The sequence below is a fragment of the Pristiophorus japonicus genome, chromosome 5 (genome assembly GCF_044704955.1).
Source record: "Pristiophorus japonicus isolate sPriJap1 chromosome 5, sPriJap1.hap1, whole genome shotgun sequence".
In the NCBI taxonomy this organism is placed as follows: Eukaryota; Metazoa; Chordata; class Chondrichthyes; family Pristiophoridae; genus Pristiophorus; species Pristiophorus japonicus.
Window position 1 is genome coordinate 97,557,917 of NC_091981.1, and position 72,089 is coordinate 97,630,005.

At 43.3% G+C, this 72,089-nt stretch overlaps 1 protein-coding gene across 2 annotated transcripts; it reads left to right on the top strand.

Moving 5' to 3' along the window:
* Nucleotides 1–14,312: 14,312 nt before the first annotated feature.
* Nucleotides 14,313–56,681, top strand: LOC139264399 (vacuolar protein sorting-associated protein 4B). 2 transcript variants are annotated; one of them, XM_070880792.1, is made up of 11 exons: nucleotides 14,313–14,480; nucleotides 23,329–23,440; nucleotides 32,442–32,589; nucleotides 37,205–37,266; nucleotides 40,003–40,122; nucleotides 42,686–42,842; nucleotides 43,725–43,873; nucleotides 49,140–49,221; nucleotides 50,437–50,656; nucleotides 52,966–53,106; nucleotides 55,830–56,681. In XM_070880792.1, exons 1-11 carry the CDS (start codon nucleotides 14,454–14,456, stop codon nucleotides 55,929–55,931), a joined length of 1,320 nt encoding a protein of 439 aa, XP_070736893.1. In that variant the 5' UTR covers nucleotides 14,313–14,453; the 3' UTR covers nucleotides 55,932–56,681. The 2 variants fall into 2 exon arrangements, with proteins under 2 accessions (XP_070736893.1, XP_070736894.1); XM_070880793.1 differs by lacking the exon at nucleotides 14,313–14,480 and adding an exon at nucleotides 14,995–15,051.
* The last annotated feature ends 15,408 nt before the right edge of the window (nucleotides 56,682–72,089 follow it).

Consider the following 72,089-nt stretch of genomic DNA (forward strand, 5'->3'; position numbering starts at 1 on the left):
CTGCATAAGGGTTGTGATTGGTTTTGGGGGGACTGTCAGGAACGGGCTTTCAATCGGGCATGGAACCTACTTTGTTCAAATAAGTTGCTGACCCTGTACGACCCCTGTAAGAAATTGGTTCTGACATGTGATGCATCATCCTATGGGGTTGGGTGTGTGTTGCAGCAGGGTAACGCTGAGGGCCAACTACAACCTGTGGCTTATGCCTCCAGGTCGCTCTATCAAGCTGAACGGGGATATGGGATGGTTGAGAAGAAAGCACTCGCATGTGTCTATGGGGTGAAAAAGATGCATCAGTACCTTTTTGGCAGGAGGTTCGAATTAGAAACGGACCATAAGCCATTAATATCCCTGCTGTCAGACAGCAAAGCTGTCAATGCCAATGCGTCAGCTCGCATACAGCGATGGGCTCTCACGCTCACTGCATATGACTACACCATCCCGCACCTGCCCGGCACCGAAAACTGCGCTGACGCGCTCAGCAGGCTTCCACTGACCACCACTGAGGGGGCAGCAGAGCAAAGCGCTGAGATGGTCATGGCTGTCGATGCCTTTGACAGCGCAGGCCCCCCATCACAGCCCGCCAGATCAAAATCTGTACCAACAGAGATCCTCTCCTATCCTTGATTAAGAAATGCATCCTGACTGGGGATTGGGCGCCCACACACGGAGTATGTCTTGAGGAGGTCAGACCATTTCACAGAGGGATGGATGAGCTCTCCATCCAAGCCGGCTGCCTACTATGGGGCAGCCGGGTAGTCATGCCCCAGAGGGGCAGGGAAGCATTCATCAGTGAACTCCACAGCGAGCACCCAGGCATCGTGCTGATGAAGGCCACGAATGGCCAGGATGGCCAGGAATTGATTCAGACCTGGAACACGGTGTTCGCAGGTGCACGACGTGTGCCCAGCTAGGTAATGCCCCCAAGGAGGCCCCGCTTAGCCCGTGGCCCTAGCCCACCAAGCTATGGTCACGTATTCACGTAGACTACACAGGCCCGTTCATGGGAAAAATGTTTCTCATTGTGGTTGATGCGTACTCGAAATGGATCGAGTGCATCATTTTGAATTCGTGCACAACATCCACCACCGTAGAGAGTCTGTGCGCGGTCTTCGTGACCCACGGCTTGCCGGACATCCTTGTTAGCGATAATGGCCCATGCTTCACAAGCTACGAATTCCGGGAGTTCATGTCGGGTAATGGCATTAACCATGTCAGGACAGCACCGTTCAAGCCAGCCTCCAATGGCCAGGCGGAACGTGCGGTCCAAATCATAAAACAAGGCATGCTCCGGATTCAAGGACCCTCCCTTCAATGCCGCCTATCGTGCCTCCTGCTGGCCTGGAGGTCCGGACCGCACTTGCTCACGGGGGTCCCGCCCATGGAGCTACTCATGAAACGAACACTCAAAACTCGGCTGTTCCTCATTCATCCAGTCCTGTCCGACATTGTTGAGGGCAAGCGCCAGTCCCAAAACGAGTACCATGACCGAAATTCAAGGGGGAGATGTATAGAAATTGATGACCCCGTATTTGTTCTCAATCACGCTTTGAGGCCCAAATGGCTTGAGGGTACTGTAATAGACAAAGAGGGGAATAGGGTCATAGTGGTTAAACTTAAACAATGGGCAGATATGCCGCAAGCATCTGGACTAAGTAAAAAAAAAAAGGTTCAGCATGGACACTGAGGAACCTGAGGAAGATCATGAGATGGTATTCACACCACCGCCAGTGAACGAGCAACAAGAACATTCAGCAGCATGCACAGTCCCTGCGGTCAGCCCGGAAAGGCCGGAATCACCACAGGTGACAGACACGCATGCCAAGGCTCAACAACCAGAGCCCCAACTGCAGCGCTCCACGAGAGAGCGCAGACCACTCAAGAGACTTAACCTATGATCCCAATAAGATGTTGAGGGGGAGGTGATGTCATGTATATAACCTTTATGTAACAACACTGTAATACTGTATATACGTAAGAAATGCACACCTTGACCACAGGGGGTGAACTTATAGGAGACACTCCTCACCTGGTCATCCAGGTATATAAAGGGAGGTCCCACGCAGGGTCATCACTTCTTGGTCCTGTGAATAAAGGTTCAGGTCATGGAGTGACCTTGTCCATAGAATGTGCCTCGTGTGGATTTGTGGTATTGTGTAAGGACTTTACACCTCTGAGAGAAGAAATTTCTCCTCATCTCTGTTTTAAATGGGTGGCCCCTTATTCTAAGATCGTGCCCTCTAGTTCGAGTCTCCCCCATTAGTGGAAACATCCTCTCTGCATCCACCCTGTTAAGCCCCCTCTTAATCTTATACGTCTCGATAAGATCACCTCTCATTCTTAATTCCAATGAGTAGAGGCCTAACCTACTCAACCTTTCCTCATAAGTCAACCCCCTAATGCCCGGAATCAATCTAGTGAACCTTCTCTGAACTGCCTCCAAAGCAAGTATATCCTTTTGTAAATATGGAAACCAAAACTGCACGCAGTATTCCAGGTGTGACCTCACCAATACCTAATATAGCTGTAGTAAGACTTCCCTGCTTTTACACTTCATCCCCTTTGCAATAAAGGCCAAGATACCATTGGCCTTCCTGATCACTTGCTGTACCTGTACCTAACCTTTTGTGTTTCATGCACAAGTACCCCCACGTCCCACTGTACTGCTGCACTTTGCAATCTTTCTTCATTTAAATAATAACTTGCTCTTTGATTTTTTTCTGCCAAGTGCATGGCCTCACACTTTCCAAAATTATACTCCATCTGCCAAATTTTTACCCACTCATTTAGCCTGTCTATGTCCTTTTGCAGATTTTTTGTGTCCTCCTCACACATTGCTTTTCCTCCCATCTTTGTATCGTCAGCAAACTTGGCTACATTACACTCGGTCCCTTCTTCCAAGTTGTTAATATAGATTGTAAATAGTTGTGTCCCAGCACTGATCCCTGTGGCACCCCACTAGTTACTGATTGCCAACCAGAGAATGAACCATTTATCCTGACTCTCTGTTCTCTGTTAGTTAGCCAATCCTCTATCCATGTTAATATATTACCTCCAACCCCATGAACTTTTATCTTGTGCAGCAACCTTATATGTGGCACTGTGTCAAATCCAAATACACCACATCCACTGGTTCCCCTTTATCCACCCTGTTTATTACATCCTCAAAGAACTCCAGCAAATTTGTCAAACATGACTTCCCTTTCATAAATCCATGTTGACTCTGCATGACCGAAATACATTACACTTAGCTTGACCAAGCAGATCAGTCAGAAAACAGACAGTAATCATACTGTCTTGTAAGGGAAGATGAAACTGGGAAGGTGCTAAGCACACCAGTTTGATGGTTCAGAGATTGTGTGACTGAAAGAAGTATAAGAACACAGATGAAGCAGCTTCTAGTTATAGAGATCGAGCTACTGCACTGGATGGGGCTGTTGGACTAAATGCTCTACCCAGAGGAGGAATAGGGTAATATTGTTTTACTTCTCTGTAAATTACTGGTTAAAGACTAAAATGTATTAATACTTGCTTGTGCTTGAAATAAAGGACTGTTGTACCCAATTTGGTGTCACCTCGGAATCTATTACAAAGGTTTGGTAAATAGTGCAGACTGTAAAGGAATTCAGGAAGACTTAGATAGATTAACGGAATGGGTAGATGGTTGGTAGATCCAATGTAATGTTAATAAATGTGAGGCATTACATTTTGAAAGAAATAAACGAAGAATAGGAATATACAAGCAATGAAAATAACGTGGATGAACAGAGGGACCAGGGGGTGCAAATACATAATTTCCTGAACGTTCAACTGTAGATCTATAAAGCCATTAAAAAGGGCCAAATAGTGTTATGTATGTAAACTTTATAATAGTGTAAGACTTGCCACCAGGGGGCGCACCTGTTGGAGACCCAAGGGTCACCTGCACACCTCGTGCAAGCAAGTATAAAAGGTTGTCTGCCATGCTGCTTCTTCACTCTGGAGTTTGATAAAGAGACTAAGGTCACATCAGTTTGAGCTTACAGCTTGCAGTCATGTGGAGTTATTCTGAACATAACAATTGGTAACGAGTAACACATCGTGAACTTTCACGCGGTTATGGCTGCCTTTGGTATTCTTGAGAGATTTGTTGTGGGTGATGATTGGGAAGTCTTCATTGAGCGTCTTGACCAGTACTTCGTGGCCAACGAGCTGGATACGGACAGTAGCGTGGTCAAGCGCAGGGCGATTCTCCTCATAGTTTGTGGGTCCACGATATATGGCCTCATCAAAAATCTGCCAGCACCAACAAAATCAATGGACAAGACATATGCAGAGTTGTGCATGCTGCTTCAGGAACACCTCAAGCTGAAGGAGAGCATCTTAATGGCCAGGTATCGCTTTTATGCGCACTATCGCTCCAAGGGCCAGGATGTGGCGAGCTATGTCGCCGACCTAAGACACCTTGCGGGACCTTGCGAATTTGCTGGATTTTTGGGGGAACTGTTGCAGGACATTTTCGTGCTTGGAATCGGCCACAAGGTCATTCTTCGCAAACTGCTGTCTGCCGAATCCCTAGATCTGAGCAAGGCCATCACGATAGCCCAGGCTTTCATGTCCACGAACGATAACACTAAGCAGATATGTTCTCAGCATCGAAGCTCACTGGCAAGTACTGTGCATAAAATAATGCCTTCAGCAAGCAGAACTGTACATGGCAGGGCCTGCAGAGGCCATACCTAGGATGACTCAGAGTCCGCCATGGGGCGTGAATGCGAATCTATTAACACCATGTTGGCGCTGCGGTGGTAATCATAGAGCCCATCAATGTCGATTCAAGCACTATGTGTGCAAAGGCTGCGGAACAATGGGGCACCTCCAGCGAATGTGCAGACGTGCTGTGACTCACCTCGTGGCAGAGTCGGCAGAAGATGTCCGATCCAGCGCGGATCACGGTGAACAAGTAAGAGAGGCAACTCAACCCGAGGCTGAAGAGGAAGTGTATGAGGTACACACCTTCACCACCAAAAGCCCTCCGATAATGTTGAAAGTCAAATTAAATGGCATTCCGGTTTTCATGGAATTGGACATGGGGGGGAGTCAGTCAATTATGAGCCAGAAGGCTTTTGAAAAACTGTGGGGTAACAAGGTTCAAAGGCCAAAACGAAGCCCGGTTCATACAAAGCTGCGCACTTACATCAAAGAACTCATACCAGTCATTGGCAGTACGGCAGTGAAGTTATTGTACGATGGAACTGTGCATGATTTATCACTCTGGATTGTACTAGGCGATGGTCCTACACTGTTCGGCAGAAGCTGGCTAGGAAAGATCCGATGGAACTGGGACGACATCAAAGCACTGTCTTCGGTGGATGGCACCTCGTGCGCTCAACTGCTCAACAAATTTCCGTCGCTATTTGAGCCAGGCATCGGCAACCTCACAGGCGCCAAAGTGCAGATCCATCTAGTCCCTGATTCACGGCCCATTCATCACAAGGCCCGAGCGGTTCCATATATGATGCGGGAGAGAGTCGAGATTAAACTGGACAGACTTCAACGAGAGGGAATTATATCGCCAGTCGAGTTCAACGAGTGGGCCAGTCCAATTGTTCCAGTGTTGAAAAGCGATGTCATGGTCAGAATCTGCGGAGACTACAAAGTTAACGATCAACCGAGTCTCGTTACAGGACTAGTACCCACTACCCAAAGCGGAGGACCTGTTCGCAATGTTAGCAGGGAGGATGTCATTCACCAAACTCAATCTAACCTCTGCTTACATGACAGAGGAGCTGGCTGAATCTTCGAAAAGATTGACGTGCATCAACACGCACAAAGGACTGTTCATATACCACAGATGCCCTTCTGGGATTCGCTCGGCTGCTGCCACCTTCCAGAGGAACATGGAGAATCTGCTGACATCTGTTCCGCGCACCGTTGAGTTTTAAGAGGACATCCTGATCACTGGTCGTGACACCACCGAACACTTGCACAACCTGGAAAAGATTCTAAAGGGACTGGACAGAGTGGGACTTGGGCTGAAACGCTCCAAGTGTGTTTTCCTGGCGCCAGAGGTCGAACTTTTGGGTAGAAAGATTGCGGCAGACGGCATCAGACCCACGGACTCAAAGACGGAGGCCATCAAGAATGCACCCAGACCACAGAATGTGATGGAGCTGCATTCATTCCTGGGACTCCTCAACTATTTTGTTAACTTTATTCCCTGGTTGAGCATTTTGCTGGAACCTTTGCATTTATTGCTATGTAAGGGTGACGACTGGGTTTGGGGTAAATCTCAAGAGACAGCCTTCGATAAGGCCAGAAACCTGCTATGTTCTAACAAGTTACTTGTATTGTATGACCCGTGTAAATGTTTAGTACTAGCTTGTGATTCATCCTTGTACGGGGTCGGTTGTGTGTTACAGCAAGCCAATGTGTCAGGCAAACTGCAACCGGTTGAATATGCATCCAGAAGTTTATTTAAGGCTGAAAGAGCCTACAGTACGATTGAGAAAGAAGCATTAACATGCATATACGGGGTTAAGAAAATTCACCAATACCTATTTGGACTCCGGTTCGAGCTCGAAACCGACCACAAACCGTTCATTTTGCTGTTTTCAGAAAGCAAAGGTATTAACACCAATGCTTCGTCCTGTATCCAAAGATGGGCACTAACATTATCTGCGTATGACTATGTAATCTGCCACAGACCAGGCACGGAGAACTGTGCTGATGCCCTCAGTCGGGTACCATTGCCCACTACCGGGGTGGAAATGGCGCAAACCGCAGACTTGCTTCTTGTAATGGATGTTTTTGAGAGTGAGGAATCACCCGACATGGCTCGCCAGATCAGGACCTGGACTAGCCAGGATCCTGTGCTATCACTAGGAAAAAATTGCATCCTTAATGGGAGCTGGTCGGCTATTCCTGGAGAAATGCAAGACGAAATGAAGCCGTTTTACCGACTCGAGGATGAAATGTCCATCCAATCAGATTGTCTCCTATGGGGGAATTGTGTGGTTTTGCCAAAAAAAGGCAGGGAAACGTTTATACGCGACTTACATAGTACCCACCCAGGTATAGTCCTGATGAATGCTATCTCCAGGTCGCACATTTGACTCAGAATTGGAGTCATGCGTACACCAATGTAACATTTGCTCATAGTTGAGCAATGCACCAAGGGAGGCCCCACTGAGCCTGTGGTCATGGCCCTCCAAATCGTGGTCCAGAGTCCACGTAGATTTTGCTGGCCCCTTTCTAGGGAAGATGTTCCTAGCAGCAGTGGACGCTTACTTTAAATGGATTGAATGTGTAATAATGTCATCATGTACGTCCATTGCCACCATTGAAAGCCTCTGGGCCATGTTCGCCACCCATGGTTTGCCTGACACCCTTGTTAATGACAATGGACAATGGACAGCTCGGAATTCAATGAGTTCATGACCCGCAATGGCATCAAACATGTCAGGTCTGCCCCGTTTAAGCCCGCATCCAATGGTCAAGTGGAACGGGCAGTCCAAACTATCAAGCAGAGCTTGAAACGTGTGACGGACGGTTCCCTGCAGACCCGGTTATCTCGAATTCTGCTCAGCTACTGGACTTGCTTATCGGGGTTCCCCCGGCAGAATTGTTAATGAAGAGAGCATTCAAAACCAGGCTCTCCTTAGTCCACCCAGATCTCAATGATCATGTAGAAACCCGGCTTCACCGGCGTAACATGTACGACGATCGCGTGGCTATATCGTGTGACATTGAGGTTAATGACCCTGTATTTGTTCTTAACTATGGGTTGCTGGCACTGTTTTAGACAAGGAGGGGAATAGAGTGTTTGTCCATTCAGAAGTTTGACAACAAACGTTTGGATCAGGACAAACGTTTGGATCAGACCAAACTGCGATTCACTGACAACCAAAAGCAATTTGAAGAGGATATTACCATCATTGATCCACCAACACACACCCAACCAGCAATCGACCTCACTGTCAATCGCGAGGATCAACCCACCATACACCAGACCAGCCGCGCTGCAGTGCAGCAATGATACCAACCAACTCACCCATGCCAGGACTTCAACTCAGGTGATCAACCTGGGAACAAAGATCTTGTAAATAACTTGTATCTAAGACTTTGGGGGGTGGGGGGGGGAAGTGATGTTATGTATGTAAACTTTATAATAATGTAAGACTTGCCACCAGGGGGGCGCACCTATTGGAGACCCAAGGGTCACCTGCACACCTCGTGCAAGCAAGTATAAAAGGTTGTCTACCATGCTGCTTCTTCACTCTGGAGTTTGATTAAAGAGACTAAGGTCACATCAGTTTGAGCTGACAGCATACAGTCTTGTGGAGTTATTCTGAACATAACAAATAGGATTATAAATAGATGGTTTGAATACCAAGGGTTAAAAAGCAATTATGCATTTTGTTAGGCCAGTTACACACTGCGCAGTTTTTGGCTCCCTACTATAGAAAGGGTATTAAAACAAATGAGAATATATAGCATAGATTCACCATAGATGCAACACTTGCCCTTCCAGGTAAAATAATGTTTTACTTATACTTCTTCAAACTTGGTATATTGCATTCGCTGCTCATGATGCGGTCTCAACACTGGGGAGACCAAATGCAGATTGGGTGAACACCTCTGTTCAGTTCACAAGCGCGGCCCTGAGCTTCCGGTCGCCTGTCACTTTAATTCTCCGCTCCGCTCCCACTCTGACCTCTCTGTCTTCGGTCTCCTGCACTGTTCCAACGAAGCACAACAGAAGCTCAAGAAACAGCACCTCATCTTTCAATTAGGAACTTTACAGCCTTTTGGAATTCCGGATTCAACATCCAGTTCAACAACTTCAGATCATAACCACCAGTAAATCTTTTTCAGATGATAAGTGTTGGTAATGGTTCTGCTGATATCATTGGGATTAGGCTTGTGTGGAACATAAACAAGCACAGACAAGTTGAGCCAAATGGCACGTTTCTGTACTGTGAATTCTATGTAATTTACACCTCTGGACCCATCTTTTGTTTCTATACTTGCCCTATTATAATTTCCTTTTGCCTCACACCATCAACCCTTTTGTCATTTAATCTTTCCTGCCTTTGATCCTATCACTGACCTTTCCTTTTGTTCTTTCCTCCCCTCCCCCTTTCCCTGCCTTTGTACTTATTTACAGTGCGGATTTCAGCCCCTACGGAGCACAACGGACAAGATTTTTACAGCGTGACAGCGGCAGGAAAAATGAGGGAACAGCACCAGCCCTTATACATGGCCTTCTTCAACCTTACAAAGGCCTTTCACACTGTCAACCGCGAGGGTCTATGGTGCGTCCTCCTCTGTTTCGGATGCCCCCAAAAGTTCGACACCATCCTCCACCTGCTCCACGACGACATGCAGGCCGTGATCCTTACCAATGGATCCATCACAGACCCAATCCACGTCCGGACCAGGGTCAAACAGGTCTGCGTCATCGTCACAACCCTCTTCTTAATCTTCCTCGCCGCCATGCTCCACCTCACAGTCAACAAGCTCCCCGCTGGAGTGGAACTAAACTCATCATCATCATCATCATAGGCAGTCCCTCGGAATCGAAGACTTGCTTCCACTCTTAAAATGAGTCCTTAGGTGGCTGAACAGTCCAATACGAGAACCACAGTCCCTGTCACAGGTGGGGCAGATAGTCGTTGAGGGACAGGGTGGGTGGGACTGGTTTGCCGCATGCTCTTTCCGCTGCCTGCGCTTGATTTCTGCATGCTCTTGGCGATGAGACTCGAGGTGCTCAGCACCCTCCCGGATGCACTTCCTCCACTTAGGGCGGTCTTTGGCCAGGGTCTTCCAGGTGTCAGTGGGGATGTTGCATTTTATCAGGAAGGCTTTGAGGGCATCTTTGTTAAGTTTCCTCTGCCCACCTTTGGTTCATTTGCCGTGAAGGAGTTCTGAGTAGAGCGCTTGCTTTGGGAGTCTTGTGTCTGACATGCAAACAGTGTGGCCTGCCCAGCAGAGTTGATCAAGTGTGGTCAGCGCTTCAATGCTGGGGATGTTGGCCTGGTCGAGAACGCTAACGTTGGTACGTCTGTCCTCCCAGGAGATTTGCGGGATCTTGCGGAGACATTGTTGGTGGTATTTCTCCAACGACTTGAGGTGTCTACTGTACATTGTCCATGTCTCTGAGCCATACAGGAGGGAGGGTATTACCACAACCCTGTAGACCGTGAGCTTGGTGGCAGATTTGAGAGCCTGGTCTTCGAAGACTCTTTTCCTCAGGCGGCCGAAGGTTGCACTGGTGCACTGGAGGCGGTGTTGAATCCATCATCAATGTCTGCTCTTGTTGATAAGAGGCTCCCAAGGTATGGGAAATGGTCCAAGTTGTCCAGGGCTGCGTCGTGGATCTTATGACTGGGGAACAGGCATGTTTAGCTTAAGGCCCATGCTTTCGTACGCCTCAGTAAATACGTTGACTATGACTTGGAGTTCAGCCTCTGTATGTGCGCAGATGCAGGCGTCGTCCGCGTACTGTAGCTCGACGACAGAGGTTGGGTTAGTCTTGGACCTGGCCTGGAGACGACGAAGGTTGAACAGGTTCCCATTGGTTCTGTAGTTTAGTTCCACTCCAACGGGGAGCTTGTTGACCGGACACTGGCCTCAGCCCAGTCTGTGGGTGCAGGGCAGCACTTGGACCCCTCAGTGGGCCGGGAAGCTTCATCATCACCTGTTGAAGGCCTCAAGCCCTGTGTCTATACCGCGGGGACAGGCCCAGGGGAGCGGCATCAGTGGCTGCCATCTTGCTGATGGCTTAGTTTGGAACTAAACTACAGAAGCAATGGGAACCTATTCAACCTTTGTCGTCTCCAGGCCAGGTCCAAGACTACCCCAACCTCTATCGTCGAGCTACAGTACGCGGATCACACCTGCGTCTGCGCACATACAGAGGCTGAACTCTAAGTTATAGTCAACGTATTTACTGAGGCATACGAAAGCATAGGCCTTAAGCTAAACATGCGGAAGACAAAGGTCCTCCACCAGCTTGACCCGGCCGCACAGCACTGCCCCCTCAGTCATCAAGATCCACGACGCGGCCCTGGACAACGTGGACCATTTCCCATACCTCGGGAGCCTCCTAGCAACAAGAGCAGACATTGACGGCGAGATTCAACACCGCCTCCAGTGCACCAGTGCAACCTTCGGCTGCTTGAGGAAAAGAGTGTTTGATGAGCAGGCCCTCAAATCTGCCACCAAGCTCATCCGCCCTCCTGTATGGCTCAGAGACCATGTACAGTAGACACCTCAAGTCGCTGGAGAAATACCACCAATGATGTCTCCGCAAGATCCTGCAAATCCCCTGGGAGAACAGATGCACCAACATTAGAGTCCTCGACCAGGCCAACATCCCCAGCATTGAAGCACTGACCACACTTGATCAGCTCCGCTGGGCAGGCCACATCGTTCGCATGCCAGGCACGAGACTCCCAAAGCAAACGCTCTACTCGGGACTCCTTCACGACAAACGAGTCAAAGATGGGCAAAGGAAACGTTACTAGGACACCCTCAAAGCCTCCCTGATAATGTGCAACATCCCCACTGACACCTGGGAGTCCCTGGCCAAAGAATGCCTTAATTGGAGGAGGTGCATCCGGGAGGGTGCCAAGCACCTCGAATCTCATCGCCGAGAGCATGCAGAAATCAAGCGTAGGCAGCAGAAAGAGTGTGCGGCAAACCAGTCCCACCCACCCTTTCCCTCAACGACTATCTGTCCCACCTGTGACAGGGACTGTGGTTCTCGTATTGGACTGTTCAGCCACCTAAGGACTCATTTTTAGAGTGGAAGCAAGTCTTCCTTGATTCCGAGGGACTGCCTATGATGATGATGACTTATTTAAAACCTATTACATCTCTAACAACTTTCAGTTCTGCTGAAAGGTCATCGATCTGTAACATTAACTGTGTTTCTCGCTCCACAGATGCTGCCTGACCTCAATATTTCCAGTATTTTCTCTTTCTGTGTCAGCCCTGCCATTATAGGCCTCCCTTTGTTTATTGGGGATTTGGCCTGGAGGGTGTTGCACGGGGCAGTCCCATGCAATCAGATTTTAAGTCGGTTCACGGACCCTCAGGCTGCCTGCGTTTATTGCGGCCTGGAGAAGTCCGTGTTCCATGTTTACATAGAGTGTGAGAGGTTGCAGCCCCTCTTCCACTATTTGAAGCGGTTGATCCTCGATTATTGGCTGCACTCCAGTCCCGTGCTCCTGATCTTTGGTCACCCGGTACGGGGGCGGGGGGAGGGGCGGGCTGTGCGGGCAGGTTAGAAGGCCTCCTCGTAGGACTGCTCCTGGGCATGGGCAAGGTGGCCATCAAGCAGCGAGCGGTCGAGGGAGTCATTCTGACCAACTGCCTGCGTCTTTGTCGCGCCCACGTTCGCACTCGGGTTCTCCTGCAGATGGAGCACTACTCCGGTGTCTGCCAGCACACTTGAGGACATCTGCGACATGTGGGCACCGGAGGGGCTGGAGTGCATTTTCACCCTTGGGAACAAAATTATAATTTGATTTATTAAGTTTCATTTAAAACTTGTTCATTTACAGTCTATATTGGTTGTGGAAAATAGAAGGACTGTTATGAAACCCTTGGGGAAGGCAGGTGCATGTGTACTGCTGACCCCTGAAAGTGAATGTGAACTTCTACTGGTCCTCCCTTCTGAGAGGGATAGACCAGAATCCGTTTGAAATGTCCAGCACCGTGAATGTTTTTCGCGGATGCTGGGATACTCCCGATCAGGTCGGCTATGGCTGCGACGGTGGGGGCACAGGCTGGGATGTTCTTGTTAAGAACCCGATCGTCCACAGTGGCTCTCCACGAATTGTCCCGTTTCCTAACCGGCCAAATCGGAGAGTTCACATGGGTCACTATGGGTCTCAACACACCCTGCTCAACCAGTGATACCAACGCCGTCTCTAAATCCGCCTCTGCCTCTCTGGGGAAGTTATACTGTTTCTGTGGTCGGGCCATGGGGTCTCCTTCTACTCTGACCTCCAGCCCTGCTTACCCTCCCGCAGTCATGCTTGTGTGTAGCAAATGCCTCGAGGTTGACTTGCACATCCGCTCTGTACTCCGCCGGGGTAGAAATGGCCAACTGTTTAAAAGGGTTCAGCAGACCACAGCAGCTTGTGCAGTACGTGGACGACCTGCTTTTGTTCTCCGACAAGCGGGAGGAGCATGGCGCACTGCTGGCTGAGCTGCTGAGTCTGTTAAAGGAAGCTGGGTTCAAGGTCAATCCCAGGAAAGCACAAATCGGCCAGCAGGAAGTAAAATTCCTCGGGCTGACCATGCGTGCTGGGGAGAGGGCCATCAATGAGGCGAGGAGGAAGGCGATACAGGAACTACCTGTCCCAACCACGGTAACGGGGGTAAGATCCTTCCTGGGACTCATAGGGTACTGCAGGGATTTCATAGAAGACTATGCTGCTACGGCAGCCCCTCTACTCCGGCTCCTCCACAAGGGAGTGGGATGAGGACTGCATGGCAGCTTTTAGTCGTCTGAAGAGAGATCTGCAGACCGCACCGGCTTTAGGAGCGATTGATGGGGGAGAGAAGTTCTTTTTGGAGTTAGCTGCCACAGGGGACAGTTTAAGGACAGTGCTGCTCCAGCAGCAGCATGGCAAGCTGAAGCCTGTGGCCCTTCCAGGGAACAGCACGTGCTGGAGCAGGTGAGCAACAGCAGTGATGAGTGACGTCATCAAAGTCCAGATCGGTGATTGGAGCGTGGGCAGGTACAGCAGGAGCAGCAAGATCGGGGCGAAGGAGCGGCGAGAGATTGTAGAGGGACGTGATCGGGGCCCAGAAGAGGCAAGGGCCCAGGGGTAGCACAGGCCAGCCCACACTGCGATATGTGTGCGCACTAGGTCCGTGCAGCAGAGCAGGTCTCCGTCGTCTTGGTTAATCCTTGCTACTGGACCAAGACCTAGCTCTGTCAAGCCCGTGTGGTGGCTGGTGTGCAACGGCCATCACACGTTAAAAAAATTCCAAGCACAGGCGTCTTCCACCCTTCGAGATTTAGTTCGGACCTGGAATTTTAGGTCCATCATTGAAACACCTGTGAACTTTTTGACGTGGAAGCAAGTCATCTTCGGTTCGAGGGACTGCCTATGATGATGGTGATGATATTGGTTGTGCATGTTTTACTTTTCATTGGCATTTGCCAGCATTTAAAAGAGTCAGCCCTGTCACTTATTCCACAGCCAACGCTGAAGCTCTGGGCACAATGGGAATCCGCACATGCGCAGACAGTTGGCGATGGGGGCGGGGCTTGATGCCGGAAGTGCGCCGCCATTTTGCAGGTGGCGCGGAAGTGTGTGTGTTTTGGGTTTGCAGCAGGAGGCGGAAGAAGTCGTCGGTGAGAAAAGTGACTCCAAATTTGTACAAGTTCGACCCGAGGCTTAACTTTCTCCCCTGCTGGATAGCTGCAGTGAAACGCACGGACAGGGCAAATGGCTGCCCACAGTAACAACTTGCAGGTAAACGATGCTGAGGCCGATGGACGGGGACAGAGCGGCCCGGGCAGGAGGTACTGAGCTTCTGCTCTCTGCTCAGCGGGTCCCGGGCTCCCCTACACTCCACCTCCTGAGCTTGGGGGAGTGGGTGCGGGTTGGTGGGTTGTGAGTCCAGAAATCTGCTGTCAACATCGAGGGTGAGATTGAAATGAACGTTCAAACTAAAGAGCCTGTGAGCGGCCTGGACTGGGAGGAAGAAGGAAACTCCAGCAGAGGACAGGCTCGGCCTGCAATTAAACACATGACGTGTCTGGTAAAGGGCAGTGCAACAGGAAGAGGGAAAGGTGAATAGAGAAGCAATTAGAGAAACCAGCAGCCCCTCCCTTAAAACCCTAACATTGGTCGATGCACTGATTGGAATAGATCCAAGTCGCCAGTGTTTTGGAAAAGTGCGAAACCGAACGGCTAAATGTATTGGGTGTGTTGCTTCTCTTTGAGAAGGACTAAACTACTTTATCTTGTGTTCACATTCCGAAAGGGCTAGGAAGTGAAGACTTGAAAAAGTGCAGTGTTCATGAAAAAAGCAAGATATTTGGTAAGCCTCCATTTATTTAGATACAGTGAAGAGTTGAAATATAAATCTTCCCTGATACCAAAGGTAGACGAGCAGTTATTTTAGGAAACGGAAAGGTTAATTCACAAATATTACTTTAAATTGTGGAAGTAGGACAAAGGACTGCAAGCTCAAACTAGTAATAAGTACATTTCATCATCATCATAGGCAGTCCCTCGAATCGCGGATGACTTGCTTCCACGTCAAAAAGTTTACGGGTGTTTCAATGAAGGACCTAAAATTCCAGGTCCCGAATTAAATCTTGAGGGGTGGAAGATTCCTGTGCGTGCATTTTTTTTAATGTGTGATGACCGTTGCACACCAGCCACCACACGGGCTTGACAGAGCTAGGTCTTGGTCCAGTAGCAAGGATTAACCAAGACGACCGGAGATCAGCTCTGCTGCACGGACCTAGTGCGCGCGCACATCGCAGTGTGGGCTGGCTTGTACGGCCCCGAACTCACGCCTCTCCTGGGCCCCGATCAATTCCCTCTACATTCTCTCGCTGCTCTTTCGCTCCGACCTCGCCGCTCCTGCTGTATCTGCCCACTCTCCAATCGCCGACCTGGATCTTGGTGATGTCCCTCTTCACTGCCGTTGCTCTCCTGCTCCAGCACATGCTGCTCCTTGGAGTGCTATGCCGTCACGCTGCTTCTTCCACTCCCTGTCCTACACCAATGGTGCTCGCAGGCCGGGGAGCGGAAGGAGTAGCGTGGCAGCCTAGCCCAGCAGGCTGAGCGGCTCCTGGCCTGCGAACACCAGGTACATTTAGGATTGACCTAATGACCTGGAATTTGTGGTCAGCGACAAAGCAATAGTAATCGCCACTGACCATGAAGAAAGCTGGCCACATAGACCTCTTGATCTCTAGCAAGAACTTTAGCTTCCTTGACGTTGCCTATCTAATCTCCTCCAGCTCCACAACCACCCACCCACTGCCACTGAGATATCTGCGCTCCTCTCCTTCTGCCCTCTTGAGCATCTCTGATTATAATTGGTCAACCATTGGTGGCCGTGCCTTCTGTTGCTTAGGCCCCAACCTCTGGAATTCCCTGCCTAAACCTCTGTATCTCTACCTCTCTTTCCTCATTTAAGATTCTCCTTAAAACCTACCTTTTTGATCAAGCTTTTGGTCAGACGCTGTAATTTCTCTTTGTGGCTCAGTGTCAATTTTTTTTTCTTTCAATGCTCCTGTGAAGCACCTTTGGATGTTTTACTGTGTTCAAGGTGCTATATAAATACAAGTTGTTGTAGATTGTAGTGCTATCAAAAGTATATCCCCAGCACAGAGCAGTAGTGATATCAGCAAGCTGTCGTAAGCAGCCAACCATATTGGAGAATTCTCTCTCATAACAACAACAACTTGTATTGATATAGCGCCTTTAACAGTAAATGTCCCAAGGCAATTCAAAGGAGCCTATTTAAACAAAATTTGACACCGAACCACATGAGATATTGGGGCAAATGACCAAAAGCTTGGTCAAAGAGGTATGTTTTAAGGAGCGTTTTAAAGGAAAAAAGAGAGCTAGAGAGGCGGAAAGGTTCAGGGAGGGAATTCCAGAGCTTGGGGCCTGAGCAGCGAAGGTATGACCACCAATGTTTCAGCAATTTTAAAATCAGGGATGTAAAAGAGGCCTGAATTAGAGGATTGTAGAGATCTTGGGGTGGGTGGTGAGGCTGGAGTGATTAGAGATATGGAGGGGTAAGTCCATGGAGGAATTTGAAAACAAGGATGTCAATTTTAAAATCAAGTCAGCAAACGCAGTGTTGATAGGTGAACAGGACTTGGCGTGAGTTAGGACACGGGCTGCAGAGGGTTGGATGACTTCTACGGAGGCCAGCCAGGAGTGCATTGAGATAGTCAACTCTAGAGGTAACAAAAGCATGGATAAGGGTTTCAGCAGCCGCTGAGCAGGGGTGGAGTTGGGCAGTGTTACGGAGATGGAAATAGGCAGTCATAGTAATAGCTCATTTCAGGGTCAAATATGACACCAAGGTTGTGAACAGTCTGGTTTAGCCTCAGACAGATGCTAGGGAGAGGGATGGAGTCGGTAGCTAGGAAATGGAGTTTGTGGTGGTGATTGAAGACAATGGCTTTGGTCTTCTGATATTTAGTTGGAGGACATTTCTGCTCATCTGGTATTGGATATTAGATGAGCAGTCTGACTATTTAGAGACAGTGGAGAGAGAGTGGTGGTGAGGTTGAGCTGGGTGTTGGTGTACATCTGGAAATTGTTGCCGTTCTTTTGGATGATGTCGCTGAGGGGTAGCATGTAGCTGAGACCGAAGAGGGCTAAGGATAGATCCTTGGGGGTACACCAGAGGTAACAAAGTGGGAAGAGAAGCCATTCTCTGACTACGATTAGATAGATAAACCAATAAATAAATTCACTTAAAAAAAAAAAAATGTTTACAGAGAGCGAAATAAAGATTGGAACATAAACAAATGGGGTTAAGGTAGAAGCTGTAATATCATAAATAAACTTTAAAAAAAAAAGTATATATATTTTTTAAATCAAGTAATTTTCTATCATGGAGAAATTTGACATTCCACAAATATAAAATGAGTTTTTCAGGGCCAGAGCGGTTGTTCAGCAGTCAATGCGCCGTTAAAACCCCAGTTCTGCCTATTCCAACAAGGCTTAACTTTTAATGGGGTGTTTAACAGTGCAATTTGATCGGAAAAGCTTTTATCAGTTCAACTGATTTCACTGATTGCCAGCTATGGGGCGTTCCATAGTGCAGCCTGTGGTGGAGACTGACTACAACTTTAGGATGTCCCGATTTATCTGCGCATGTGCTAAATCATGAAATTAAGGTCCGTTATGGAGGAGTAATGAGAGCGAACGCTGACAGTTTGCTGTCATTACCGCCGCAAAATCCGAGCCAATGACATTCTCTTTCACTCCATGATTGCATCGTATTTACAGCACAGAATCAGGCCATTTGGCCCGACAGGTCCATGCTGGTGTTTATGCTCCACACAAACCACCTCCATCACCTAACCTGATCTATTCCTTTCTCCATGTGCTTATCTAATTTCCCCTTAAATGCATCTATGCTATTCATCTCAACTACTCCTTGTGGTAGAGAGTTCCACATTATAACCACCGAAGTTTCTCCTGAATTCCCTGTTGGATTTATTAATGACCATCATATTTATAGCCCCAGTTCTGGCCTTGCCCGCAAGTGAAAACATCTTCTCAACATCGATCCTATCAAACCCTTTCATAATTTTAAGGATCTCGATCAGGTCACCCACTCAGTCCTTTTTCTAGAAGTAAGAGCTCCAGCCGGTTCAGTCTTTCCTGAAGGCTATAACCTCTCCGTTCTAGTATTAACCTAGTAAATCTTTTCTGCACCTTCTCCAGTGCCTCTATATCCTTTTTATAATGAGACTAGAACTGTTCACGGTACTCCAAATGTGGTCTAACCCAGAGGTTCTCGACCTTTTTGCTTCTGAGCCCCCTCCTCCCCCCCCACCCGCCTTGTTATAAAAATTCCACAGACCCCCTGTAACACAACAACTTGTATTTACATAGCGCCTTTAACATAATAAAATGTCCCAATGTTCACGGGAGGGTAATCAAGCAAAATTTGATACCAAGCCAGATAAGGAAATATTAGGGCAGATTTAGTCAGAGGTAGGTGTTAAGGAGCATCTTGAAGGAGGAAAAAGAGGTAATATGATGGAGAGGTTTAGGGAGGGAATTCCAGAGCTAGTGGTGGAGCAATCAAAATCGGGGATGCTCAAGGCCAGAATTGGAGGGGTGCAGATATCTTGGAGGGTTGGAGGAGATTGGAGATATGGAAGAGCGAGGGCATGGAGGGATTTGAAAACTTATACAATTAAACATAAACTTTAGGGATTAGTGATAGACGTTCCAACTATGGTTGGGGTGTTACAGTTAGAGATTACATTAGTGTTTCAGGTTAAGACTTTATGGTTAAAGGCCAGGGTTGTAGGGTGTTTGTTTTTCACTCTACTCTGATTCTTAGACCTCGAAACTTGTAGTGGGAAAGGACAACACGTGGCACAAAATTTAGGCTTAACCAATGTCTGTTTTACGCAACAAAAACCGACTAAAACTACAGGACTAGACTTCTGAGAGAAATTTGACATTAAACATACAATCACCAGAGATTCGTGGTCATTGATTCCGTGATCGTCGGTTTGTCTTCTGGCCGTTCTCTGCAGCTTCTGTTCCTTTCTTTCCATGCCTGCTTGCTGTTTCTTTCTGTGTTGCCTGTTCTCCTTCTGCTGAGCTGCTTCTAGCTCGTATACTTATATCCAGGTATGAATAAGTTTCTTGCTTCCGAGATCCGATTATCGATGTGGTGATTTGTTTAACTGGCTGTGGTGATGAGTTTGAATGGCTACTAATTTGCACAGTGCAAAAGATAATTCCTTATGTTAAATGCTCTGTTATCCAACAATTTGCATTCCATAGGGTCCTTTGTACTCCTGCTTCTAGCAGACTTGGTGTCTCCAGTGGGCTTGTTTCCCCACACTGGTCAATCAAGTTCAGGGCCTCACGTAACAACTCCATTGTTGTTATGCATAAAGTCACTTTTTTGGTTCCTGACCACAGGATGTCCTTAATTGTCCAGCTTAATTCCAAAAGCTTGTATTAAATTCCAAAAGCTTGGATTAATCAATGTTTAGTTCATGGTCTCCTTCTGTGCTTTTCTGAAGATTAGTAACCTTACAGGGTTAGGGGTCGAGGTTACAGTTGGATGTTTGGTTTAGGGTTTGGGATACGAAGGCTGGAAGGTATGGGGAGCTGGACCTGACCAGTCACCATTTCCCATCATTTATAGATGCTCCATTAGCAGTCACTGTTTCTCCTTTATTTATAGATTCTCCCTGCACTTGCTGTTGCTCCTGGAGTTTGGAGCTTACACTGCACTTTCCAGCTGGGGCAGAACTGGTTCTCCCTTCCCCTTCCCTGCCCCCTGGAGTTTATTAACCCACTTTCTCCAGACCTCTTGCCTGCTGCGTCTTCACCAGCCAACACCGCATGCTCAGCTCACTGCCCGGGTAATTGACGTGAGCTCCAGACCAATAAGGACAGGGGCTGGAGGATTGATGGGTGGGATGTAGTGTAGAATCTGGTTATTTTTGGAGGACCTTCACAACCTTCTCGTGGACACCTGATTGAGAACCCCTGGTCTAACCAAGATTCTATATAAGTTTAACAGCCAGCATACACACAATGTCTGTTTCTTAAAATAACAGTGGATATTGTCTCTTAAAAGTTCATAAACACCTCCCTAAACTGCCAAACAATCTCCAGAACCAATCAAAGCCTGAAAAAAATACCTGGTCCATTTAGTGTAAGTACTCAAGCCTGCTTTTATCTGAATACCTATTTAAAATAGTTGCTGCCCATTACAAGAGTACTCCTATCCCAATGGTCTCCTCCCTCTGGTACCATCTATGTAAGCTGCGTCGTCATCTCCCAATCCCAATGACTCCCTCAGCACAGAAGGAGCCCATTGTGCCTGTGCCAGCTCTTTAAAAGAGCTGTCCCATTATTCTCTGTCCCCATACTGCAATTTTTTTCCTTTTTCAAGGATTTATTCAATTCCCTTTTGAAAGTTACTATATCTTCTTCCACCGCCCTTTCAGGCAGTGCATTTCAGATCATAACTCGCTGACAATATCCGATAATACCTCCTACCGCCACAAGATTAAATACAATGGAGTGCAGTTCCTCAAGTCAACGCCCACTTACAAGAACCATCATTCTTCATAGAATATTTGGCCATGTCCATCTATCTATTCCTTTTTAAGCTGTCAGCCTGGCTCAGTGGTAACACTCAACTTTGAGACAGAAGGTCATGAATTGAAGCCCCACTCCAGGTCTTGAGCACACAATCTAGACTATCATCAGTGCAGTATTGAGAATGTGTTGAGGTGCTGTCTGGATGAAATGTTAAACCAAGACCCTATCTGCTTTTTCAGCTGAATGTAAAAGATTCTGGCCAATATTCATCCCTCAGCTAATATCACCAAAACAGCTGTTTGAGATATGTCATGTAGAAACTGGTTGCCATATTTTCTTATAAAACAACAGCAACTATACTTCAAAATAATTCATTGGTCGTGAAGTGTTTTGGGACATCTTAAAAGGCGCTATATGAATACAAGTTCATTTTTTTCCAGATATTTATCCAGTTCCTCCATTAAAGTATTAGTTGTCACAAATTTAACTTTTTGCTAGGAGTCAGTTCCACATATCTATTATTTGAGATGTGGGGAGGGAAGTATCTTCTAATCTCTTATCTAACTTGACATCATTGTATTGTGATGAAAATGGTATAATAATGGGGCTGATCATATCCACCATATCTGTAGTCAATGATGCTCCTTCAGTTGAATTTACTCATTTAATCACTTTCCAGTTGTGGCCATGCTGCTTTCTTGGTAGCATCTGTGTCTGAGCAGCTGTGCCCTCTGCCTTCGTTGTTGCTTACCTTGAATGCTTCCAAAGTGGATGCAGTGCACATCTAAAATGCCAGATCTTCCAAGGAGACTGAGAGGTACATTAAAATGCCAAAGCTCAGCACATTCCGGCTTTTCGTTTAGGACATTCGATCCCAGCTGTTTGCCAACCAATATTTCTGTGGAGGAAGAAATTGAGTATAAAACATTGTTCATAAAGGGGAAAAAATGACTAGCATATGTACTAGATGAGTGGGGTTATTAACTGCTAAATATGTCCAGTCACACTGGAGCAACAATCAGCAAAGCAAAGCAACAGCCAAAATAATACTGTGTAAATTTTAAGAATGCCATGCTAAAACTATTGTACTGTGAACAGCTTTGGTCACTGAAGCCCAAAGGAGACATTTAACCTTCGGAGATGATGCAGAAAAGATTGAGATTGATTCCGACATCAGAGGACTGAGTTATGAGGAAATACTGGGGGGTGGGGGGGGGAGGCTTTTTGATCTGGAAAGGTGGTGACTGAAAGGCTCCCAGAAATAAAAATGATTATAGATCAGAAAATTACTACAAACTAAACTATGATAGTGGAACACTGAAGCCTCGGTTCAAATGAGCAAAAGGCAGCTTTAGGCCTGATGTCAGGTTGTTCTTCATGCAAGAGTGATCAATATGTGTAATGGACTGCCAGGTAGGGTAGTGGAGGGTGTCAGTTAACGGTCCGTGACTGCAAAGGTGCATTTTTGTATGGAATTGGTCATCTCATTCAGACTCTGTGTGGTGTCTCAGCCTCAGCTGCCATCTCATGCCCACATTGCTCTGTAACTTATCCCCCATCCTCACCTAGGTAATCTCCTGTAAGATTCACTATGTTCCCTTGATCCCTTCTCTCAGTAGTTCAACTGTCTTCCTTTTATCTAAATGTTTATGGATGCCATCAATGGCTCCTTTTGCGTGGGCACAGCATTGAGACTACCTAGGTCAAAGTCACCAGTGGCATCCTTTGTAACTCTTGTTTATAACCTAATCTACAGTCTGATTTAGTGGTTATTCTTCCACCATTTTGAGGATGAGGAAACCAGGTAGTGACAGATGATTATCTATTAAGCTGAAGTGCAACAAGAAGGGTTCTATGTTCAATCCCTGGGCTTGCTACACTTAACTAGATACTGTGCAAGCAAAAGCCCTGTTCAGGTCATAAGGAGTGAGGGCTCACTTCTGGGGTGGATCTTTGATGCTGACCCCAAGAAAAATATGTTGTGTACAAACCCAAAAATGTAATGATGTAAGCCAGTTCAAAAGCTGGCATTTTATAAAATACGTTGTCATTCCCTCCAAACACAGCATAGGATGCCTTAATGGTGGATTTTAGGGTCATTCTGGATGGATTCACCAAGATGAACTGAATAACCACCTTCATCCATAATGAACTTGTAATGAAATTTAAAATTTCTTGTCTAGTAATTTCTGAGATGGTTTTTACACATGTGGTAGTATTAGGCAGTCCCTCGTATCGAGGATGACCTGTTTCCACACCAAAAAGGGATGAGTTCACAGATGTTTCAATGAGGGACCTAACATTCTAGGTCCTGAACTACATACTGAAGCCTGTGCATGGACTCTTTTAACATGGGGTGGCCGTTGCACACTAGCCACCAGAATGTGGTAGTAATTCCTCATCAAAATCCTGGAGATCCATGATCTTTCATACTTAGGCAGTTTAATTTATTCTAGTTTTTAGGTAACAATAGTAGATAAAGCCTCAGAATAAAGTAGTAATTTTTCAAATTTGTTTCTCCTTTTTATAGAAAGGTATAGACCTCGCAAGCAAGGCTGCTCAAGAAGATAAAGGAGGAAACTATGAAGAAGCCCTGCGGTTATACCAATGTGCAGTGCAGTACTTTTTGCATGTTGTTAAATGTAAGCAATTTAATCAAAGGATCTCTGCTCATCACATTTCGCTACAGGTTTTTCACAATGATTTTTCTATTAGGGTATCTGTGAAGCTCCAAAATAAAGTAATTAATAAAAAAAGAAAAGTACAACATGTCACCTTAATTTTTAAGGAGCAGTGATTAAGTCAATTATTGGGTACCACTTGTTTTATAATCACTTACAGATTTGCTCTGTATAAAGATCTTTCAGTTTGGATGGAGGAAGCTGGAACAGATTGTCATCCTCTTGCTAATGGAGTTCGAGTTTACTTTTATTAAAGAAAGCAAGAACATGATTATATGAGGGAGAGTGAATCTGCCCTTTAAAAATTCTGCTTTTCTATGAGACCCATGCTAGCTGTACAGCCTTGGTTCAGCATTGTAATCTGAAGATAAACCTGTCTGGCCAATGTCCAGAAAGACCCATTTTTTAACTTGTCACCCGGGCAGCCGACCGTAATGAATCCGACACACTTACCTTCAGGATGCAGTCAATTAATTTGGGTCTTTGCTTTGAGAGTAATCTCAGTGGTGCTAGCAAGGATTTCATACAATATAGACGTACCTTCATTTAGAGAGTGCTATCATGTCTATTTTAAGCAGGATGAATAAGTTTTTTTGTTGGAGACAAGGGAGGGATTACTGCTGGATCTAGTAATGGAAAATGAACCAGAGCAGATAAGTAAGCACAGGTGAACATGTCAGCAATAGCAATCATAATATAATGAAGTTTAAAATAATGATTGAGAAACACATAAGGCAGACTAAAACCAAAATAATATATTGGAAAAAAGCTAATTTTGAGGAAATGAGAACAGAACTAAGGAAGGTAAACTTAAAAACTGACTGACAGAGAGAACAGCAATAGGAAATATTTAAAAAGGTAATGAGTTCAGGAGGAATATACTCTCAAAGCAAGAACATGCTAGCCAATAATGAAATGCCATGGATGAATGAAGAGCGAAAGGTGAAATTGAGACTAAAGCTAACAGGCATACACTAAATACATAGATAATAAAGGAGAGCATTACAAAAGGGAATATGAAGAGCTTGGGAAAGAAGTCAAAAATACAATTAGGAAAGCAAAGAGGAACTAAAACATGAAATTATCAAGGAAAAAGAAATAGTAAAGTATTCTACAGACAAATAAGAAAATAAAAACCAGACTAGGGATAGGGCAACTAAGGGATACACAAGATAAACTCACAGCTAATGACAACAAAATGACAGAAATATTGAATAGTTACTTTGCCTCAGTATTTACCAGGGAGATTAATCAGGTGAACATGACATTACAAGTAGTGATCAAAACAGATATTAAAAACATTTAAGATAGACTTTTAAGATAAACGAATCAAACTTAGAGAGGGCAAAACCCCTGGATGGATTGCATCCGTGTGTATTAAAATAAGTTCGGGAAGAGATAGTAGAGGAACGTATAGGAAAAAGGAATAGTGCCAGAGGACTGTGGGGGTGGGGTAGTTAATGTGATTCCTATATTTTATAAAGGCGATAGAACAATTCCAAAGAACTGCAGACCAGTTAGCTTCATGTCGGTGGTAGTAAAGATAATGGAGGGACAAGTAGGAAGGATGTGAAGGTTTTGGAGAGGGTAGAGAAGACATTTACGAGAATGGTTCCAGACTGGGAAAGCTGGGGTTGTTCTCTTTGGAACAGAGAAGGCTAAGAGGAGATTTGATAAGAGTTGTTTAAAATCATGAAGGGTTTGTATAAAGTAAATAAAGAGAAACTGTCTCCAATGGCTGAAGATGGTAGGGGATTCTATTGTAAGGGGAATAGATAGACGTTTCTGCGGCCGCAATCGAGACTTCAGGATGGTATGTTGCCTCCCTGGTGCAAGGGTCAAGGATGTCTCGGAGCGGCTGCAGGGCATTTTGGAGGGGGAGAGTGAACAGCCAGTTGTCATGGTGCATATAGGTACCAACGATATAGGTAAAAAAACGGGATGAGGTCCTACAAGCTGAATTTAGGAAGCTAGGAGTTAAATTTTAAAAGTGGGACCTCGAAGGTAGTAATCTCAGGATTACTACCAGTGCCACGTGCTAGTCAGAGTAGGAATTGCAGGATAGGTCAGATGAATACGTGGCTTGAGGAGTGGTGCAGAAGGGAGGGATTCAAATTCCTGGGACATTGGAACCGGTTCTGGGGGAGGTGGGACCAGTCCAAACCGGACGGTCTGCACCTGGGCAGGACCAGAACCAATGTCCTCGGGGGAGTGTTTGCTAGTGCTGTTGGGGAGGGGTTAAACTAATATGGCAGGGGATGAGAACCTATGCAGGGAGACAGAGGGAAGTAGAATGGGGGCAGAAGCAAAAGATAGAAAGAAGAAAAGTAAAAGTGGAGGGTGGAGAAACCCAAGGCAAAAATCAAAAAGGGCCACATTGCAGCAAAATTCTAAAGGAGCAATGTGTGTTAAAAAGACAAACCTGAAGGCTCTGTGCCACAATACGAGGAGTATTCGTAATAAGGTGGACGAATTAACTGCACAGGCAGCAATTAAGGAATATGATATAATTGGCATCACGGCGACATGGCTCCAGGATGACCAAGGCTGGGAACTCAACATCCAGGGGTATTCAACATTCAGGAAGGATAGACAGAAAGGAAAAGGAGGTGGGGTAGCGTTACTGGTTAAAGAGGAAATTAATGCAATAGTAAGGAAGGACATTAGCTGGAATGATGTGGAATCTGTATGGGTGGAGCTGCGGAATACCAAAGGGCAGAAAACGCTAGTGGGAGTTGTGTACAGACCACCAAACAGTAGTAGTGAGGTTGGGGACAGCATCAAACAAGAAATTAGGGATGCGTGCAATAAAGGTACAGCAGTTATCATGGGCGACTTTAATCTACATATAGATTGGGCAAACCATACTGGTAGCAATACGGTGGAGGAGGATTTCCTGGAGTGTTTTAGGGATGTTTTTCGAGACCAATATGGCGAGGAACCAACTAGAGGGCTGGCCATCCTAGACTGGGTGATGTGTAATGAGAAAGGACTAATTAGCAATCTTGTTGTGCTAGGCCCCTTGGGGAAGAGTGACCATAATATGGTAGAATTCTTTAAGATGGAGAGTGATTCAGAGACTAGGGTCCTGAACTTAAGGAAAGGTAACTTCGATGGTATGAGACGTGAATTGGCTAGAATAGACTGGCAAATGATACTTAAAAGATTGACGGTGGGTAGGCAATGGCAAACATTTAAAGATCACATGGGTGAACTTCAACAATTGTACATCCCTGTCTGGAGTAAAAATAAAACTGGGAAGGTGGCATAACTGTGGCTAACAAGGGAAATTAAGGATAGTGAATAATCCAAGGAAGGGGCATATACATTGGCCAGAAAAAGCAACAAACCTGAGGACTGGCAGAAATTTAGAATTCAGCAGAGGAAGACAAAGAATTTAATTAAGAGGGGGAAAATAAAGTATGAGAGGAAGCTTGCTGAGAACATAAAAACTGACTGCAAAAGCTTCTATAGATATGTGAAGAGAAAAAGATTAGTGAAGACAAACGTAGGTACCTTGCAGTCAGAATCAGGTGAATTTATAATGGGGATCAAAGAAATGGCAGACCAGTTGAACAAATACTTTGGTTCTGTCTTCACGAAGGAAGACACAAATAACCTTCCGGAAGTACTAAGGGACCGAGGGTCGAGTGAGAAGGAGGAACTGAAGGAAATCCTTATTAGTCAGGAAATTGTGTTAGGGAAATTGATGGGATTGAATGCCGATAAATCCCCAGGGCCTGATAGTCTGCATCCCAGAGTACTTAAGGAAGTGACCCTCGAAATAGTGGATGCATTGGTCATTTTCCAACAGTCTATCGACTCTGGACCAGTTCCTATGGACTGGAGGGTAGCTAATGTAACACCACTTTTTAAAACAGGAGGGAGAGAGAAAACAGGTAATTATAGACTGGTTAGCCTGACATCAGTAGTGGGGAAAATGTTGAAATCAATTATTAAAGATGAAATGGCAGTGCATTTGGAAAGCAGTGACAGGATCAGTCCAAGTCAGCATGGATTTATGAAAGGGAAATCATGCTTGACAAATCTTCTAGAATTTTTTGAGGTTGTAACTAGTAGAGTGGACAAGGGAGAACCAGTGGATGTGGTGTATTTGGACTTTCAAAAGGATTTTGACAAGGTCCCACACAAGAGATTGGTGTGCAAAATTAAAGCACATGGTATTGGGGGTAATGTACTGACGTGGATAGAGAACTGGTTGGCAGACAGGAAGCAGTGAGTCGGGATAAACGGGTCCTTTTCAGAATGGCAGGCAGTGATTAGTGGGATGCCGCAGGGTTCAGTGCTGGGACCCCAGCTATTTACAATATACATCAATGATTTAGATGAAGGAATTGAGTGTAGGTTCACCAGACTGATTCCCAGGATGGCAGGACTGACGTATGAGGAGAGATTGGATCGTCTGGGCCTGTATTCATTGGAGTTTAGAAGGACGAGAGGGGATCTCATAGAAACATAAAATTCTGACGGGACTGGACAGGTTAGATGCAGGAAGAATACTCTCCATGTTGGGGAAGTCCAGAACCGGGACACAGTCTAAGGATAAGGGGTAGGCCATTTAGGACTGAGATGAAGAGAAACTTCTTCACTCAGAGTTGTTGACCTGTGGAATTCTCCACTGCAGAGAGTTGTTGATGCCAGTTCATTGGATATATTCAAGAGGGAGTTAGATATGGCCCTTAACGGCTAATGGGATCAAGGGGTATGGAGAGAAAGCAGGAAAGGGGTACTGAGGTGAATGATCAGCCATGATCTTATTGAATGGTCGTGCTGGCTAGAAGGGCCGAATGGCCTACTGCACCTATTTTCTATGTTCTAAGAATCAATAACCAGAGGGTCATAGATTTAAGGTAATTGGGTAAAAAATCAGAGGCGACATGAGAACCTTATTTATACAAGTGGTTAGGATTTCAAATGCACTGTCTGATAGGGTGGTGGCTACAGATTCAATAGTAGCCTTCAAAATGGAGTTGGATAAATAACAACAATAACTTTTATTTATATAGCACCTTTAACATCGTAAAATGTCCCAATGCGCTTCACAGCAGTGTTAGAAGACAAAACAGATAAATTTGACACTGAGCCATATAAGAAGAAATTACGGCAGATGACCAAAGGTTTGGTCAAAGAGAGAGGTTTTAAGGAGAGCCTTAAAGGAGGAAAGAGAGGTGGAGAGATTTAGGGAGGGAGTTCCAGAGCATTGAGCCCAAGCAGCTGAAGGCACGGTCACTGATGGTTGAGCAGTCATAATCAGGGATGCTCGAGGGCAGAATTTGAGGAGCGCAGACATCTTGTGGGGTTAAGGCTGAAAGAGATTAGAGATGGGCGCGAGGCCAAGGAGGAATTTGTAAACGAGGATGAGAATTTTGAAATCGAGGTGTTGCTTAACCGGGAGCCAATATAGGTCAGCGAGCACAGGGGTGATAGGTGATCGGTACTTGGTGCGAGTTAGGACACGGATTGCCGAGTTTTGGATGACCTCAAGTTTACGTAGGATAGAATGTGGGAGGCCAGCCAGGAGTGCGTTGGAGTAGTCAAGTCTAGCAGTAACAAAGGCATGGATGAAGGTTTCAGCAGCAGATGAGCTGGGGCGGAGGAGGGCAATGTTACGGAGGTGGAAATTGGCGGTTTTAGTTATGCCGCAGATATATGTCCGGAAACTCATTTGTGGGTCAATATGACGCCTATGTTGTGAACAGTGGTTTAGTCTCAGATAGATGCTAGGGAGAGGGATGGAGTCAGTGGCTAGGGAACCAAAGTTTGTGACGGGGACCAAAGACAATGGCTTCGGTCTTCCCAATATTTAATTGAAGAAGTTTTCTGCTCATCCAGTACTGAATGTCGGACAAGCAATCTGACAATTTAGAGACCATGGAGGAATCGAGAGAAGTGGTGGAGAGGTAGAGCTGCGTGTTGTCTCTGTACATGTGGAAACTGATATCATCAAGGGCAGCATATGGATGATAAATAGGAGGGGGCCAAGGATCCTTGGGGGACATCAGAGGTAAAGATGCGGGAGTGGGAAGAGAAGCCATTGCAGGAGATTTTCTGGCTACGATTAGATAAGAATGTAGCCAGGCGAGTGCAGCCCCACCCAGCTGAATGATAATGGAAAGGTGTTGGAGGAGGATGGAGTGGTCAACTGTCAAAGACTGCAGACAGGTCCAGGAAAATGAGGAGGGATAGTTTACCTTTGTCACAGTCACAAAGGATGTAATTTGTGACATTTGATGAGAGCTGTTTCGGTACTGTGGCAGTGGCAGAAATCAGATTGAAGGGATTCAAACGAGTTCTGGGAAAGATGGACAGGATTTTGGGAGGTGACAACACGTTCAAGATCTTGGGAGGTTGGAGATGGGGCGGTAGCTCGCAAGCAGTGTGGGGTAAAGGGTTTTTTTGAGGAGAGGAGTGATGACCACAGATTTGAAGGAGAGGGGGACAGTACCTGAGGGGAGAGAACCGTTAACAATGTCAGCTAACATGGGAGCCAAAAAAGGAAGTTGGGTGGGCAGCAGTTTAGTGGGAATAGGGTCAAGGGAGCAGGAAATGGGTCTCATGATGAGCGTGGAGAGATCAGAGAAAAACTAAAGATGCGAGTTTAGGGCTAGGGCAAGAGGGAGCCTCAGAGGAAGTTTGGCCCGCCGGTCTAGGGGTAGGAAGGCAATTGGCAGAGGCAGCTAATCGGATGGTCTCAATCTTTGAGACAAAGAAGTCTATGAGCTCCTCACATTTGTTGGAGGTGAGTGTGGTGGAGACGGGAGAGGGGTTTAAGAAGACGATAAACAGTGGAGAATTGTAGCCGGATGTTATCTTGAAATAAATACTTGAAAGAAAAAAAATTAGTGATATAGGGAAAGAGCAGGGGAGTGGGGCTAACTGGATTGCTCTGAGAGCCGGCGCCGACTCACTTAGCTGAATGGCCTCCTTCTGTACTATACTATTCTATGATTCTAATTATCAGAATGGATAGCAAGCTGGCTACCAAATAGGGCAGATGTTAAGGGTAGTTACTCAGACTGGCAAAAAGTGGGAAGTGGTGTTTCACAAGGATTGATGCAAGGAACACTATTGTTTTCAATTTACATAAATGATTTGGACTCAGAATTTGAAAGTACAATTTCAAAATTTGCAGACATTAATAAACATGCGGAATGGGTGTGTGATAGGCAGATTAATTTGAGTATAAATGTGAGCTGGTTAATTTTGGTAGGAGGAATAAGGAGGCTACATGCTCCTTGGAAAATAAAAGTCTAAATGGGATAGAGGAGCAAAGGGATAAAGGGTACAGATACATAAATCACAAAGTAAGAATCCAGATTAATGACGCCATTTTAAAAAGAAAAACAATGCATTGGGATTCATTTCTAGGGAGATAGAATTGAAAAGCATGTTATGTTAAACTTGTACAGAACCTTGGTTAAACCACATGGAGTACTGTACACAGTTCTGGTCTCCATATTATAAAAAGGATATCGAGGCACTGGAAAAGGTGCAAAATGATTTACAAGGATGATATCAGAACTGCGAGGTTTACAAGGGTGATGATGTCTGAACTGAGGTTATACCTAACAGGAAGGACTGAACAGGCTGGGGCTCTTTTCTGTGGAAGAGAGAAGGCTGGGGGTGACCTGATGGAGGTCTTTAAGATTATTAAAGGGTTTGCTAGGATAGACATAGGGTAGAAAATTATAGCATGTGTGATGAACACACGCACCCGAAGAGGCCTCGCAAATGCCAGTTCTTGGTGCGCAATGCGCATACGCTAAGAACCAGCTTTTGCGATCTGTCAATGTTTCGCACGCATCCCTGAGAGAAGGACAGGGATCTCTTGCCCAGCGAATGTCATTTAGGCGTATATCCTACTTTTACCAGCGTAAGAGTTTGAAAACATAGAAAAATTAAATTTAATCACTCATTTTTATATTAAAAACCTTGTCCATTAAGGTAAGTTTATTTTTAACCCTATTAAAACATTTAATTTCAATTAGTTTTAAATATGTGAGATGTTTCTTTTATTTATTGTTGTTTTTTGGGGGGGGGAGTTTCTCATTGGTAATGGGAGCGTGTACAAATGGAGTTCCCATTATTATCAATGAGAATACTAGATGTTCATTGGTGCTCCAGGCCCACGTGATCCCAGGATACAAATACATAGCTTGAATACATGTTTCCGTACACTGGACTGCGAAACTAGGCCTCCGACCGCAATCCTACGTCCTTCCAGGACCACCAGGTATTTTCGTTAAAAAAATTCAGGCCGGAGGTATTCACTCGAAGGAAGCCTCTGACTGCAGTTTTCCTCCCAATGTTTCAACTTGTGGGGGGCATAAATATAAGATAGTCACTAATAAATTCAATGGGGAATTGAGGAACAACTTCTTTACCCAGAGTGTAGTTAGAATGTGGATTTTGCTACCACATGGAGTAGTTAACATAGATGCATTGAAAGAGAAACTAGATAATTACATGAGGATTGAATGGGAGGGTATTCTGATGGGGTTAGATGAAGTAGCGTGGGAGGAGGCTCATGGAGTATAAACACCAGCTTAGATCATTCAAACCAAAAGGCCTGTTCTTATGTTGTGAATTCTATGCAACAGTGAACTCTGACAGTATTGTAGTGATTGGGCGCATTTTCCTATTTTCCTTTCTCTTGCCTTCCATCGCAATCTCTGAGCAATGACTAGTCATTAAAAAAAATTGAGGTGGGGGGCAAAGGGGGAATAAATAATTAGTTACCTGACTTCTAGATTAGTGAAGAGTGGTATTCTGTTTAGTGAACGTTTTCCATTCACGACATGCAGACTTCTCCAAATAGGGGCTGACAGGAATCTAGAAAATCCAGTGAAAAACATGAGCTAAAAAAATTGTAGCGCAGGAAGGTGGCTTTCTTGATTGTAATAAACCATAAAAGGTGAAAATTATTATTTTTTAATGTTAGATGAAGCTCAAGGTGCTAAAGCAAAAGAGAGCCTTCGAGCAAAATGTACAGAATACCTTGATCGAGCTGAAAAACTAAAGGAATATTTGCAAAAAAAACAAAAGGTCAAAAAGCCTATTGAAGAGTCAAACACAGGTGATGACAAAGGGTATGTATTTAAGTGTCTTGTAATTTTCTATTATGAAATGTTTGTCTTCAGTTTTGCATGACAAGATGCAGTGTAATATTTTCTTTTGTAACTATAATTCACAGGATAATAATGATGAGGAAGGCCATTCAGTCCATCTTAATTCATCTATCCAGAGAGATCCTAAAGTTCCCCTCCCCCATTTCAGCATCCAAATGTTTCTTAAACATTTCCTGGGTGTCATCTGCATTAATCTTCCTGGAAATATGAATTGATCAGCTGTGTGAAGAGCAACTTCCTGAGAGTTACAAATTTATCTTTTACTGGCTTGAATCTTTCCCCTAGTCCTACATTTGCAAGTTGATTTAAAGTAATATTCTAGATTTACGTTTTTTGTTTCCCTAATCATGTACTCTTTAAAATTACCGTACAAATGTGTTCTGTCAGCTGAAAAGTCCAAGTGTCCCTAGTCTTTCCTTCTAGTTCAGCTCTTTTGACATTAAGGAATCTTCCTCGTGACACTTCTCTGCGCTGGAGCTGGAGCTTGAATGCCACCATTGTCATGCTGATCAGAACTGGCCACAGTACTCAAAAGAACATTCAGACCAGGGACCTATACAGTGTGGTTACGACTTCTGACTTGTATTTTTACTGTTCTGTCTGTCTAGTTCAACATTCTGTTGACTTTATTGATTGCTGCTCTGCATTGGTTTGGACAAGTTGAGCGTCAGGTCTTCTAAAGCTGCTGGGTCTCTTGCGACGACTTCTTCTTTTGTTTTTGCAATGCCATTCATGAAGTACACCTGTTACCTTTCCCCCCCCCCCCCCCCCCCCAATGTGCAGCACTTCACACTTGTCTGCATTAAACGTCGTCCTCTATTGTTCTGTCCACTTACATATTTTATCCAACTCGCTCTGTAATTTGAGCTGATGTTGAGGACAGTTTCTCTGGCATTCTTCACTTCTGAGTCTGGATCAAGGCTGTGATGAGGTCTGGAGCGGTGTGGTTACAGAAGAACCCAAACTGAGCATTAGTGAGAAAGTGCTGCTTGATTAAAAACAGAAAATGCTGGAAATCTCAGCAGGTCAGGCAGCATCTGTGGCGATGCAGCAGAGTTAACGTTTCGGGTCGATGACCCTTCGTTATTGACCCAAAACATTAACTCTGCTTCCTCTCCTCAGATGCTGCATGACCTGCTGAGATTTCCAGCATTTTCTGTTTTTATTCCAGATTCAGCATCCGCAGTATTTTGCTTTTGTATAAGTGCTGCTTGATAGCATTTTTGAAGATTCCTCAACACTTTGTTGGTGATTGAAAGGAGATAGATGGGTTGTAATTGGCTGGGTTAGATTTTTCCTGCTTTTTGCAAATAGGGCATACTTGGCAAATTTTCCACATTGTTGGGCAGTTGCCAGTCTCTGGCTGCATTGGAACAGCTTGGCTAGGAATGTTTATAGCAATACATCTACAATGACATAAGCTGTAAGTGGTGTAACATTTCTTGGTACTAGTAAAAATTAGATGCACAGACATGACCGATACACTGGCTACAATATGTACAATCTACAGAATGCACTTCAGCAGCTTACCAAGCTTACTTCAACACCATCACCCAACCCCATGATCTATATCACTGAGAAGGACAAGAGCAGCAATATCATTGGAACATCATCACCTCCAAGTTCCTCGCAAAAGTTACACATCATCCTGATGTGTATAAATACTGCTGTTCCTTCATTGCCACAGGGTCAAAATCCTGGAAGTCCCTACCTGACTCCATTGTAAGTGCACCATCAGCGCAAGCACTATTGTAGTTCAAGAAGGCGATCTACCACTGCCACCTCTGGGCAACTAGGGATCGGTAATAAATGCAGCCTTGTCAGGGTCATCTACATCATGAGAACAAGTAAAAGAGAAAACATTCGGACATATGCTCTGGAGTAAAAAGCAAAAACCATTTAAGGTAAAGTATCAAACATATAAAACTTTTACAGTTAATTTCCAAAATGCAGTTAATGTCTAGTAATGACATCACTATCTAAAAGGAATGTGTATCTTTAGTGCTATTGTTTTCCAGTTCCGATTGCAAACAATACTGAAAAAAACGATAGTATAATCCAAACTGCAATTTATGCAGCAGTGAGGGAGTGCAGTATTATTGGAAATGCCATCTTTCTAATGAGACATCACACCCTGTCTGCCTGCTCAATGTAACAGTGCAAGTTGATAAGGCTATTAAGAGTGCAGACAAAGTACTGGAGTTCATTTCTCACACTAGAGAAAGTGCAGAAAAGATTTACAAGGACGTTATCAGAATTGAGAGAATGCTATCAGGAAACTCCAAGCTTGGGGCTCTTTTCTCTGGAAAAGGGAGACCTGATGGAGGTGTTTAAAATTATGAAGGATTCGACAGGGTAGATGGGGGCAAGTATTTCCACTTGAGGCCGAGTCCAGAGCAAGGTGCCATATGATCAAATAAAGAATTTAGGAGGAATTTCTTTATGCAGAGAGTGGTGAGAATGTGGAACACACTGCCACATGAAGTGATTTGAGCAGATACCATTGACACATTTAGAGGAAGGATTGATGCATACATGAAGGAGAAGGGGATAGAGGGATCTGGGGGCAGGGTAAAAAGATAATTAAAGGAGGAGGAGGCTTATATAGAGCATAAACAGCAGCATAGATCAGGTAGGCTGAATGACTTGTTTCTGTGCTGCAGATTTTATATGTATTTCTGTGTATGACCTGTACAAAAAGGGAGGCTATAACTGCTGAAGCATATGGCCCTCCGCACTAGGGATAACTGGAATATACTTTGTTATAGAACTGCAGTCTTCTGCCAAGTAAAGAAACGGACTGAACAATCTAAAAATGCTTAGAGCCAGTTCCTAGATTCAGAATTCAAAGACCAGTATAAAAACAGCTTAAAATGTGCTATTGCAACATGACTGCCCCTCAGCTTTTTTTTTTCCTATGCACTGTCAACATTACTGCCCAAATCATGGGTAATTAGAACCAAGTGGTAGTTCTTGCAGTAAGAATCAACTGCTTAACTTCAGCTTCTGTAGTTTTATTTTTTTCTACAATACAAATCTAGCCATTTACATTGGACTGCATAACAGCAAAGGTAAATGGACTCAATTTCCAAAAACTTCCAGTGAGGATTCAGCTCTGAAAACCTGGCTTGTGAAACAATCTTGCACATTATGCAGCAGAACAGGAGGTAGGCACATCATGCATTCAACAAGAACAGGAAATGCTGGAAAAACTCAGCAGGTCAGGAGGCATTTGTGGAGAGAATAGAGGAGTTAACGTATTATGTGTTCTCTCCAAAGATGCTGCCTCAAAGTGTTTTCAACGTCATCTGTTTTTATTTCAGATTTGCAGCATCTGACGATTTCTTTTCCTTGTTTACTTCACACCTTGTTCAGTACAACAAGACGGCCACTAAGGCCAGCAGCCAGGCAGGCCAGCTGAAGTAGCACTAGGAATGCTGGGGAGAGAATTTGAGTGCGAGGGTATAGGAACAAGGTAGCAGAAGGGTCTGACACTGAGCTGAGGAAGGGAAGAATCCCTAAGTGGAAGAAAGTAAGATGAATGCAAACGGGCACAGGGCTGGAGAAGATTGCAGATGTAGTGTGGAGGTCAGCCACGAAAGTATCTGAGGTTGAGGAATTTGAAACCGATGTGCTGAGGAGCAGCAAATCAATGGAGGGTGGCAATCACAGGGGTGGTGAGTAGGTAGGACTTTGTGTAGGGTAGGATGTGGAAATCAGCTGCCTGGATGATTTGTAGTGTGGGATGATAGCATTGGAAAAGTCACTTGGGTGTGATAAAGTCATGATTGAGGACTTAAGTCTCAGTGGGTGTGAGGAAGGATGGAGATTAGAGCTATTTTGGAGGTGAAAGCATGTGGTTAGGTGATGGAATGGAGCTACGTTCGGTCAAAATTGCACATCATGTTGAACTTGACGCTGGAAGGGTGGTGGCATCAGATGCTTAGGCATGGAGTTTCTAACTGCTTTTTATTGTGCAAGGGTACTATCAGTCAAGCTCTTCCAGGAGCCAGTCTTCCTTCCCCTTCAAATAAGGGTGGCACAAATAATTTCCTTATAATGAAGATACGAGAGCTCCAAGGGAAACTGACATTCACTTGCATGATTCTTTACTGATTAGGTATCAACTGGGCACAGAAAAAATAAAATTGCTTTTGATTCTTTTTGCTGAAGAATTGTGCAGTGTCAAAATGACAGCAGTACATTTAGTTTTTTCTTCTTTTGCATATTTACGAACTTCCTAGCCTTCATAGACATAACACAACCAATGGATAAGGGACAAGCTGTTTGTCACTAAATTAGCTATCAGAGGTACATGTGGATTTGGAATTGCTTTCTCCCTAGCAAGCTGCTTGGCTGCTGGTTGGTGCCTCTCTACCGCACACATTGACATTCGGCCTCAGCAAAGTGGCGAAGTGAGCCTGCATCCCATCACTAATGGTTGAGATATTTTACATAAATATTCCTTTTATTTTTGATTTGTGTCTCAAATGTATGCTTGTATTGTTTACTCCATAGTATAAAAGAAGCCATGGGTTTATCCTTTCAATGCGATTTATTTGGATTTTTATTGCAGGAATGAGAGTGACGGAGAGGCTGACAATTCTGAAAAGAAGAAATTACAGAGTCAGCTACAAGGTGACTAGGCTAACTTGTGAAATGATTGGTACATTCCATATCCATTCAGTTGTAACTTGCTGTTCTCAGTATGAAATTATCAGATACAACAGACGTGCATTTTATTGGCAAGTCTCCTGTGGTGCTGCTGTCAGTAAGTCAGGTTGTGTGGTTTTATAAGGACAGGAATACTGTACTGTGTAAAACACTTATTCTGCTGCTAAAGGCTACAATGTCTATTTAATAAGTAAACATTGTGAATTAATTCAATAGTTAATTGTTCAAAGTAGAGATCAGAATCCTATGGGCAGGTTAGTTAAAAGCCTGCAGATGTTGGATGTCTATTGTTTCCTTGTACTGGATAATTTTTTCTGCATACTGGAATTGATTGCCTTTGTTTCTTTATACTTTTGATATATCTATCTTTTGGTGGTTCTCGCATGACATTGACAGGAGTCAAGGGTAATGCTGATTCGCTCAAATTTCTGAGGAACTATTAAAAAAAAACTTTCACTATCTCAACATCTTTCCAAATCTTTTCAGTGGTCAAATGCACTTTGTCACCACCCAACACCTAGCGACACCATAATCTTGACTGAACAATTCCACAGAAGATCAGCCAGTGAAATTTATTCCCCATGTATATCACATTACATAAATAAATGCATGTAACATGGAGGCAAAGGCAGCTCAGGAAGGGGAAAATAGGCTGGCTCAGGATCATATCGCTGTATTATTTTGTCCAATCGAGTAGTGTTGGGAATGGGGTCTGAGCTGCAATTTGTTCAGGGTTTTTTTTTAAAAAGAGAATGCAGAAGGACACCTAAACATGAACCTGCACTTTGAGGGTATTCCTCTATTAGCAGGTGTTTCACCATGTACAGCCTGCAGTCACGTCCAGTATGTGTTTCACCTGATGGCTGTGCATACTTTCCAGGCTTCATTGGATACCAATCAAGGACAGGGGCCATGGTTGCTTTTATTTTATTGCCTTTATTGTCCTCCCCTCATTATCCCAAGGCCAATCTCACTGAGGGCACTTGAACTGACCTTCCATTGGCATGGGTGAGATCAGCTAACTCAGTACAGACTAGGGATAGAAGCTACAAGCTTCCTGATTTTGGGCCGAGTTGTATGATAGGTGGGGCATACTGAACTTGGGGTCTGCTCATGAGCCTCATGGCTCACACACACTCTGAAATTAGGCACACTGCACCTGCTCAGCCTGCACAATCCAAGTTCAGCTCACATGGTCACAGCCTTTGGCAAAAATGAAAAAAAAATTAAAGCACTTAAAAACACAAAACAATTTTCTAGTTAAATTTAAACACATTACTGTGAAATACGTAATTTTTGTGTTGTGTTGTGTTTAAACATTTATTTCTGAAATTAGAAATTTCAATTACTGAGGGAAAAAATGGACAGATGAGAATAATTTCAGAAAGCGTTTTGAGTGATTTGTGAGAAACTAGGGCCTAGATTGTGCAACCACAGGGCGATAAACTTACAATAAAAGCGCAACAATTGTGCGTCAAACAGGGTGATGCCTTTAAATTTGAAATACCCTATCACTGGAATAACAGACTGCAGTGACAATGAGTTTTCAATAAAAGTGTCCCCTGTATTGAATTTAATATATAATGGATATATTAAGAGCATCAGTAATTTAGACCACACTTGGAATATTGGGTGCTAATTCAACACTTCAGTAAAGGAGCAAATCAAAGCTGTTTTGATTCTTTGCCTTTTTTTAAACTTCACTCAAACCTAACACTAGACAAAAGCAGGAAATATTTTTCTTATCACACACACTACTTGTAGGTCTTAAATTCCTTTTAATTTTAGTCGAAAAACGTTGGAGAGTAGGTTTGCATAAGGGCCCTCTTTTCAAAAATAACCAATTGGAGAAAAGGTCTGGATCAGTTTTGGCTCCCTGTTGCTTTTCGTCCTTTCTGCCACTGAAATCTTCATGTGTGCATTACCCACTTGCAGTCTCAATTACTCCATGAACTCCATCTTATCCAAAACTCTGCTACTTGTCCCCATCCTTCAGGGTTCCATTCGCCTATAGCCTCATCCTCGTTCACTTCATTTGGCGCTCAGAGCCGTAAAACCTCAAATTTGAAAGTTATGTCCCGGTCTTTAAATCCCTCTATGGCCTCATGCTTCCCTGTTTCTGTGACTTCCTTCAACCGTATAGACCTCTTTATCCCACCACCTGCCACTGCTCTCACTTTAGCCTCTTGTGAATCCCTTCCATCCTTTCCCCCACCATTGGCAACCATGCAATCAGCCATGTAAATCCCACACTCTGAAATTCTTTCTTAAGCCACTCTGCTGCTCCATTTCCCTTTCCTCCTTTTAACACCTCCCTTAAAACCTACTTCTTTAACCAAGCTTTTTGCACACATAATTTATCTCCCTATGGATCGTTGTTCATTTTCCTCATCCTTCAGTGGAGTGCATTGGGATACTTTTCTACATTAAAGGCATTATATAAGTGCAAGATTTTTTGGTTCCATTACTTTGTTTGATTTAGCTTTCTTTAAATGCACAGAACAAATTGCCATATCAGCTCTTGCAGTATGGAAATCATAAATTCTCAAAATCCAGTGCCACTGATGACACTAGAGCTCACTATTTAAATTTTAATATCCAAAATAAGACCAACAAAGAAAAAACATAATTATTTGAGCCCTAATGCAACTCTGCTAAACTCATGCTTCTTGTATCTTTAAATTTCTTCTTGCTGTGTAGGTGCCATCGTTATGGAGAAGCCAAATGTGGGTTGGAATGACGTTGCAGGTCTAGAAGGTGCCAAAGAAGCTCTTAAAGAGGCTGTGATTTTGCCCATTAAGTTTCCTCATCTGTTTACAGGTTAGTAACATTTCACGGGACTGACCTATCTCTATCTATATCTCTCATAAAAAATCTTGCACAGGGCACACATTCCATTAGAATGTGCTATATAAACATTGCAACGGGAATTCTGATATTAAAATATCAACACCTGCCTGTCACGCTTATCTCTGACTATTACTGTGCCAAGGAGTAACATTCTAATAGAAATGGGGTGGGGGGGGGGAAAGAGAGAGGAGAGAAAGAGACTGGGGGGGGTGGTGGGAGGGGAGAGAGAGGGAACTCTGGGAGAGGAGGTCAGGAACTCGGTGGGGGGGTGGAAAAAGGCATAGAGAGCACCATGGGAATGGGGGGTAGAACGTGATCTAGGTTGAAAGGGGGCAGTTGAGAGTGAGAACGTGATCCAGATGGTAAGATGGATCACATTCTTCCAGCCCCACCCGCTTTACACCCACACCATGTTCTCCCTCTCCTCCTCCTACACATGGTTGATTTCTCAGAAAACTCGGTGCGTGTGTGGCAAGTGACATCGTTGAACTGGACGAAATCCATAAGTCACGACATTGCCACTATTCACTTCATACCCAATAAACCTGTTAACAATCCGTGACCGCCACACGAACATAAGAACATAAGAAATAGGAGCAGGAATAAGGCATTCGGCCCCTTGAGCCTGCTCCGCCATTTAATACGATCATGGCTGATCTGATCATGAACTCGGGTCCACTTCCCTGCCCACTCCCCATAACCCCTTATTCCTTTATCGGTTAAGAAACTGTCTATCTCTGTCTTAAATTTATTCAATGTTCCAGCTTCCACAGCTCTGAGGCAGTGAATTCCATAGATTTACAACCCTCAGAGAAGAAATTCCTCCTCATCTTAGTTTTAAATGGGCAGCCCCTTATTCTAAGATTATGCCCCTTAGTTCTCGTCTCCCCCATCAGTGGAAACCTCCTCTCTGCATCCACCGTGTCAAGCCCCCTCATAATCTTATACGTTTCAATAAGATCACCTCTCATTCTTCTAAATTCCAATGAGTAGAGGCCCAACCTACTCAACCTTTCCTCATAAGTCAACCCTATCTATGGTGGGGGGGCTGTGGGGGAAGGTCAGAAACTTGTTGGGGGAAGGTCCGGAGCTCTGGCAGGGGGAGAAAAGAACTCTGGAGGGGTTGGGGTGGGGCGGAAGGTCAGGAACTTGGGTCAGTTGGGGGGGGAAGGTCAGGCACTTGGGTGGGGGGGAATGTCAGAAACTTGGAAGGGGGCAGGAAGAGAATATCAGAAACTTGGGCTTGGGGAGTGGGAAGGTCAGGCACTTGGGCAGTGGAGGTGTGGGCAGGAACTTGTTTGCGGGGGTGGGAGAAGGTCTTAACCTGCAGTATGAGCCCTATCTGTTCCAAGTGAGCTCTGTTCTGTCTGGAGTTGGCAGTCAGAATGACTCGAATTATACTTTGCAAGGTCATTGATTACGTAGGCCATTAGAGGGAGCAACGTGCGGCAGCATGCCACTGCAGGCAGCAGCGCGTGCTGCTGCAGGAGTGCGACGGTTGCGAAGCCAGGTCGTTGATTGCAGTGTGGGCAGGCACAGCAGGAGCAGCGAGGTCAGGGCGAAGGAGCGGCAAAAGTTTGTAGAGGGAAGTGACCGGGGCCGAGGAGAGGGGAGGACCATGGGGTAGCACGGGCTAGCCCACACTGCGATATGTGTGCGCACTGGGTCCGTGCTGCAGAGCTGGTCTCCAATCGTCTTGGGTAATCCTTGTCACTGGACCAAGACCCGTGTGGTGGCTGGTGTGCAACGGCCACCACATGTTAAAAAAAATCCACGCGCAGGCATCCTTCAAGATGTAGAATATTAGGTTTTTCATTGAAACGCTTGTGAACTCATCCCTTTTTGGCATGGAAGCAGGTCATCCTCGTTTCGAGGGATTGCCTATGATGATGATTACGTAGGCAGGGCGGTTCGAAATTACACATTTCAAAGAAACTGCTGGGTATGTCTTATCCTCCAAGGGGTCCAATCAGCAATCAGGTGTTGTGATCAAGGAGACCCAATCAGAGCTTTAGCTGTTGCAAAATACCGTGCCCACGGCCATTTCAGCTAGTAGACCCGAAGGGGATTTCCATTGTCTCAAAGCCACAGTAATATGCATATGCAGGCAGCATTGATACTCGCATGTCAATGATGGACTAGCCATCACAGCCTCTTTAGGTTGCTAATTAACACTTTAAATCACCACAGTGTTCCAGGCTAACAGCTTATTGTTAGAAAAAATTGTTGAACTGGACATTATAGAAATATTGTATGTTTCAAAAGACAATTCATGCAATACAGGTGAAGGTCAAATTGTTAACATTCATTATGCTTCTTAAAAAGATAATTTGGAGTACTCTATTTTCCAGAATGACTATAACCTATCATTTCACTTAGTGATATGTGATATGAAATTAGGTTTCCAGTTCTTTAAGAAGTACCTGATGTAGCTTTCACATATTCTTACATAGTTATGATTATAAAGATGATTTGTAGCAGGATTTTGGAATTCAAATGTGATCTCTCTCTCTCTCTCTCTCTCTCTCTCTAGGTAAACGGACTCCATGGAGAGGAATCCTTCTGTTTGGTCCTCCTGGAACTGGCAAGTCCTATCTGGCAAAAGCTGTGGCAAAGGAAGCAAACAACTCTACATTTTTCTCAATCTCCTCTTCTGACTTGGTCTCTAAATGGCTTGGAGAAAGTGAAAAGTGAGTTTCTATCATGTTCGTTGTATGGAGCTTAGAATTGATATCTTTGATAACTACCTATTTGCAAATTGATAGGGAATTTTATATTTCCCTGGGTCGAACAAATCTTCTCTTTGAGAGCTATTTTTGCAGGATATTGCACTTCATGTTTTCTGTACCATTTCAATCCAGATCTGAAGTGTTAGCACATTCAAAGTAAAATTAACATGTGCCATTGCTGTCTGAGGCCAGTTGGACTTGTGTGGATCTTTGGAAAGGAGTCGTCTTAATATTATTACAGTCAACAGTCTTTTAAAATTCTAATGAAGCAGATGTTTATTCAGCAAATGGCATAAATTATATTGAATCCACTGAACTCTCCAAAATGTTATGTTATACTTGTGTGCATTTCTCTTCCAAGACATTTATTTTTATTTTTCGAAGCTGCACTTTGATTTTTTTTTTAATAAAATTTTCAAATTGTGCTTTTCCTTTGCAAGGAATACAGTACTAAATTGTCCATGGCACACCCCACAATTAGTTGATTAATTTTAAGTGTATTTTTGACATACATATGTTCGCACACGTACATGCAAGATAGTGACAGAATTGGGAGAGAACCTCCACAAAGCCACCAGTAGCCAGAGCCTGCAACTAGAATGTGGCGGTTGACATGGCAAAATTAAATGGGGAATGTTGATATCGCAATTTAGGTTGGTAAATCTTGACCCAAAATGATTAAAAATCCTGAAAAAAGAAGTAAGATTTGTGGACAGGAAGTGCACAAGACCTTTCAGATGTCAGTTACATCTTAGGCATTTTTTCATGGTTGCACCACTGGAATGATTATTGCTATAAAAAAGCACTAAATACTGTCTTTTTAATCAACTTTGCTCTACCTAGGTTGGTAAAGAATTTATTTCAGCTTGCCCGAGAAAACAAGCCTTCAATTATCTTCATTGATGAGGTTGATTCACTTTGTGGCTCGAGGAGTGAAAATGAAAGTGAAGCTGCAAGGCGTATCAAAACTGAATTCCTGGTTCAGATGCAGGGTAAGCATCTTTGGGTTAGTTAAGAACTAGTCTTGTTTATAGTTTGAGGTGTAAAATTGTATGTAGAATACAACAACTTAAAGCATGGAATCAAAAAAGTTCATTCAGGCCAGCAGACTCATTCTTTCCACTAACTTCTGTTTTATTGTGGACTCTAGCCAACCAATTAACCTTCTGAGCAAAGGTTTTTAAAGTTTTTCTCTCTCAATTCATCCCAAAAGCAAATTAAGTGAAACTCCAGTATGTCAACCAAATATTATATCCTTTGTTCCTGATTGGTTGTTTTCCATGACTTGATGTTTCTATGGTGCCAGCAAAACTATTGTGCTATACAAACCTCAAACCTATTCCAGATATTTGTGGTTCTTGTTTTAAAAGCTGTTGATCAACACTTAATTAACAGGTTTTGGTGAGAGTCTGTTCCACTAATTAAGTCTACATGGAGCTCATTCATTTTGTCTATCTTGTCATATTCCGAATTTGAAGCCTATATATTCATAGAATCAACAGGAGGAGGCCGTTCAGTTTTTCGTGCCTGTGGTGGCTCTTTGAAAGAGCAGGTGTGTTTAGTCCGACATCCCCACTTTTTGCCCATAACCTTGTAAGTTCCTCATCCTCAAGTACCTGTCCAACTCCCTTCCAAAATTATTTATGGAATCAGTTTCCACCACCTTTTCAGGTAGAGTGTCCATCCCGACAACTGAGTGGAAAAATTTCTCATCTCCCCTCTAGATCATTTTCCGATTATTTCAAATCTATGATCTCTAGTTATTGACCCACTCGTCTGAGGGAATATTTTTTCCCTATTTACTCTATCCAAACCTCATCATCTTAAAAACCTCTATTACGTCACCTCTTAACCATCTCTGTTCCAAAGAGAACAGTCCTAATTTTCCAACCTATCCTCATAACTGAAGTCTCTCATCCCTGCAAACAACCTGGTAAATCTCCTCATAACCCTTTCTTATGCCTTTACATCTTTCCTGAAGTGTGGTGCCCAGAATTGTCCACAAGACTTCAGGTGAGGTAGAACCAGTGATTTATAATATTCTAGCATGAGCTCTTTGCTTTTATATTCTATTTCTCTATTTATAAACCCAAATAACCCATATGCCTTTTTAACCACCTTATCAGTTTGCCCTGCCACCTTTAAGGATTTGTGTATATGGAAATCAAGATCTCTCTGCTCATCTACACTTTTCAAAATCGTGCCACTTATAGTATACTGTCTTTCCATATTAGTCCTCCCAAAGTGCATCATTTCACACTTGTCCGCATTGAACTCCATTTGCCATGCTTCTGCCCATTTCACCATCCTGTCTGTCATCCTGAAGCCTATAACTATCCTCCTCATGATCTACTACTTTGCCAAGTTTGATATCATCTGCAAGCTTTATAATGCTGCTTCCTACACTAGAGTCTAGGCTGTTTTATAAAAATTCTTCTCGGCATTTAAAAATAAAATTAAATAACTGAAATAAAGAAATGAAAGAACTTGTATTTATATACCACCTTTCACTTCCTCAGGAAGTCCAAAAGTGCTTCACAGTCAATAAATGACTTTGAATTGTAGTCACTGTTAAGTTCTTACATTTCTTTATTTCAGTTATTTCATTTTATTTTTAAATGCCGAGAAGAATTTTTATAAAACAGCCTGGACTCTAGTGTAGGGAGCAGCATTATAAAGTTTGCAGATGATATGAAACTTGGCAAAGTTTCATGATCATGTGGAGGATAGTTATAGGCTTCAGGATGACAGACAGGATGGTGAAATGGGCAGAAGCATGGCAAATGAAGTTCAATACGGACAAGTGTGAAATGATGCACTTTGGAAGGACTAATATGGAAAGACAATATACTATAAGTGGCACGATTTTGAAAAGTGTAGATGAGTAGAGAGATCTTGGTATCCATATACACAAATCCTTAAAGGTGGCAGGGCAAACTGATAAGGTGGTTAAAAGGGAGCCAATTGGCAGAAAGCAAGCACTCCCAAACAGCAATGAGATAGGTCAGTTAGGCTTAAGTGACTGTCTTAATCAATTTGATATAACAACTACTTGTATTTATATAGCACCTTTAATGTAGTAAAACATTCTTGCTTACACCTGCCTGTCATTATTAAAACAGCACAATGGTTCCTCAGTGATCAAATCAATATAATGTCAGTATAAAATTTTCAGCAATGCTCCCATTTAACAAACTACAAAAATTCTAAACGAGGGCATACAATGTGGCCAAGACAAGTGGGAGGCCAGAGAATTGGGAAACTTTTAAAAGCCAGAAAAGAACTAAAAAAATAATAGCGAGGGAAGATAGATTATGAAAGTAAATGAGCACGAAATGCTTCTACAGGTACATAAAAGTAAAAAGGAAAAGAGTGGCTAAAGTAAATGTTAGTTCCCTAGAGGATGAGACTGGGGAATTAATAATGGGGAACAGGGAAATGGCAGAGACGTTGAACAAATACTTTGTATCTGTCTCCATGGTAGAAGACACTAAAAACATCCCAATAGTGGATAATCAAGGGGCTATAGAGGGAGGAACTTAATACAATCGCTATCACTAATGAAGTAGTACTCGGTAAAATAATGGGACTAAAGGCAGACAAGTCCCCTGGACCTAATGACATATATCCTAGGGTCTTAAAAGAAGTGGCTGAAAAGATAGTGGATGCATTGATTGTAATCTACCAAAATTCCCTGGGTTCTGGGGCAGTCCCAGCGGATTGGAAAAATGTAAATGTAACACCCCTATTTTTAAAAAAGGAGGCAGACAAAAAGCAGGAAACTATAGACCAGTTAGGCTAACATCTGTCATTGGGAAAATGCTAGAGTCCATTATTAAGGAAGCAGTTGCGGGACAATTGGAAAAGCATAATTCAATCAAGCAGAGTCAGCATGGTTTTATAAAAGGGAAATCATGTTTGACAAATTTGCTAATGTTCTTTTAGGATATAACGAGCAGGGTGGATAAAGGGGAACTAGTGGATGTGGTGTATTTGGATTTCCAGAAGGCATTTGATAAAGTGCCACATAAACGTTACTGCACAAGATAAAAGTTCACGGGGTTGGGGGTAATGTATTAGCATGGATAGAGAATTAGCTAACTAACAGAAAACAGAGAGTCGGGATAAATGGGTCATTTTCCGGTTGGCAAACTGACTCATAGGGTGCCTTAGGGATCGGTGCTGGGTCCTCAACTATTTACAATCTATATTAATGACTTGGATGAAGGGACCGAGTGTAATGTAGCCAAGTTTGCTGATGATACAAAGATGGGTGGGAAAGCAAATTGTGAGGATGACACACAAAATCTGCAAAGGGATATAGACAGGCTAAGTGAGTGGGCAAAAATTTGGCAGATGGAATATAGGGCCCAAGTTTCCACATGATTTGCGCCTGATTTTTAGGAGCAACTGGTGGAGAACGGACTATCTTAGAAATCGCAATTCTCCACATTTTTTTTTCTGCAGTTCTAGTCAGGTAGAACAGTTCTACTTTGGAACAGAATTTTTTCTTCAAAAGGGGGCGTGTCCGGCCACTGACGCCTGATTTCAAAGTTTCCACAGTGAAAACGTACTCCAAACTAACTTAGAATGGAGCAAGTGAAGATTTTTGTAGAACTGAAAAAACCTGTTCTACACATTAAAAAATCAGGCGCAGTTTACAAATTAGGCGTCCAGAACGAGGGGGGGGGGCAAGGGAACTCATTAAATTCTACAATAAATCCTTATTTATACTTCTACAAATATTATACAAATAAATCCAACCTGAATAAACATTTATAAGCAAAGAAAAGATTAAATAAACCACCTTCCTACCTGTGTGAAAGTGCTTCAGGCACGGAGAATGCTGCAGCCGTTCGTTCCCGCGGGGGGGAGGGGGGGGGGAATTAAACAACCGTTTAGTTCCCATGGAGGGGAGGGGGGGGGGAATTAAACAACCGTTTAGTTCCCATGGAGGGGAGGGGGGGGGGAATTAAACAGCCGCTTCGTTCCCGGGGAGGGGGGGATATTTCCACTCGGGAAACTAAAACTAGGGGACATAGTCTCAGAATAAGGGGCTGCCCATTTAAAACTGAGTTGAGGAGGAATTTCTTCTGTGGATTGTAAATCTGTGGAATTCTCTGCCCCAGAGAGTTATGGAGGTTGGGTCATTGAATATAAGGCGGAGATAGACAGATTTTTGAGCGATAAGGGAATAAAGGGTTATGGGGAGCAGGCAGGGAAGTGGAGCTGAGACCTTGATCAGATCAGCCATGATCTTATTAAATGGCGGAGCAGGCTCGAGGGGCCAGGTGGCCTACTCCTGCTCCTATTTCTTATGTTCTTAAAAGATAATGAATACAAATCTGCAGTTTAATTTTGGGTTCTAAATAGCACATGGCAGAAAAGCTGGCAGCAAGTTCAGCTCTGTGAATATTTCTTTATGTAACTGTTTGCCATGTGGGTGTGCTGATTGCTACAGGTCCCAGTCTAAAAGAAGCCTATGCTCCCAGGTTGTTTTATGAAATATTTAAATAACTAAGTCATTGCAGTTTAAATTTGGTATTTTACTGCAGAAAAATGGTAAACCTGTCAACTTTTTAGTGCTTGTATTTAATAAATATGGTTGTCTAGGAAATATTTACTGTAAATAACTAGACAGAAGTTCATATTCATTTTGCTTAGTCTTTCAGTAGCTGAAAGCTATTTGAAAGCTGTAATCCAAGAACACCCATCAGTTTTTTGATGCTACACCTCTCTCCCCAGATAATCTTGAAACTTGTACATCTTTATCAATGGCTCTCAAAATGTTTCATATAACTTTACTGCTATGTGGCATTTTCATTACAGTTTTCAAGAATATTTCTATCCAACAACATTACTCCTGCCTTACTATATAATCTATATCAAAATCAGAATGCCTGAATTGATCATTTGCTGTGATTTGCGCAAATAGAAACTGACATGTTCTATTGAAATATGTTAACCTTAATATGTATTGATGGAAATTTGCTGTCCTATGAACTGCAATCTTCCTTTTAATAAATAATTTGTCCCATCACTGAGTTAGGAACCTGAGCATTAACTAGCACAAGTCTGACTATAACACTGGGATATATATACCTGATTTATTTATACTAAATCTCACTTTATGGAATATCCAACATGACCAGATTCTGAAAAAATGAAATTCACCCTGTCACTATTCTAAATTCCTACTATGTACTGTTATGTACACAATGCACACTACACAATAAAACTACTGATAACTTTTGACAGGTGTTGGAGTAGATAATGAAGGAATCCTGGTACTTGGAGCAACAAATATCCCATGGGTTCTTGATTCTGCCATAAGAAGAAGGTAAAATGTGTTTATGCAACTGTTATATATTTAGTAATGCCTTGTAAATGACACAAACATCTGTCAAAAGATTAGCCATACCAGTAAACATATGACTCCCAGTTAGCATGCATGGAACAATGATGGCACTTCCTTTTCTGATTGACAAACCTGTCAAGACAACTGAAAGCATCCCCTTGTGAAGTGCTGCACTGCTAAGAGTTACAGAGCAGCCTTTCAATAAAACAATTATCTCTTGACAAAGAAGAACATTCAAAATTTTGTATGCATGTTTCATGCTGCTATTGAATAGTGTAATTGTATAAAGAGCTGTGACTCTTGGATATGAAATAATATGTATAACCTCCTAAGGTACTCTTGTCATTTCCCTCTTATAGAAAAGAAATAACTAGAACAGTATATGGGAAATCCTAAATGCATGCATCAAACCAAATGACCCAGAATTGACGTGTTATTACCCATTTGAAATTGACTGCAACTTCAGGATTTAGCGCATGCACATCCCAATGTGGAAATCCTGAAGTTGCAGTCAGTCATTCACTGCTCAGACACTGGTGGTACTGTGCCCCCCCCCCCCCCCCCCCAATAGCCGTCAATCAGTGTAATCAGGTAAATTAGTGAAACTGACGAATTTTAGATTTTCCGCAGTAATATCGCTGTTAAATATCACATTAAAAGTTAGACCATGTTGGATTAGCTGTAACTGGGGTTTTACAGCCTATTGACTGCTAAACAAATGTTATGGCCCTGAAAAACTAAATTTATCTCTGGTATTGATGTAAATTTGGTACCCAATTCATAATTTATCACCATAGAATTCTAAATTATTGCATGTAAATTGTTTCTAGTGGTGTCTACCTGAATTGATGTTCTGATGATGGAATAGTGTTCTGTTAATGCAGTATCCCAAAAACGAATGCAAATGATCATGTACATCGAGTTCGGTCTATCCACTTACCAATGTGAATTCAGCCCCTCACCCCATCCCTAACTTAGTAAATCAATGCTGGTATATTGATTTAACGCCGTGTATGGGATTATACAGAGAGTCATGTATGTTTATATGCACAATGGTGTTTTACAGGCAATGAACACTACCATTGCTGACCAAGTCAAATTGTGTTGGTACTGGTGAGGTGGCTAATGCACCTCACTCTCACTGGTGCCTTTGGCATAACAACATTTCTTTCTTACACTGAAACTGTTGTTTTCTAGATTTGAGAAACGTATCTACATTCCATTACCTGAGCAGGCTGCTCGCTCTGTGATGTTTAAATTGCACCTCGGAACTACGCAAAACAGTCTGTCTGATGAAGATTACCGGATACTGGCAAAGAAAACAGATGGGTATTCTGGGGCTGACATCAGTATCATAGTACGAGATGCTTTGATGCAGCCAGTCAGGAAGGTTCAGTCAGCTACTCATTTCAAGAAGGTAAGGTACCACAAAAATAAAGTGTAGTAATTTTCAGGAAAGATGTAGCCATTCTATTGACAGTATAGATACAAACTATGAACAATGACGGTCAGGTAAAGACCCTCTGGTCCATCGAGCCTGTTTCTCACAATTGCGATATCTTGTGTATCACAATATATACACTATACCCCAGCTGAAACCATGTGATCTCGTGGGAGAGGCAAAAATTCCCGGATAAAAACACCAGGCCAATTTGCGGGGGAAAATCGGGGAATTCCTCTCCATCCCATCTAGACGATTGAAACTAGTCCAGGCGATCGCTCTTGCCCTGAATTCCCTGCAATACCTACCTTCTGTAAGAGGTGATCTCCGTCCCAGCCAGGAACAGGTCCAGCTCTCGCTTGAAGGAATTCAGTGACTCAATATCCACTACACAAGATGGCAGCCTGTTCCAAAGGTCCACTCTTCTGAGAAAAGAACCTTCTCTTGACATCTAACCTAGATCTAGCCTTATACAACTTAAATATGTTAGCCTTGGTCCTCCCTAACCTTATTCAATTGAAACAAACTGAAACATATCTATTCCCGTCATTATCTTATGAACCTCACAGATCACCCCTAATTCTGCTTCTCTAAAGTGTAGAGTCCCAACTCTTTTAGCCTATCTTTATAACTGAGATGCTTTAAACTGTGAATTAGTCTCGTGACCCTCCTCTGTACCCTTCCCAAAGCCTCAATATCGCCCACCATGTGAGGAGACTAAAACTGGACATTGTATTTCAAGTGCGGCCTGACTAAGGTCTTGTATAATTCTAGATAATTGTAAAGAAATTACATTAAGCAATGTTGCAATTCTTTTTTTTCCCCTTTCTCCTCATTCCTTTGGCTCACATCTCTTCACAGTCATTAGTTCTGTCTTCTATGTATTGCTACTAGAATTTGGATAATAGTGCCCAAAATGAGTCACCCTCCCTTTATGTTCTTCATATTCTAATTCTCTCATTAAGGAATGCCTTACCTCCAACCCATTTCCTTTACTGTCCACTCTAACATGGCTTTCGAATAGTTTCATTCATAATTGTTGCAACAAAAGGATTGCATCTCAAATTGTTTCCCTTTCTGTATCCTTAAGGTGTGCTAGTATGCCATAGGGCTCCATTTTACACCACCTCTTCATTTAGAAGCTACCCTCGGTGACATCATCCAAATCATTCAGTTTTAACATACACCATCGATACCCAGTTTTATACCTTTCTGCCTCCACTGAGTCCAAGGCTGTTGCTAAACTCCCAGTTGCCCACCAGATATTAAGACCAGGATGAATCAAAGGTTCTTCCAACTTACCGTTTGATAATTTCTGCCAGCACCTATCTGCCCTGGTTCGGACTCCGTCAAACTCCCACTGCCACCTTAGGCTAAGACTGGAGGTTTGAAGCCTAGACATCTTGCTCAACCCTGAGTTGAGGTTGCATCCTCGCATTGTCACATCTGATTAGTTACTAAGGCTGCTTTCGTTCACCTTTGAACCATTACCACCTTCCCCTCATGTTTTCGAGGCTCTCCTAAAAACACTTCTCTTGACCATAGTTGTTGTTTATGACTTGGCAAGTTTAGTTACAGCCCGAGATGTCTGTCATAAAACTGTTGTAAAATAGTGGCTGCATCAACTTCGAATCATAGAAGCTTATGAGACAGAAGGAGGCCATTCGGCCCATCGTGTCTGTGCCGGCTGAAAGAGATATCCAGCGTAAACGCAGCTCTGGATCTGCAGCACTTCAAGTGCACATCCAAGTATTTTTAAATGCAGGAGGGTTTCTGCCTCTACCACTCTGTCAGGCAGTGACTTCCTGACCCCCACCATCCTCTGGGTGAAGAAATTTCCCCTCAAATCTCCTCTAAACCTCCTACCAATTACTTTAAATCTATGCCCCCTGGTTATTGAACTCTCTGCTAAGGAAAATTGGTGCTTCCTATCCACTCTATCTAATTTTATGCATGTAACATCTTAGCAATTGACTACTATAGGTTGCCAGCTAGTTCTGATAAAAGGTGATCGACCTGAAATGTTAACTTTGTTTCTCTCTCCACAGATACTGACAACTGCTGAGTGTTTCCAACATTTTCTGTTTTTATTTCCGATTTCCAGCATCTGCAATATTTTGCTTTTGCTTAGGTTAGCAGCTTGTTGCATAGAGATTTTACCCTGTTAACACCTCTATTAACCATTGTATAGAAGAATCATTTCAATTAAATTCATAGTGTTCGACACATTGTTAACTTGGAGCATATTGGATAAGTATAGTTTGCCTTTATTTTTTACTTTGTAGGTCAGAGGTCCTTCAAATGCAGATCCAGATGTGATTGTGAATGACCTCCTAACCCCATGTTCACCTGGTGATCCCAATGCTTTGGAGATGACTTGGAATGACGTTCCAGGGGATAAACTTCTGGAACCTGTAGTCTCCATGGTAAGTGGTCTTAATTTTTGCAGATCTTGCTATTGTACCTCAGCCTGTGATAGATCTCTGGTTGTTTATAGTTCCCCCTCTCAGTATGTCAAGAAGATTGAATGTTTAAAACCACCTTCCATGGCTTTCCAAACTAATCTTATTGAAAAAGTTTGCAACATACATCCATACTTGTATAATAATTTGGTAGCTGGCTCATATGCATAGTGTGTGAAACATGCTAATTGGTTACTTTTTACTAAATGTGAAATTTGAGCCAGTCAAAAATGACTGGTTGTGCGATTGTTCCTATTATTAACATCGTTTTATTACATATAAGGTGCTGAGATGCTTTGAAATACGATAAAATACTACGTAAAGGCAATTGTACTTTTCATAGACTGTATTTCATGATCACAAGCATTTTCATTCAAGATAAAAAGAATCACATTCTTCAAAAAATCCAAAAATTTGTGTGCTGTGAGATTTCTATTTCCCCATTACTTCTCCCTTTTAAAATGTTCTTGACCTTGTCATTTTAGGGATTTTGGATCTGAAAATGTTTCCTTATCTCCTCCTATTCCTCACTGCCATTTAAGGACCCCTGTCACAGGCTTCTTCTGATTTCCCAGTCTCGGTCTTGCATTTCTTTTCATTCTTGAAGCTCTGTGTTGACTTGGGCTGCCTTTTGCAATGTTTTAGGGCCACTGTACATATGCAGTCTTTGTTCTACATGTATGAGATTTTACTACCACTGCAAAACAACAATCAGCAAGAAAATAAATTGCTGACCTGCTTAATAAAATAATGCATTGCAAATCAGAAGAAGTCATGCTTATACTGTACAGTCACTCTAGTCAACTTAATACTGGGAAACGTTTAGGCCCTGGAGGTGAGAGAGGCACAATACTGAGCCTGAGAATCTAAAGAATGAATTATGAGCAAAGGGTGGAGAACCAAGCCTTTCAAAATTTAAAAATGAGGCAACTGAAAGAGGACCTCTGATATGAAAGTTGGTAGATGGTATAGAAAGGTGAGTTTCTTTCCAGATGAATGAGTTAGGATAGGTCAAATGATTTCTCTTATCCATATCTGTCTTGTAAACTATTCAGTAACTGTTTTTGCCCCTCAGTCACATGATTGCCCTGCGATGGTGAGCTCAGCACTTTCAATAACACCTGGTTTTTCACCTATTGTGCAATGCTAGTTTTTGAGACAGTATGCATGCGCCATTTAAGCCAACAGTAATGCTGTAGCCAGTCCAGTTGCTCCTAGACTTTGACATTTTGGCTTCCGGCCATTAACTAACACACAGGAACAGGAATAGGCCAATTCGTGTCTCGAGCCTGTTCCACTTCAATTAGATCATGGCTGACCTGTATCTTAACTCCATGCCTCGTTCAGTAACCCTTAATATCATTGCCTAACAAAAATCTTATCACTCTCGTTTTTTTGACATTTTCAATTGACCTAACCTCAACAGCTTTATGGAGCAAGAGTTTTCAAAATTTCGACCACCCTTTGTGTGAAGAAGTGCTTTCTGAACGGCCAGGCTGTAATTTTAAGATGGTTGTTCTGGGCTCCCCACCGCCCCACCAGAGGAAATAGTTTCTCTCTCTCGACCCGATAAACTCCCTTTAATCATCTTAAATACCTGAATTAGATCATTCCTTAATCTTCTATATTCAGTGGAATACAAGCCTGGTTCATGCAACCTATCTTCATAATTTTACCCTTTTAATGGTGGTATTCTGGTGAATCTGCACTGCACTGCCTTCAAGGCCAATATTTCCTTCCTAAGGTGTGGTGCCCAGAACTTACACCAGATATAGTCTAACCAGAGCTCTGTTCAGTTGTAACATAACTTCCAGCCCTCGAGATAAAGGCCAACATTCCATTAGCCTTTTTATTTATGTTTTGTACCTGTCCACTAGCTTTTAGTGATTTCTGCACTTGGACCCCTAAATCTCTCTGCTAACCCACAGTTCCTTGCTTCTCGCCATTTAGAAAATACTCTGATCTATCTTGGGTCCAAAGTGGATGACCTCACACTTTTCCACTGTGTACTCCATCTGCCACAGTTTTGCCCACTCACTTAATCTATCAATGTCACTTGGTATCTTTCTGCTCCCATCTACACACAATAGGAGCATTTTTGCTTGCTCCTTGATGCTGGGCATACTCTCTGCAGAGAATATAATAGAAATGAAGTTCCTCAGTTCTCATTTGTAGCTTTGATCCAGCAATATTGGCCTAGGAACATAAGAGAAAGCCAGGTGTGAGGGAGAAGCATGTCTCCTCAACAGAAACTAGTAGTGAGGACAATGTCCTTTTATGGTGATAACTTTAAAGGGGTAAAATAAATTTTTTTACCATTTCATATCTGCAAATAGAAATATTTTTTGTGTGGCCCTCAGATGAAGATTGAATATTTATACAAATTTTGAAACTATTGTTTTTTTGACGTATCTGTTCACTCTCTAAAAATACATCGTATTCTGTTGAGTACTTTAAAAATTCAATTCCTATTAATTATGAAAACAAATATTGGAGATATAACAGCTTTACAAAGAACTGGGTCAGTTCTAGCAGTTTAAAGTGCGAGAGAGGCAGGTGAAAGTCTCCTAAAATTGGAATTTTAATATTATTTGGTGTGTGAAGAAAGTCTTCAATCTGCTGGGATTTATGTTCATGCCAGTCTCTCGCTCTGCTTTATCATTTTCCCCTTCGATTTTCTCCAACAGCCTGACATGCTGCAATCGTTAACAAGCATAAAACCGACTGTTAATGACGAGGATCTGAAGAAGTTGAAGAAATTCACAGATGACTTTGGTCAGGAAGGCTAAACCATAAGAACTTAACTTGCACTGCAAAATATTTTTCTTTTCTTGTACATCTTTTTTTCTATTCACTTAAATCAATTGCATACAATAGTGAAAGTTTATTTTTTTCTTCATTTTATTATTGGAAAGACGAGCACTATTGTGTTTGAGGCCATGGGACTTTATATAAAGTTGGATTTAAGACTGCATATATTATCTTAATGTCTACATTTGCCTATTATAAAATAGTTCTCATTACATATATACAAATCTAAAAAATGGAGAAATGCAAAATGCCAGTTTCATCAAGGGTTTAGCATGATATTTAAACAGCATTACAGGAACAATTGAGAATTTTCAAATGAACCAAGTACCCTGTACATACCAATGTGCTGGCCTTATTATGGAATGTAAAATAATCTTGGATATCAGTGGTACATTCTAAATACTTTGTGAATGGGACATTTTAAACTGACTATTTGCACATGAGCTCTAATAACTGTATTGCCCGTTGAATTGGACCTCTCCATCGTACTTTCAGGTACACTCTAAAAATTTCCTACTGATGACGTGTATAAACTATAAACCAGGAGCTTTGTATTGGTGAAATATGGACTACTTTCGCATTTGTTATTTGTATTCAAAGAAAAACGAATGAAGTGAGCAACTTCCATACATGCAGATTTTTTTATAATGGAAACCTGTTTGAGGGTCACGGAATCTTAAATTCTTGTACTTTCTGTTTATTTGTAAATAAAACTTACATCTACCTAATGCTGTCCTGTTTTAAATTCTCATTTCAGAAGACAGAGCATTTTTATTTACTGAACTATTTTTTTCAATTCATTACGAGCATACGAAACATTGTTCTTGTTTGTCCTCACCAGGGATGATATGCACAAGTTGTTCCAGCTAGCAGGTGGGAGGAGAGAAATAGTTTAATTTTGTACAGAATAGTGAATTTACCTGGTTTACTTAATGTTGAGCAGGGATATGTGTCTATGAAATGAGCTGAAGAGTAGGAGTTTTGTCTGTTTCCAAGATGCCTATGATGTTTCTTCAGTGTGGTGGAAGAGTTTTAATGTGGAGAAGTGTTAGTTCAGGAAGTAGGACATTGTGGAATTTGGCAGGTGAGTCATCAAGGTCTTCCCATATTACCAAATGGATCTCCTCAGCAGAGATTGAAAATCTAGTGACGGACTCTCCTTTTGGGTGAGTGGGAGGGAGAGGTTGGCAAGCTGGTGGTTATTTTTCTTCTGCTCAGTGGCCAATGACCCTGAGGTGTTTAGTGAAGCATAGATGTCTGATAATTCCCTGCTGATCTCTGGATTGAAGGTTAACTTTCCCTAATTGATGAGTGATCAATTCTGTATTTGCTTTCACTGGATGTATGCTACTAGTTTCTCCTTTGCTGTGCTCAATATGTATTCCTGTGCCATAGGAGTTTTTCAACTCTTGCTGATAGCTAACAGTTTTGTTCACCTGTAGCTAATATCATAGCTCCTTCATTGCTTTCCAATTAGTGTATTTTATGGCAGTCCTCTGGTTCTGCTTTCCTTCAGTCTGTCTGGGCTTGCAATTCTGTGTTTTAAGAACATAACATAAGAAATAGGAGCAGGAGTAGGCCACATGGCCCCTTGAGCCTGCTCCCCCATTTAATAAGATCTTGGCTGATCGGATCATGGATTCAGTTCCACCTTCCTTGCTCGCTCCACATAACCTTTTATTCCCTTATCACTCAAAAATCTGTCTATCTCTGCCTTAAATATATTCAATGACCCAGCCTCCACAGCTCTCTGGGGCAGAGAATTCCAGAGATTTACAACCCTCAGAAGAAATTCCTCCTTATCTCAGTGTTAAATGGGCAGCCCCTTATTCTGAGACTATATCCCCTAGTTTTAGTTTTCCCTATGTGGAAATATCCTCTCGGCATCCACCTTGTCGAGCCCCCTCATTATCTTATATGTTGCGATAAGATCACCTGTCATTCTTCTGAACTCCAATGAGTATAGGCCCAACCTACTTAACCTATCTTCATAAGTCAACCCCCTCATCTCTGGAATCAACCTAGTGAACATTCTCTGAACAACCTCCAATGCAAGTATATCCTTCCTAAAATACGGAGACCAAAACTGTATGCAGTACTCTAGGTGTGGCCTCACCAATATCCTGTACAGTTGTAGTAGGACTTCACTGCTTTTATACTCTATCCCCTTTACAATAAAGGTCAACATTCCATTTACTTCCTGATTACTTGCTGTACCTGCATACTAACTTTTTGTGCTTCATGCACAAGGACCTCCAGGTCCCTTTGTACTGCAGTACTTTGCAATTTTTCTCCATTTAAATTATAATTTGCTTTTCTATTTTTTCTGCAAAAGTGGATAACCTCACAGTTTCCCATATTATACTCTTATCTGCCAAATTTTTGCCCACTCACTTAGCCTGTCTATATCCCTTTGCAGATTTTTTTGTGTCCTCACAATTTGCTTTCCCACCCATCTTTGTATCATCAGCAAACTTGGCTACATTACACTCGGTCCCTCATCCAAGTCATTAATATAGATTGTAAATAGTTGAGGACCCAGCATCGATCCCTGCAGCACCCCACTAGTTACTGTTTGCCAATTGGCAAATGGACCATTTATCCCGACACTCTCTTCTGTTAGTTAGCCAATCCTCTATATTACCCCCAACCCCATGAACTTTTATCTTGTGCAGTAATCTCTTCTGTGGCACCTTATTGAATGCCTTCTGGAAATCCAAATACAACACATCCACTGGTTCCCTCTTATCCACCCTGCTCATTACATCCTCAAAGAACTCCAGCAAATTTGTCAAACATGATTTCCCTTTCATAAAACCATGCTGACTCTGATTGATTTAAATTATGCTTTTCCAAATATCCTGCTACTGCTTCCTTAATAATGGATTCCAGCATTTTCCCAATGACAATTTTTTGGCAGAGGAGAAGGCAATCATATTGCCCTTAGAGACTGCCTTGGTAATTTCCCCAGTGTATAGCGGTGGGGTGTTGAATTTACTGTTCTTGCATAAGGACATAAGAAATGAGAGCAGGAGTAGGCCTCTCGGGCCTGCTCCGCTATTCAATAAGATCATGGCTGATCTGATCTTGGCCTCAATTCCACTTTCCTGCCTGTTCCCCACAACCCTATAGTTCAAGAATCTGTCTATCTCAGCCTTGAATATATTCAATGACTCAGCTTCCACAGCTCTCTGTAGTAGAGAATTCCAAAGGTTCACGACCCTCAGAGAAGAAATTCCTCCTCATCTCCATCTTAAACGGGCGACCCCTTATTCTGAAACTATGCCCCCTATTTCTAGATTCCCTCACGAGGGGAAACATCCTCTCAGCATTTGCCCTGTCAAGACCCCTCATTATCTTATATGTTTCAATAACATCATCTCTCATTCTTCTAAACGCCAATGAGTACAGGCTCAACCTTTCCTCATAAGGCAACCCCTTCATCTCGGGTATCAACCTAGTGAACCTTCTCTGAACTGCCTCCAATGCAATTATATCCCTTCTTGTGTAAGGAGACCAAAATTGAACGCAGTACTCTCGGTGTGGTCTCACCAATGCCCTGTACAATTGTAGCAAGACTTCCCTACTTTTATACTTCATCGCCCTTGCAATAAAAGTCAACATTCCGTTTGCATTCCTAATTACTTACAGTACCTCCATGCTAACTTTAAGATACAGTGGCGGAACTCTGCTTACAGGCAGGATTCAGGAGTGTGGGGTTTACGTGCCAATGTTGGGGGTGAGGTTGGCAGATAGGTGAGGGTGATATGTAGGGTGCTTGCTGCATGGTATTGGTACGGTAGCCTTGTGGCTTTGGTACTGGACTTGAAACCCAGAGTTCGAGATAAAATCCCAGGTTGTGAAATTGAATTCAATAAATTTGGTAATTTGTGGACTGGCCTGACACTGGGAAAAATAACCATGAAAAGCTGTTAGACTGTTAAAAACTCAACTGATTCATGTTCTTCAGGGAAGGGAACTAGCCAACTAGTGTTTCCCCCTAAGGTGTGCAGCTGTGCACCAATTGTGAGGTCCTGCGTAGGCTGCACCCCAGCTGCTGCTGTTGTGCATGTGGCCGCACAACAAGTTTAAAGGGACACACACCAACAAAACAATTGGAGGGAACATTGCTGCCAACCCTACCTGGTTGATTCTTAATGATGTAAGAACAATTGGGGATGGGCAATAATTACTGTCTTGCCAGTGCCACTCATATCCCAAGACCCTTTTTTTTTCATAATGGTCATGAGCATTGTTTAATAGCTTTTTGCTTGGGGATAGGTGTGCTTGCTTCTAAAATAGATAATTGTGGAATATGGTTTGTGTAAATTTGAAAAGAAAGTTAATTTCTTCTCTCTCGGGTGCACGCTTACTATATGCCAACCAAGCCGAGCTGTTCTGACTGGCCAGCCCTTGTCTTCTGGATGCATACCTGAGGATAGAGATTACAGTTTAAATCTGCTCTCTCAATCATGCCAGTCAAGTGGGTCATCGGTGAGAAAAGTGCTGCTGCAAGGAATATGGGGTAAGCTCATGTTTCAGGCTTGTATGTTGAGGACGGTGATCAGCTTTCCCACTGTTGGATTCTTTGTGGATGGAATGGCTGCCTCTTCAGGATGGTCATTCCCCACAATGCTGGGAGATGCTTGTTGTTCAGTACACCACTCCTCTGCTTTTAGATGAATAGGAAGCAGTTGCTGTTTAGCACCTTTAGTCCCCCGTGAGCTTGGCACATTCTGAAGGGGTGAATTGGAGCTCATTTTGAATTAAGTCAAGTTTTTTTTCATTCAATTGATTGGACGGTTTGGTCCAATCACATGATCATTTTGAGTTCAGCTGTTGCTGAGCCTGATTATGCCCAATACCCTATGATGAGTGTTTATCCAGAGAAGGGACAGCTCCTGTTTGTTATGTTGATTTCCCAGGTAAAGGAGTTCTCTGTTTGCTCCCTGCTCTGCCTCCTTGTCCTGTATACAGTTGTGTGTACAGTATTTATTTAAAGATGAAGCTTGACATAATTAGAAGCATCAATACACACGCTCAAAATAGCAATACTAAACAGAGAAGCGATGAGACTAGAAAGGAGTCACTCTGACACTTAATTCGTTTTGCTTTAAAAAATGAAATCATCCAATCATTTGAATTAAGCAACATTAATAACACAGCAAAGTGGGAATTAAGTGCTTTGAAAGTATTGAATTCCCAGATTTAAATTAAGTAGCTTTGAATGAAGAGTAGACTATATCTAGCCTATCCCTCCATTTCTCCACCCTTACAGTAATTGGCCATTTGCTGTGACTTCATAGGTTCAGTGTAATTTCCCAAATGTTGTTTGGGCTTGGCTTCCCTTCCCTTGGTCCCTTTGGGAGCTGTACTATGTTTTCCCAAGGGACATTGGAGATGGAGAGTTTCTTGGGTGTCAGACTGTTAGCTAAAGGGATAAGGGCTTTTTCTACTGCTGTGGTGAACTATGCATGACCATATCATAGTGATGGTGAGGTGGGGTTTCCTGCAGCTATTGTGGATTCTTGATATGTTACCCTCAGAGGACCATTGAAGACTGAGACTAAACCAACAACAACTTGCATTTATATAGTGCCTTTAATGTAGTAAAACCTCCAAAGCTGCTTCACAGGAGCAATTACCAAACAAAATTTGACACCAAATTAGATATTAGGACAGGTGACTAAAAGGTAGGTTTTAAGGAGTGTCTTAAAGGAAGAAGGGGAGGTAGAGAAGTGGAGAGGTTTAGGCAGGGAATTCCAGAGCTTAGGGCCTAGGCAGCTGAAGGTATGGCCACCAATGGTGGAGTGAAGAAAATTGGGTAGGTGCAAGAGGCCAGAATTGAAGGAGTGTAGAGCTGTCAGGGTTGTAAGGCTGGAGGAGATTACAGAAATGGGGATGGGCAAGGTCATAGAAGGATTTGAAAACAAGGGTGACATTTTTTTAATTGAGGCAATGCTGGATGGGGAGTACAGGGGAGCTGGATGAACAGGACTTGGTGCAAGTTTGGATACGGGCAACTAATGATCTTCGCAACATTATATCCAGTAGGCTGCGGATATAATTCTGAATGCACTGTGACAGAAATAAAGGAATCACAACCAAATTAAAAGAAAGAACTTGCATTTCGTTACTGTCTTTCACGACTTCAGAATGTCCAAAGTGCTACACAGCCAATGAATAACTTTTGAAGTGTAATCACTGTTGTAATGTTGGGAAACTCGGCAGCCAATTTGTGCATAAGATCAATCAAGCAGCAATGAGATAACTGACTTGATAGCTGTTTTAGTGATGAAGGTTGAGGGATGAATATTGGCCTGCATATCACAAGAACTCTCATGCTCTCCTTCCATAGTGCCTTTTACATCCAACTGAGAGGACGGATGGGAGCTTCAAATAATGTCTTATTTGAAAGACATCATCAATTGTGCAGCACTCTCTCAGTATCAGGCTAGATTGTGTGCTTAAATCTCTGGCATAGGGCTTGAACCCATGACATTCTGACTAAAATGTCGAGTGCTACCAATGGCCCACATGCAAAAATACATAGAATTACATAGAGTTTACATTCAGCCTAACTGGTTTATGCTCCGCATGAGTCTCCTCCCACATTACTTCATCTCACTTTATGCCTGCTTCCCCCATCCCAAAACCAATTGTATTTTAAAAATAGTTTGTGGCCTCTTTTGTGGCAAACATTTTGTTTCTCTTAACTGACTGACATATGAGGAGAGACTGGATCGACTGGGCCTGTATTCACTGGAGTTTAGAAGGATGAGAGGGGATCTCATAGAAACATATAACATTCTGACGGGATTGGACAGGTTAGATGCAGGAAAAATGTTCCCAATGGTGGGGAAGTCCAGAACCAGGGGTCACAGTCTAAGGATAAGGGCTAAGCCATTTAGGACTGAGATGAGGAGAAACTTCTTCACTCAGAGAGTTGTTAACCTGTGCAATTCCCTACCGCAGAGAGTTGTTGATGCCAGTTCATTGGATATATTCAAGAGGGAGTTAGATATGGCCCTTACGGCTAAAGGGATCAAGGGGTATGGAGAGAAAGCAGGAAAGGGGTACTGAAGTTGCATGATCAGCCATGATCTTATTGAATGGAGGTGCAGGCTCGAAAGGCTGAATGGCCTACTCCTGCACTTATTTTCTATGTTTCTATCAGCATAGCCTTCAATTCCTTTCTCAGTGATGTATTTATCTAGCTTTCTCTTAAATGCATCTATGCTATTCGTTTCACTTAGTCGTCGTGGTAGTGAGTTCCACATTCTAACCACTCTCTGGGTAAAGAAGGTTCTCCTGAAATAGTGACTTATCTTATATTTATGACCTAAAAACAGAAATATACTGGAATTACTCAGCAGGTCAGACAGTATCTGTGGAGAGAAACAAAGTTAATGTTCAGGTCAATGACCGTTCATCAGAACTGGAAAAAGTTAGAGATGTAGCAGGTTTTAAGCAAGTATAGAGATGGGGAAAGGCAGAGGGGAAGAAAGAACAAAAGTCAAGGGCTGTGATAGGGTGGAAAGCAGGAGAGATAAAATGACAAAAGAGATGACGGTGCAAGGCTGAAGGGGTTAGTAATGGGACAAGTAAAGAAACAGAAGATGGGTCTAGAGTAAATGGGAATAGCAGAATCGTTACCAATCGCGGCTGTCCAAAAAAATGGGGGCAATGGTTATGATCTGAAATTATTGAACTCAATGTTGAATCGGGAAGGCTGTAAAGGGCCTAATCAAAAGATGAGTGCTGTTCCTCGAGCTTCATTAGAAATGTAGAAGGCTAACGACACAGAGATCAGAGTGTGAGTGGGGTGCAGAATTAAAATAACAGGTGTCCGGAAGTTCGGGATCATGCTTGCATAGATATTGCATCGAATTTACAGCACAGCAATGGGACATTCGGCCCAATTTATCCATGCTGAACGGAGGTGTTCTGCAAAGCGGTCACCCAATCTGCATTTGGTCTCCCCAATGTAGAGGAGACCGCATCACGAGTTGTGAATACAGTATACTAAATTTAAAGTAGTACAAGTAAATCGCAGTTTCACCTGGAAGGAGTGTTTCGGGCCCTGGACAGTGGGAAGGGAGGAGGTAAAAGAGCATATGTTGCAACTCCTGCGCTTGCATGGGAAGGTGTTGTGAGAAGTGTAGGGGGTGATTGAAAAGTGACCAGGGTGTCGTAGAGGGAATGGTCCCTTTGGAATGCTGAAAGGGGAGGGGAAGATATATTTGATTCTAGCATCACACTGGAGGTGGCTGTTATGATTGAGGATAATCCAATGAATGTGGAGGCTGGTGGAGTGGAAGATGAGGTCAAGGGGAATCCTGTTGTGCTTCTGCTCACTCCTTCCACTCCCTCCCAGAAGTGCGGGAAATGGGACTGACACGGTTGAGGGCCCTGTCAACCACGGTAAAAGGGAATTAGTTGAGGAAAAAGGGAGACATCAGAAGCACTGGTATGAAAGGTAGCATTGTCAAAACAGATGCGATGGAGAAACTGGGAGAATGGAATAGAGTCCTTGCAGGAAGCAGAGTGGGAGGAAGGGTGGTTAAGGTAGCTGTGGGAGTCAGTGGGCTTATAGTGGATATTGGTCGACAGTCTATCCCCAGAAATGGAGATCGAGAAGTTGAGAAAGGGAAGGGAAGAGTTGGAGATGGACGATGTGAAACAGAGAAACGTAGAAAATAGGTGCAGGAGTAGGCCATTCGGCCCTTTGAGCCTGTACCACCATTCAATAAGATCATAGCTGATCATTCACCTCAGTACTCCTTTCCTGCTTTCTCTCCATACCCCTTGATCCCTTTAGCCCTCAGGGCCATGTCTAACTCCCTCTTGAATATATCCAATGAACTGGCATCAACAACTCTCTATGGTAGGGAATTCCATAGGTTAACAACCCTCTGAGTGAAGAAGTTTTTCCTCATCTCAGTCCTAAATGGCTTACCCCTTATCATTAGACTATGTCCCCTGGTTCTGGACTTCCCCAACATCGGGAACATTCTTCCTGCATCTAAGGTGTCCAGTCCCGTCAGAATTTTATATGTTTCTATGAGATCCCCTCTCATCCTTCTAAACTCCAGTGAATACAAGCCCAGTTGATCCAGTCTCTCCTCATATGTCAGTCCTGCCATCTCGGGAATCAATCTGGTGAACCTTCACTGCACTCTCTCAATAGCAAGAATGTCCTTCCTCAGATTAGGAGACCAAAACTGAACACAATATTCCAGGTGAGGCCTCACCAAGGCCCTGTACAACTGCAGTAAGACCTCCCTGCTCCTATACTCAAATCCCCTAGCTATGAAGGCCAACATACCATTTGCCTTCTTCACCCCTGCTGTACCTGCATGCCAACTTTCATTGACTGATGTACCATGACACCCAAGTCTCGTTGCACCTCCCCTTTGCCGCCATTCAGATAATATTCTGCCTTCGTGTTTTTGCCACCAAAGTGGATAATCTCACATTTATCCACATTATACTGCATCTGCTATGCCTTTGCCCACTCACCTAACCTGTCCAAGTCACCCTTCAGCCTCTTAGCATCCTCCTCACAGCTCACATCGCCACCCAGCTTAGTGTCACCTGCAAATTTGGAGATATTACACTCAATTCCTTCATCTAAATCATTAATTTATATTCTAAATAGCTGGGGTCCCAGCACTGAGCCCTGCGGGACCCCACTAATCACTGCCTGCCATTCTGAAAAGGACCTATTTATCCCGACTCTCTGCTTCCTGTCTGCCAACCAGTTCTCTATCCACATCAGTACATTACCCCCAATACCATGTGCTTTAATTTTGCACACCAATCTCTTGTGTGGGATCTTGTCAAAATCCTTTTGAAAGTCCAAATACACCACACCCACTGGTTCTCCCTTGTCCACTCTACTAGTTACATCCTCAAAAAATTCTAGAAGATTTTTCAAGCATGATTTCTCTTTCATAAAGCCATGCTGACTTGGACTGATCCTGTCACTGCTTTCCAAATGCGCTGCTATTTCATCTTTAATAATTGATTCCAATATTTTCCCCACTACTGATGTCAAGCTAACCGGTCTATAATTACCTGTTTTCTCTCCCTCCTTTTTTAAAAAGTGGGGTTACATTAGCTACCCTCCAGTCCATAGGAACTGATCCAGAGTTGATTGACTGTTAAAAAATGATCACCAATATATCCACTATTTCTGGGGCCACTTCCTTAAGTACTCTGGGATGCAGACTATCAGGCCCCGGGGATTATCGGCCTTCAATCCCATCAATTTCCCCAACACAATTTCCTGCCTAATAAGGATTTCTTTCAGTTCCCCCTTCTCACTAGACACTCGGTCCCCTGTCTGGAATTTCCGGAAGGTTATTTGTGTCTTCCTTCGTGAAGACAGAACCAAAGTATTTGTTCAACTGGTCTGCCATTTCTTTGTTCCCCATTATAAATTCACCTGAATTTGACTGCAAGGGACCTACGTTTGTCTTCACTGATCTTTTTCTCTTCACATATCTATAGAAGCTTTTGCAGTCAGTTTTTATGTTCCCAGCAAGCTTCCTCTCATACTCTATTTTCCCCCTCTTAATTAAACCCTTTATCCTCCTCTGCTGAATTATAAAATTCTCCCAGACCTCAGGTTTGCTGCTTTTTCTGGCCAATTTATATGCCTCTTCCTTGATTTAACACTATCCTTAATTTCCCTTGTTAGCCATGCTTGAGCCACCTTGCCCATTTTATTTTTTTACTCCAGACAGGGATATACAATTGTTGAAGTTCATCCATGTGATCTTTAAATGTTTCCCATTGTCTATCCACAGTCAATCCTTTAAGTATCACTCGCCAGTCTATTCTAGCCAATTCACATCTCATTCTATCGAAGTTACCTTTCCTTAAGTTCAGGACCCTAGTCTCTGAATTAACTGTGTCACTCTCCACCTTAATAGAAACATAGAAACATAGAAAATAGGTGCAGGAGCAGGCCATTCAGCCCTTCTAGCCTGCACCGCCATTCAATGAGTTCATGGCTGAACATGAAACTTCAGTACCCCCTTCCTGCTTTCTCGCCATAACCCTTGATCCCCCGAGTAGTAAGGACTTCATCTAACTCCCTTTTGAATATATTTAGTGAATTGGCCTCAACTACTTTCTGTGGTAGAGAATTCCACAGGTTCACCACTCTCTGGGTGAAGAAGTTTCTCCTCATCTCGGTCCTAAATGGCTTACCCCTTATCCTCAGACTGTGACCCCTGGTTCTGGACTTCCCCAACATTGGGAACATTCTTTCTGCATCTAACCTGTCTAAACCCGTCAGAATTTTAAACGTTTCTATGAGGTCCCCTCTCATTCTTCTGAACTCCAGTGAATACAAGCCCAATTGATCCAATCTTTCTTGATAGGTCAGTCCCGCCATCCCGGGAATCAGTCTGGTGAACCTTCGCTGCACTCCCTCAATAGCAAGAATGTCCTTCCTCAAGTTAGGAGACCAAAACTGTACACAATACTCCAGGTGTGGCCTCACCAAGGCCCTGTACAACTGTAGCAACACCTCCCTGCCCCTGTATTCAAATCCCCTCGCTATGAAGGCCAACATGCCATTTGCTTTCTTAACCGCCTGCTGTACCTGCATGCCAACCTTCAATGACTGATGTACCATGACACCCAGGTCTCGTTGCACCTTCCCTTTTCCTAATCTGTCACCATTCAGATAATAGTCTGTCTCTCTGTTTTTACCACCAAAGTGGATAACCTCACATTTATCCACATTATACTTCATCTGCCATGCATTTGCCCACTCACCTAACCTATCCAAGTCACTCTGCAGCCTAATAGCATCCTCCTCGCAGCTCACACTGCCACCCAACTTAGTATCATCCGCAAATTTGGAGATACTGCATTTAATCCCCTCGTCTAAATCATTAATGTACAATGTAAACAGCTGGGGCCCCAGCACAGAACCTTGCGGCACTCCACTAGTCACTGCCTGCCATTCTGAAAAGTACCCGTTTACTCCTACTCTTTGCTTCCTGTCTGACAACCAGTTCTCAATCCACGTCAGCACACTACCCCCAATCCCATGTGCTTTAACTTTGCACATTAATCTCTTGTGTGGGACCTTGTCGAAAGCCTTCTGAAAGTCCAAATATACCACATCAACTGGTTCTCCTTTGTCCACTTTACTGGAAACATCCTCAAAAAATTCCAGAAGATTTGTCAAGCATGATTTCCCTTTCACAAATCCATGCTGACTTGGACCTATCATGTCACCATTTTCCAGATGCACTGCTATGACTCTACTGTTATATCTCTTAATTTCCAATGAAATACGAACTCCGATGGTAGTTTTAACTTTTTAATCTTGGCAGAGAGCAACAAACTGCTGGCTGATTGCCAGTTTCTTTGTCTTACTGAGACACATGGTCAAAATGGCTGTATTTTATACCTGGATCAATTTACAGAAAAGAACTCGCCTTCTTTGACCTTATTGGCTCAATTGAAAGTCTTTTAATGTTTTAATTGGCTCGCTACCCAAGGTCCGAAAATGTCAAGTTGATTGATGAGTTAATGCAACATGCCGAACTGCATGTAGCAGCCTTGACTTGGGGGGTCTGTGAATTTTCACAGTCTGTCTAAATGAGCCTGTTTGAATACTCTATCAATCCCCCCTTTGATTCTTTCACAAACTGAATCATAAAACATCAGGTATCACTGGTTAAACATTCTACAAAATAATTTCATACATGTTAATAGAGTTTCCTTCTAAAATTTGTTGATGTGTTTCGCTACATGTCCGGACTAGTAGCTTCCACACAAATTTACACCAACCTGAGTTCCATCGTGGCCACAATGGAAGTCTGGTTTCAGTAGGTTAATTAACCTTATTCCAATTTAATCCAAATCAGTATCTTAATTCAACCAGTAAACAACCTTCCCTTAAGCATAACATACCCCTGTGCCACGTACAGACGTGCAAGGTGTCTCACCTGCGGGACAGCAGCTACAGCCGCCTGGTCGCAACAACATTTAATCAACATAAACAAACAATATAAAAATAAAACAATTACAACAAATAGAATTAAACTTTCCACCAATGAAGTTCCTATTGAACCTAGCCATTCAGTGGCTCCGCTCCACAAAGTGAATGATGGGGGTTGCTTAAGTTTTTCTACCTCCTTTTGGATATGCTCTGCTAAGTGGGTAATTTCTTCGGAGCTATCTGGGATATATGTGCAACTCAGTTCTGAGTAGGGCGCAAGTACCTCCCTTTTCAGCCAGGATGTAATCAAGGGCCAGTCTATTCTGTAGGGCTACTGTGCGGATTGCTACCATTTCTGCATTGATTTTAACTAGGGCCTCTGAGGTATCATTGGCTACTCATTCCACAATGGATGCCATGTTAATGGATTCCCTTGCCAGTTTGGCAGTCCCATACCCAGGGATCAGGATGGCAAAGAACCTCTCTGTTTCTGTGATAGCTCTCTTAGGACGGTGTAAATGTTCCAACAGTGACTTTATATGATACATATAAGGCACAATGTAGGCTAAATAGCAGGATCCCATCCAATTCTGGGACAGCCAAGGGTAGGCCTTGTGGCCAAACACCCAATAGGTGCCATTATAGAAACATAGAAACATAGAAAATAGGTGCAGGAGCAGGCCATTCAGCCCTTCTAGCCTGCACCGCCATTCAATGAGTTCATGGCTGAACATGAAACTTCAGTACCCCCTTCCTGCTTTCTCGCCATAACCCTTGATTCCCCCGAGTAGTAAGGACTTCATCTAACTCCCTTTTGAATATATTTAGTAAATTGGCCTCAACTACTTTCTGTGGTAGAGAATTCCACAGGTTCACCACTCTCTGGGTGAAGAAGTTTCTCCTCATCTCGGTCCTAAATGGCTTACCCCTTATCCTCAGACTGTGACCCCTGGTTCTGGACTTCCCCAACATTGGGAACATTCTTCCTGCATCTAACCTGTCTAAACCCGTCAGAATTTTAAACGTTTCTATGAGGTCCCCTCTCATTCTTCTGAACTCCAGTGAATACAAGCCCAGTTGATCCAGTCTTTCTTGATAGGTCAGTCCCGCCATCCCGGGAATCAGTCTGGTGAATCTTCGCTGCACTCCCTCAATAACAAGAATGTCCTTCCTCAAGTTAGGAGACCAAAACTGTACACAATACTCCAGGTGTGGCCTCACCAAGGCCCTGTACAACTGTAGCAACACCTCCCTGCCCCTGTATTCAAATCCCCTCGCTATGAAGGCCAACATGCCATTTGCTTTCTTAACCGCCTGCTGTACCTGCATGCTAACCTTCAATGACTGATGTACCATGACACCCAGGTCTTGTTGCACCTTCCCTTTTCCTAATCTGTCACCATTCAGATAATAGTCTGTCTCTTTGTTTTTACCACCAAAGTGGATAACCTCACATTTATCCACATTATACTTCATCTGCCATGCATTTGCCCACTCACCTAACCTATCCAAGTCACTCTGCAGCCTAATAGCATCCTCCTCGCAGCTCACACTGCCACCCAACTTAGTGTCATCCGCAAATTTGGAGATACTGCATTTAATCCCCTCGTCTAAATCATTAATGTACAATGTAAACAGCTGGGGCCCCAGCACAGAACCTTGCGGCACCCCACTAGTCACTGCCTGCCATTCTGAAAAGTACCCGTTTACTCCTACTCTTTGCTTCCTGTCTGACAACCAGTTCTCAATCCACGTCAGCACGCTACCCCCAATCCCATGTGCTTTAACTTTGCACATTAATCTCTTGTGTGGGACCTTGTCGAAAGCCTTCTGAAAGTCCAAATATACCACATCAACTGGTTCTCCTTTGTCCACTTTACTGGAAACATCCTCAAAAAATTCCAGAAGATTTGTCAAGCATGATTTCCCTTTCACAAATCCATGCTGACTTGGACCTATCATGTCACCATTTTCCAGATGCACTGCTATGACATCCTTAATAATTGATTCCATCATTTTACCCACTACTGAGGTCAGGCTGACCGGTCTATAATTCCCTGTTTTCTCTCTCCCTCCTTTTTTAAAAAGTGGGGTTACATTGGCTACCCTCCACTCCATAGGAACTGATCCAGAGTCAATGGAATGTTGGAAAATGACTGTCAATGCATCCGCTATTTCCAAGGCCACCTCCTTAAGTACTCTGGGATGCAGTCCATCAGGCCCTGGGGATTTATCGGCCTTCAATCCCATCAATTTCCCCAACACAATTTCCCGACTAATAAAGATTTCCTTCAGTTCCCCCTCCTTACTAGACCCTCTGACTCCTTTTATATCCGAAAGGTTGTTTGTATCCTCCTTAGTGAATACCGAACCAAAGTACTTGTTCAATTGGTCTGCCATTTCTTTGTTCCCCGTTATGACTTCCCCTGATTCTGACTGCAGGGGACCTACGTTCGTCTTTACTAACCTTTTTCTCTTTACATACCTATAGAAACTTTTGCAACCCACCTTAATGTTCCCTGCAAGCTTCTTCTCGTACTCCATTTTCCCTGCCCTAATCAAACCCTTTGTCCTCCTTTGCTGAGTTCTAAATTTCTCCCAGTCCCCAGGTTCGCTGCTATTTCTGGGCAATTTGTATGCCACTTCCTTGGCTTTAATACTATCCCTGATTTCCCTTGATAGCCACGGTTGAGCCACCTTCCCTTTTTTATTTTTACGCCAGACAGGAATGTACAATTGTTGCAATTCATCCATGCGGTCTCTAAATGTCTGCCATTGCCCATCCACAGTCAACCCCCTAAGTATCATTCGCCAATCTATCCTAGCCAATTCACGCCTCATACCTTCAAAGTTACCCTTCTTTAAGTTCTGGACCATGGTCTCTGAATTTACTGTTTCATTCTCCATCCTAATGCAGAATTCCACCATATTATGGTCACTCTTCCCCAAGGGGCCTCGCACAATGAGATTGCTAATTAATCCTCTCTCATTACACAACACCCAGTCTAAGATGGCCTCCCCCCTAGTTGGTTCCTCGACATATTGGTCTAGAAAACCATCCCTTATGCACTCCAGGAAATCCTCCTCCACCGTATTGCTTCCAGTTTGGCTAGCCCAATCTATGTGCATATTAAAGTCACCCATTATAACTGCTACACCTTTATTG

What these genes read in the sequence shown, in the direction of transcription:
- LOC139264399 (XM_070880792.1), top strand. Translation starts at nt 14,454, where the DNA reads ATGGCTGCCCACAGTAACAACTTGCAG. An exon ending in AACACAGGTGATGACAAAGG is followed by an intron (nt 32,590 to 37,204) that starts GTATGTATTTAA and finishes TTTTTATTGCAG; the next exon opens with GAATGAGAGTGACGGAGAGG. An exon ending in CAGCTACTCATTTCAAGAAG is followed by an intron (nt 50,657 to 52,965) that starts GTAAGGTACCAC and finishes TTTACTTTGTAG; the next exon opens with GTCAGAGGTCCTTCAAATGC.